The sequence below is a fragment of the Mustela erminea genome, chromosome 9, assembly GCF_009829155.1.
Source record: "Mustela erminea isolate mMusErm1 chromosome 9, mMusErm1.Pri, whole genome shotgun sequence".
In the NCBI taxonomy this organism is placed as follows: domain Eukaryota; kingdom Metazoa; phylum Chordata; class Mammalia; order Carnivora; family Mustelidae; genus Mustela; species Mustela erminea.
This window is the reverse complement of record NC_045622.1, coordinates 101207427-101276127: the sequence shown is the minus strand read 5'-3', so window position 1 is coordinate 101276127 and position 68701 is coordinate 101207427. Positions and strand designations below refer to the sequence as shown.

The 68701-nt window shown below is 55.4% G+C and overlaps 2 protein-coding genes across 6 annotated transcripts; one reads left to right on the top strand and one right to left on the bottom strand.

Annotated features, from left to right (window-relative positions):
* The first annotated feature begins 1863 nt into the window (after positions 1-1863).
* Positions 1864-25006, top strand: SLC43A1 (solute carrier family 43 member 1). Of its 5 annotated transcripts, XM_032357913.1 has the most exons (16): positions 1864-1964; positions 2195-2448; positions 3750-3916; positions 10724-10901; positions 11024-11079; positions 11210-11286; positions 13621-13713; positions 15320-15453; positions 16325-16503; positions 17631-17777; positions 17869-17904; positions 18132-18270; positions 20913-21054; positions 21278-21351; positions 23045-23168; positions 24262-25006. In XM_032357913.1, exons 3-16 carry the CDS (start codon positions 3763-3765, stop codon positions 24406-24408), a joined length of 1680 nt encoding a protein of 559 aa, XP_032213804.1. In that variant the 5' UTR covers positions 1864-1964; positions 2195-2448; positions 3750-3762; the 3' UTR covers positions 24409-25006. The 5 variants fall into 5 exon arrangements, with proteins under 5 accessions (XP_032213804.1, XP_032213803.1, XP_032213807.1 ...); XM_032357912.1 differs by lacking the exon at positions 1864-1964 and having other exon boundaries at positions 2095-2448; XM_032357916.1 differs by lacking the exons at positions 1864-1964; positions 2195-2448 and adding an exon at positions 2922-3111.
* Positions 25007-31601: 6595 nt separating this feature from the next.
* RTN4RL2 (reticulon 4 receptor like 2) lies at positions 31602-45933 on the bottom strand. The gene is made up of 3 exons (XM_032359481.1): positions 45526-45933; positions 39468-39949; positions 31602-32936 (listed from the first exon to the last, which is right to left on the bottom strand). The coding sequence occupies exons 1-3, from the start codon at positions 45554-45556 to the stop codon at positions 32187-32189; spliced, it is 1263 nt and encodes a 420-aa protein (XP_032215372.1). The 5' UTR covers positions 45557-45933; the 3' UTR covers positions 31602-32186.
* Between the last annotated feature and the right edge of the window lie 22768 nt (positions 45934-68701).

Genomic DNA, 68701 nt, shown 5'->3' with positions numbered 1-68701 from the left:
GTGCCTGGTGCCGGGATAGCGGCAGACCTATCTCTACCACATGGTTGTGGCCCCCAAGAGATTTGCAGCTCGTGGGGAGGAGGCAGGCAACGAAACCAATGAGTCAAGTTTACTGTGAGGGCTTCAGTGGAGATTAGACTAGTGTTTTGGGGAGTATGTGGGCAGGGCCCCAAACCCAGCCTAGGAGACCAGACAGCTTCCAGAGAAAGGTAAAACTTGAGGTGAGTCATGAGGGAGGAGTGCAGTAGATATGAAGATCGGGGGCGCCTGGGTGGCTCAGTCATTAAGGGTCTGCCTTCTGCTCAGGGCATGATCCCAGGGCCTGGGGATCAAGCTCCACATTGAGCTCCCTGCTCAGCAGGAAGCCTGCCTCTCCCTCTCTCACTCCGCCCGCTTATGTTCCCTCTCTCCTCTCTCGCTGTGTCTCTGTCAGATAAATAAATCTTTAAAAAAAAAAAAAATGAAGAGGGGAATCTGTCATGCCCACAAGAAGGAGGAGCAGGCGCAAAAGCAAGGAGATACGATGAACCCGGCTGGTTTACACTTCGTTCCACAGGTGCTTGCTGAGGGCCTCTTAGCTGCCAGGGGCTCTTATAGGTGCTGGGGATACAGCAGGGAACACAGCAGACAGACCAGGCCCTCGCCCCCATGGAGCCGACGGTCCACGAGGGGACAATGTGGAAATGTGTTGGGGAGGAAGAAGGGCAAGCATTAAAGCCATAAAGGCCCATGGACCCCTAAAGCCCATCTCAGGGAGGGGACCCACGAAACCCTGAAATTTGAATGTGAAGATGTGTGTATGTGAGCTCATGGTCACAAACGCATTTTCACAGGGAGTGGACTCATAACACTGCCTATGGTGTTCTCAAGGGGATCCATGACTGTTTTGGGTTAAAACCCTTATTCGAGGGCACCTTGTGTTAAGCTAAGGAGTTTGACCTTGATCTGGAACTTCTGGGAGCGGGTAATGAATTTTAAGAGGTGAAACCATCAGAGCCTGACTCCGTGCTCCTGCCAGAGAAAACTCCTTGTGCCTTTGTCCCCGCTGAGCCTTTGCGCGTGTTCTTTCTCCTGGCCCGGAGGACTGGAGCGGGCCACACTTAAAAGCCAGATCTGACTTCGCATCCTGCCTCCACCCACCACGTTCCCGCAGCTGGCTAGCCTTCCCTCCTTGTGAAAAGCTGTGGAGATGAGCCCATGATGTTTTGAGCATTTAATAGTTTTTGCTTGGCAAGTGCCCAGCGTTCAGTAGCCACTCAGCCAATGTGAATTCCTCTCTTGGCTTGGTGACTTAACTGTTCAGGGATCCTCTCTTGTCTGAGGTCGTGCTGGTGGTTGCTCACACTGCCACAGAGCTTTGTGGGTATCACCACTCAACTCTTAACACGCTCTGTTAAGCTCACATCTGTATTGACTGGCTTTTGCCTCATCTCATTAACCCACACTTCCCCTCTATCTTATCGGCGAGGAACCTGAGGCTCAGGGAGGGGTCCGGAAGTGTCTGGAAGCGTCCCATCGCCACGGCTTTGGAAATAATAATAAAACTAGCCATAGCAGTAACAACAATGAACCCGCAATGTGTTACTGAGCACCTCCCGCTCAGCATTTGCCCTGCACCACAAGCCCCAATTCCATCCTCACCTCCTGCCTCCTTAATTAGGTACTGTTACCTGAATTCACAGAGGAGGAAACCCAGGCTCAGAGAGGTTAAGCAGCTTGCCTAAGGTATCCCAGGTCAGTCACTTTTGAAGTCCAGATGCAGACCTCCAGCTGACTATCCCCTAGGAAACCCGTGTCATTCTGCTTCTTGGAAAACACTACTCCCAACTGCACAGTTCAAAACCCCACCCAAGCCCGCCCATGCATCGCGGCCAGTCTGCTCCAGCTAAGTCGTTCTCTGTTTTGATCAAGGATACGGAGGGCGCTGCCCAATTCTTCTGGGGGACCCGGGGGAGAGGATAGGGGTGAGGGAGTGCGGGTGAGGGTGGAAATATTAGGTGCTGGGGCGTGTGCCCGGGGGGGGGGGGGGGGGGGGGCTTGTGGGGACCGGAGGCGAGTCACGTGCGCGTGAAACTCGACCTAGGGGGAGGGGAAGAAAAGGGAGCCCCCGCCCCTACCTCGGGGCGCAGCCCGGGACCAGTGTAAATACCACGCTTAACTCAGTGGATCCACTTGGTCTATGCCCCACCTTAAGGATCCCGGGTGCCCGGCGAGTTCCCAGCCCCCCGATTTCATCCGAGGGAACAGAGGAGACAAGAACACCAGACTGCGGCGCTGAGTCTCCGAGGCGGCCCTGCCCCGGAGCGCAGACAAGTCCGAGCACCCGGGCGGTTCGGAGCTGGGCCCGCGGGACAGCGGACACCGAGTGTGGACGCGCCCCGAAGGCGCTGCTCTCCCCAAGGCGTCGCGTCCGCGGCGGCCAGAGGCGCGTTTGCCCCCAGACCAGAGGTGAGCAGCGGGCGTGGGTAGGGGGTCCCTAGCTGCGGGTCCGCTGAAAGCCCCCCGGGCCGGCTCTCACCGACACTCGCAGGCTCCACAAAGAAAACTTGCTCCCGGAACCCGTGGGTCCCGCGGCGCACTGTCGACGTCTCTCCAAGCGTGCCCCTCCTTCCCCTTCCCTCCCGCCCCTCCGACTCCCCTCTTCCTCTCTGCCCGCTCGGCGGCACTTCCTCAGTTTGGAGCAACAGTCTCGTAGTTTGAACGGGCGCGCGGGAACCCAGAGCCCCATTGCACAGATGAGGGTACTGAGGCCCCGGCGGCCGCAGCTGGTGTCCTCCGCCCCTCCCTCGTGCTCTCCCCCCGCCCTTGCCCTTCCCCGTCCCTCTGCTCTCAGCAGTATCCGTCTCCCCCCTGCCGCTCCCCGCCCCCGCGCCGCCCGTGTCCCGTCTCCTCCCACGGTGGTGGCGGCGGCCGCGGCGGGGGGAGCTCGGGCGCCTTCCCTCCCTCTGGTAAACACACCCGCCCGCCGCCGGCCCGCTGGCCCATCCGCCACCACTGCCCTTATAAAGTCAGCGGCCTCGGGACTTCCTGCCGGAGCTCGAGCCCCCTTCCCCGGCCCGAGAGCGCTGGCTGGCGCCGATGCGCGCCTCGTGGTGGCCCGCGCCCCGCCGAGTGAGTGAGGGGCGCCCCGACTCGCCCTAGGTCCCCATCCACGTGGCAGCTGTTGGCCAGGATCGAGAGACTGCAGGGACGCGGGTCGCCCGGTGCGGAAAAGGGGAGGGAGGAGGGCTGGCGGGGGTCCGGCCCCGGAGCAGAGGAGTGGTCTTAAGCCGAGCAGCAGGAAGCGGGGGGTGTCTTAGGCGAGCCCCAGACTTCCCCTTCCTCCTCCTGCTTGCTTCTGGGGGGTCCTTCCTGGCGCAGGCCGCCGGATTCTGGCCAGCGGTGGCTCTTCAGAGCGCGCTCTGCCCCTTGCTGACCTTTGGGGACTTGCGGGAGTGCGGGTTTGGGCCCGGGGAGCCGGGCTCCGCGCTTCTGGCCGGGGTGAAAGAGCCCGGCAGCGCGCCAGGAATCGGCTGCGCTCGCACAGGACCTGCCTTGTTTCCGATAGTGGCCAGGCGGGAGCCCGGCGCCGCGTGAACCCCTGGCACTGCCAGTGCGCACAGAGCCAGGTTGGCGGCACCCGCCGGGAAGCCCGGGGCCCTGGGGCCTTCCCGGGCTGGCTCGAGGGGGTCTCGGGAGGCTCCATGATGCGAGACCCTTCCCGGGGGCCTCTGGGGGTTCCCCCGGCTCAGCGCTGTGTTCCTGTGCAGGCTCGCGGCCGGCATGGCCCCCACGCTACAGCAGGCGTACAGGAGGCGCTGGTGGATGGCCTGCACCGCGGTGCTGGAGAACCTCTTCTTCTCCGCTGTGCTCCTGGGCTGGGGCTCCCTGCTGATCATGCTCAAGGAGGAGGGCTTCTATTCCATCATGTGCACAGGTATGCCCGCTGGGGGAGGGACAGCAGCCGGGCAAGGTGGAAGCTGAAAAAGGACAGGTGGCCAAGGGGACAGAAAGCGGGGCTGCCAAAGAGGGAGCACTGGGCTGACGCACTTCTTGACCTCTTCACACTTCCCCTAGAGAGTGGGTGGCGATCTGCTCACTCTACCTCCTTTATCTAATGGAGTCTTTTCTCGAATGCCAGGCGTCCTGGGGGATATTCAGACCCTAGGACTGACCACTGGAGTCCAAAGTCTTTGGCACGTCAAGTCTGGCTAGAGTAAGATGGAAACCCCTAGAAGGAGAGCTGCCGCACCCAGCTAGGGGGGGAGATTTTTGTTTTTGTTTTTGTTTTTTTAAACCAGAGCTCCTGGAAGGCTATACAAGACAAAGGAGCCCCTACAAAGTGCACTTGAACGTGACTGGTCTGTGTCCTTCCTCTTCTAGGACTTTGAGCCCCCAGATATTCAAATCAGTCATCTGTACAAGGTTAATAAGCCAGGCATTGTGGAGGGACCCTGTTTTCCATTTCAGTTCCTTTGGCTTCCTGTGAGCGGCCCCTAATGAGGAAGTAGGAATTCTAAGGCTTCTGAGTGGAGGGGAGGAGACCAGGTCCCCTCTGAGTTGTTTACCCTGGAGACTGGCGGCGACCTGCTCTTTGTCACCTCATGCTCTTGATGCTTGCCACTGCCCATCCTGTAGCTCCTTCCTGCCTCACTCCGCCTGCTTGGTTTGGGCGTTTTGGTTTAGGTTTTTTTGGAATCAACTTTATCAAAGATTAGTCTACAGCACACACTTTGATGAGACCTGACAAATGTGTGCCTCTGGGACCGTCACCCACCACAATCAGTATTTAGAATATTTTCATCACCCCCAAACTCCTGCTTCCCTTTTGCTGCCCATCCCTCAGCCTGTGCTTTTTTTTTTTTAAATCCACCTGTGCTTTTTAAAAACACATGTGAAAGCTTTATTAAGATCTAAGTCATATACCTTCCAATTCACTCATTGAAAGTATACAGTTTTTTAAAAAAATATTCTATCTATTTGAGAGAGAAAGCACAACAGCAGGAGCAGAGGGAGAAGGAGAAGCAGACTCCCTGCTGAGCAGGAGCCCCAACATGGGACTCCATCCCAGGACCCTGGGATTATGACCTAGAACAAACGCAGCTGCTTAATCCACTGAGCTAGGCAGGTGCCCCTAAAGTATACAATTTAGTAAGTTATGCAACCATCACCATAATCAATTGTAGGACATTTTCTTTACCCCAGAAAGCAATCATGTACCCATTAGGAGTGCCTTAGTTTACCTTGGACAAAAATAGATTTTTTTTTTAAAAGCACTTGTTACCATTTAGTAAACCTCCCCCTTACTCCACCCAAGGGCTTCAAGCTACCAGAACACAGCCACCCCCCCGCCCCCAAATCTTCTCTTCAACTTTTCTGTTGAAGCATTTGGCTTTCCCAGCGATGCGTGGCTTTGGGCAGCCCTGTCTTGTCTAGCATTCTGTAGTAGCCTGATTTTACCCCTCAATGAAAGGAACTGTTTGCCTATTTCATGTAAATGGCATCTTATAATATGTAGTCTTTTGTGACTCACTTTTTTTCACCTAGCATGATGCTTTCAGGGTTGACCTGTGTTGTCATGTGTCAGGACTCGGTTTCTTCTCCACCGTATGGATCGACCACATTTTATTTACGTACTCATGAGCTGATATTCATTTGTTTCCACTTTTTGGCCATTATGAATGCTCCTGTAAACACTAAGGTACAAATTTCCATGTGGGCATAGGCGTTGCTTCCTCTTAGGAAAGGAGTAGAATTGCTAGGTCAGGTAGTAACTGTATGTTGAACATTTTGAGAAAATGCCAGACAGTTTTCTGCAGTGGCTGCACCATTTTCCGTTCCCAGTGACGGTGTGAAGGGTTCCAGTTTCTCTACATCCTCGCCCTCACTGATGATTGCTTGTTTTTTTTTATTATAACCAGTCTAGTAGATACAAATATTATCTTCTTATGGTTTTGATGTCCAATTCCCTAATGGCTAATGATGGTGAACAACTTTTCATGTGTTTCCTTTTTTTCTTTAGATTTTCTTTCTTTCTTTATTTATTAGACAGAGAGAGATCACAAGCAGGCAGAGAGAGGAAGGGAAGCAGGCTCCCCACCGAGCAAAGAGCCCCATGCGGGGCTCGATCCCAGGATCCTGGGATCCTGACCTGAGCCGAAGGCAGAGGCTTTAACCCACTGAGCCACCCAGGTGCCCTTTTTCATGTGTTTCTTGGCCCTTGGTATATCTTCTTTGGAGAAATGTCTGTTCAGATCCTTTGGACATTTTTAAGTTGGGTTATTTGCTTTTTTTAAATTAAATTAAATTATTTGACAGAGAGAGAGATCACAAGTAGGCAGAGAGGCAGGCAGAGAGAGAAGGGGAAGTAGGCTCCCCACTGAGCAGAGACCCCCCTAGGCAGGGCTCGATGGACCCTAAGATCATGACCTGAGCCTACGGCAGGGGCTTAACCCACTAAGCCACCCAGGCACCCCCCCCTTTTTTTTTTAAATCATTGAATTGTAAGAGTTCTTTATATTCTAGATACAAGTCCCTTATGAGATCTGCGATTTGTAAAATTTTACTCCCTGTGGATGGTTTTCTCACATTCTTTTGGGAGCACAAAAGTTTTTAAATATTGATGAAGTCCAATCCAGCCTTTTCTTTGCCATTTGTGTTCTGGTGTCATGTTTAAGCAATCCTCGCCTAACGTACGGTCATAAAGATTTATGTCTGTGTTTTCTTCTAAGAGTTTTTATAGTTACAGCTCTTACATTTAGATCTTGGGTACATGTGGGGGTAATTTCATCTGGTGTTTTGAGCTGTCCAGAAGTGATGTGTGCCTGAGCCTGGTTGTCTGGGATCACTAGAGGTGACCAGACCAAACCCTCCTTCTTTCTCAGAACTTATTTGTCCACTCTTGGAAAGCAAGGCACAGCACGTCTCTCTTCCCCTGGCTCTCCTTCTCTCAAGTGACTTAGCCTAAATCCTTGAGCTGTCAGGCTGATTGGGGGTACTGTACCTTCAGTTATGCTGCCCTATCAAAAGTGTTTATTTTCTGCTTCTTTTAAACATTAAAAAAATATTTTATTCATTTATTTGAGAGTAGAGTGAGCACAAGAACAAGAGAGCATGAGTTGGGGGAGGGGCAGAGGGAAAGGGAGAAGCAGACTCCCCAACTGAGCAGGGAGCCCGGATCCCAGGACCCCGGGATCAGGACCTGAGCCAAAGGCAGACGTCCGACTGGCACCCCTGTTTCTGCTTCCTGAAGCCACATACACAAGAACACAGTATCAGACCAGGAATGTGGGTCCCCACCGTGTGTGGAAAGAGCCAGGCTTCCAACGCTATGTGTCTCTTGGCTTATATTAGGTGTTTACTTAGCTTTCTGAGTATCTCAGTTACACCATATGTAAAATGGGACCGATCATCCCTACCCCATGGGACTGCTGTGAAAATGAAACCAGAGCAAGCGTGTGGACTCCATGTGGGGGGTCGTTGTTACGTGCTGGACCCAGCTTTGCCGTCATTCGCCATGTACCTGTCATTCTCTCTGCATCTCTGCTTCTAAGTCTGCAAAACAGGGTGGATGTGCCTCATCCTTCTTGCCACAGAGCAATGACATGAGGACCATATGATGTCAGTTAACAGATGTGGGGTTCATGATCCAGGTGTTCACCAGTGTTGGCCTTGGGGGTCCCTGGCTACACCCTCTGTCTTCTCAGTGTTTCCTGCTCCCCCTTGAGGTTTGCCCTGGGGTGAGTGGTTGAACCACCTCTAAGGGTGTCACAGTTGAAGAAGGCTCTGTTACTCAGAATTCAGGCAAGGACAATTCAATTTAACACATACTACTCTATAGCCAGCAAAACATGCCAAAACAATAAAGTGATACCTAAAGTTCATCAGGCCTTTAGTATTTGCTAGTTAGGTCTTTAGTCCTATTATGTGGTCCATTAGTCTTATTATGTAGAAGAGAAAGCTGAAGCTCAGAGAGGCTAAGTAACTTGCTTGAGGTCACACAGCTCTTAAGTAGCAGAGTGAGGATTCAGCCCGCGCTCTGACTCCACGACCTGTCTCCTGGTCCTCATGGGAATAGTGTAGATATCTCCAACCTCCTGGAGCAGTCCCACCATAGACGAGACAGCAAGCTGGAGCCCAGTCCTGCAGGTGTTTGAGTGAACGTGACTGTCAGTGGACGGATGGATCCGGGCGTGCTATGCATACCACAGTTTGGGAAACACATTTTTTTCTAAGACCTCAGCTCTACCACTAACTCTATACATTTTCCCTGTCCCATCCTATGCCTCACTTTACTTGCCTATACAGCTGGGGCCGTTAGATTTTGATGACCTCTTCTGTTATAATCGACATGAATAGAGTTCCAAGGAGTCTTGGCAGCTTGGGCTGGCTTTATCCAAGAAGTCCGGCTGTAGCCAGCTACCAGAGTGATCAGGCCTCAGGAGCTGGCTCACGTTAGTTATCAATCAGGCTCACGAGAGGCTGATTGAGAGACCAGATAGAGCAATGCACTAACTGACCTCGATTAGTAGCTGTCCACGGGGCTGGCACGCTCCACGGCTGGGGAACACCTCCTCTTGCCTGCACCAGGACGGGCTTGGGAAGCACCTGGAGCTGCTGCCTACAGGACTGGGGGTCCTGTTGGGGATGGAAGAGTGCTGACCTTGGAGAATGTCTTGAGTCCGAATGGAAGCCTGCCTGTAGGAAGCAGCGTGGCTGGGAGTTGCAGGGAGGTTGTGAGGATCGGATGAGATACTGTATGAAAGAGCTTAGCACAAAGGGAAGGTGCCGTCTGATGGTGGAAGACCGGGGAGTGGGGCCGGAGTCTGATTCAGCAGCCGCACACTCAGACACCAGCAGGGGTCAGGCAGGTTGTAATAACTAATCAATAATCAGAATTTAATAATAATAAAATACGGCAGGTGCAAGATGGCGAATGTCTGCGAGCTACTGGAGAGGTGAGGACTTGGGTGGCCTGGAGAGGGAAGCGGTGGCGAGAAGGGGTGACCGCCGCTCAGCAAGTGCCGGGTCTTCTGGCTCGATCCATCCTTCCTTCCTCCGTTCATTCGGTCGGTCCTTCCTTTCCTTCTTTCTTTCTTGATTTTATTTATTTGAGAGAGAGAGAGCGCGCGAGAGAGCCTGAGCAGAGAAAGAGGCAGGGAGGTAGAGCAATGGTGGGCTCGATCCCAGGATCCTGGGGTCATGACCTGAGCAGAAGGCAGACGCTTAACCCACTGAGCCACGCAGGTGCCCCGATCTTCTCGCTTCTTAAAGAGAAGCCAGATTTTCCAGGGATAGCTCCCGATTTTAAACTGCATCCTGTTACAGTTTGCAAGCCAAGCCAAACAGGCATGGGGGCCACTGCTGGTTGCCTGTTTGCAGCCTCTCGCCTGAATGATCTTTGCATTTTTTGCTGCTTTACCCATTGCCCCAACACGGTACCTGGCATACAGAAGTTCCTGAAGTGCACGGAGACTGAATAAAGCAGAGCAGACGAACCTGGTGGAGACATGAACAGTGATCGTGACCATCACGAAATTATGGGGCTTACCTGAACCCCAAAGGCCGTGGTCTGAACACCCCCACTGCTTCTGTCATGGGCCTGAGCAGTCTCCCCTAGCGTCCGGGCACTGGTACTGTGGCCAGCTCCCCGCGGCCCGAGGTGCCTCCTCTCCTGGTTGACCGGCACTCAGGATCCGAAACGTCTTCGTCCTGTTCTTCCTCATGTCAACACACAGGTCGCCTCACCCCTCTGCCGCCCGCACGCCCTTCGGATATCTGAAGTTGGGAGTCACCGTCCGTCCCCACCCGGGGCAGGTGCTTCCCCTCTCAGCATTCAGGCATCATCATGGCCTCCTGTTTTGTTCTCTTCATGGCACCCACCACTCTTTACTTTTCTTTCTTCCTTCTTTCTTTCTTCCTTCCTTCCTTTCTTTCTTTCTTTCTCTTTTTCTTTTTTAATGTAAGCCCTACGCCCAGCGTGGGGTTTGAACTCACAGCCCTGAGATCAAGCCGCATGCTCTGCTGACTCAGTCAGCCGGGCACCCAACAGCACCTGCCACTCCTTAAATCAGGGTCCATTTGTGGACTTGTTTTGTATCTAATATAAGCCCCATGAGAGCGGGGAGCTTCCGTTTGTATTCACGGTGGGATCCCCAGCACCTAGAGAAGAGGCTGACCCCATCATGACCCCCCAGGAGGGCCGGCCCCCACTTACTCCTTCATCAGCTGTTTCAGGAGAACCTTCTCTGGGCCAGGCCCTGTGCCAAGCTCACCTTCCCCAGCTGAACCTCCTAAGGAACCTGTGTGTTAGGCTCCCTCTGCTTCCTCCGTGGCCCAGGGAGAGGAAGTGCCTTGTTCAAGGTTGCCCAGCTCATAGGGATGGCGGTGGGAATTCAGACCCTGGTTGGTCTGCCCTCCAGGTGCCCCCTGAGTGTGCCTTTGGCAGTGACACCGAGGCAACAAACGGGGCATGGGAACAGCCACCTTGTGACTCCGTGAGCCCCGAGTGAAGCAAATCGCCCTCCTTCCCCCATTGTTAACCGTTTTCTTAACTCCTCACGACTCCAAGTTGGCAGGTTACCTTGAGGGCGAGTCCTTACCCGAGTAGATAGGACTCTGGGCCACCCTCAAAGTCACCAGGTTGGCAGGAAGTCATCAGCTCCGGAGCCCCGACCCCAGGCCCTTCTCTCCTGCACCTGGGTGTTCCCGCTGCCGAGTGCTGAGCCCTCCCTTGCCTCCTCAGCTGAGAACACCACCAACATCACTCAGGGCGAGCTGCGCAAGTGGCTGAGCTGTGACGGCCAGGAAAAGATGCTCAACCTGGGCTTCACCATTGGCTCCTTCGTGCTGAGCGCCACCACCCTGCCGCTGGGGATCCTCATGGACCGCTTCGGCCCCCGGCCCACGCGGCTGGTGGGCAGGTGAGGCTGGTCGGCAGGTGGGGGACTGAAGGCAGGGGCTGCCACTCCGGGGCAGTGTTGGGGGGCGGGGGAGGCTCAGAGTGTTCATGGGCAACTCCTCCCCCTTCCCTGGGTCTCCACAGTGCCAGCTTCGCTGCGTCCTGCGCCCTCATGGCCGTGGCCTCTCAGGACACCAGAGGTGAGCTGTTCGGCCTCTCGGGTGACCACAAGATAATGGGTGGTATGCGGGTGGATCATCTGCTCCCAGCTCCTCCCTTGGCCTCCGACATCTCCCCAAATGCCCTCACCCAGCCCTCTCCCCTTCCCAGTTCTGTCTCCGCTGATATTCCTGGCGCTGTCCCTGAATGGCTTTGGTGGCATCTGCCTAACGTTCTCTTCACTCACGGTGAGTGTGACGGGCCCCACTTGGCAGCAGGGTACCCAGGAGTTGGGGGGGGATACTGGGGCTAGAGGTGGGGGGGGTGAGAGAGGGGCCGGTGGCCACAGAGCAAATGCTTGTGTGTGTGTGGAACCGCGTAGGCAGCGGCCGCTAAGGGTGGGCGTGAGGCTGTGCACATGGGGACTCGACAGTGTGTGAGTGTGGGTGTTGGGCCGTGCGTGTGTCCCAAGCAGGCGATGTCTGCCGCCTCCGTTCTAGGCACTGGGGCCACAGCGCAAACAGGACTGCCAACTTCCTCGCCTTACTGGAACTTCTGTTTGGGGGGTGCTGAGTGAACAGGCAATGCCCCCCCAACAAGTAAACTTACAAATGATGTCAGTAGTCATAAGTGCTGGAAAGAAAAGAAAACTGGGTGTTGTGATAGCTAGTGACAGGGAAGGAGCAGCTGGGGTGTGTGTTTGCCGCGTTGTGTCTTGTGTGATGCCCTAGATGGGGAAGGGCATGTGTCGGGGAAGGTATTCGTGAGTGTACGGGGTTAAACCGGGTGAAATTACCGCCGCTTGACCGTGCCGGACCTACAGAAACAGCTTCTTTGCATGATTCGCTCTCTTACATATGTGTTTGCTGTGCTTGTTGCTCTGAGGGCGTCTGTTTATGGATGTGAGCGAGTGTAAGGGTTAAAGGCTTGTGAGTGTGAGGTGGGGGAGGGGTTCCTGGCTGGGCCAGCTACAGGCTGTTTATCCCTGACCCATCCTGACCGCCAAACTGGGTGTTTTTGGCTGAATTTCACCTCACCCAGCAGCCGCCTTTAATTCCAGCCTGGGACATTTCACAACTCTCTGAGGAAGCGATCCTTCCTCCCGCCCCGCTGCGCAGCCCCTTCTCCACGCTGTGCAGCTTGGCTCGGGCCCTGAATCCTTTCCCTCCCTTGCCCTGCCCTGCGCTGCGCGGTGCCCAACCTCAGACCCTGCCCTCGCCGGCCTAGGGAGCTCTGCCCGCCGCCCCGGACCCCCACCCCCCGCCGCCCTCCGCCCGCCGCTCCTCCCCTGCCCCGCCGCTGTAATCTCCAGCCAATGGCAGGGCCCGGCGCCCGCCCCGCCCCGAGCCTCTGCCCTAGGCTGCCAGGACAGACTCGAGCCGAGCCGGGACGTCCAGTGCTGCCCAGCCCCTCGGCCCGGGTTAGCCCGGTCAGCCTCGCGCCCTGCCCCCGGCGCGCCTTGCTGGGCGGAGGCAGCGCCCGGGGACCCTGGAGCGGGGGCGCCAAGGGTCTAGCCGCGCTCTGGCCCTGGCCCTGGCACTTTATCCCGCGTCCTTGGCGGCGTGCCTCGCAGATACCGGGTGTCAGGGAAACCTCTGCCCCAGTGAGGGTCAGCCTGGTCCCATCCCGTTTTCATAGCCACTTGGAAGGTGGTGGAGGACTCCGTTCTCCGTGTTTGCCATCTTCCTTCCCCAAGGTATTGCAGGTCCCCTTCCTGGCCTGGGTTATCCTCTCTGTGGAGAGGGTTGCATGTCCATACGGCATCTCACTCGGGTCCCAGCTGTGGGAATCTGTTGGCCTGGGGAGGATGGGGGGGCCAGGGGAGGGGTGTACACAAAGGGCCGAGTGACTTTGCTTTCTCCTCCCCAGAGGGCCTGCTCAGGCCAGTGAGCAGAACATATGATCAGTTCTCTCCTGGTGGGAATTCTGAGCCTGCTCTGCACGTCAGAGCCACCTCTCCTGGAGACCTGGCCTGCCCCTACCCTACCTTGAGTTCCACCCTTACCTCCCTGGCACCTCCCATGACTTGTCCTGGCTCAGCAGATTGGGGCCTTTGGCGTCCCCAGGAGGGTTAATTCCAGAGCCAGCCATGGTCCCAGCCTTGGGGCCTGGGAGACAGCACGGATCACCAGCACAGGGAGAAAGTCATTAAAGAGCTCTGTGAACTTGAGTACGTTTCTCACCCTCTCTGGGCCTCAGTTTTCTCATCTTTCAAATGGGTTGCACTAGATCAGTTTTTCTTAAACAGCCACTGCATGGGTTGTTAAGAGGCATCACCCAATAGAAGGGCTCCATAAACTTGGGGAACCTGGGGGTTAAGCAAAATTGACAATTTTTTTTTCTTTGAGTGCATGTCTGGGAATATTTCACATGCTAAAGTGCATTGGGAGGGTGCTAGCTAGTTTCCAACCAAATTTTGCCTTCAGACTTTTCTGTTGCATCTCCCAGAGCTCGTTTTCCTGGAGCTCACGCTGAGGGCTGCAGGGCTGGTTGCATTCAGGTTTTACCCCATGGGGCTGGGCAGGGCCCCCTGGGTGGCTGTCAGGGTCCCCTAGCTCACCAGTGCTGCTTCCCTCCCTCAGCTGCCCAACATGTTTGGGAACCTGCGGTCCACGTTCATGGCCCTCATGATTGGCTCCTACGCCTCTTCTGCCATCACTTTCCCGGGAATCAAGGTATTGGAACTGTTTGGGGTGGGGGTAGTGAGGTCACTTGGGTTTTCTTTCTGCCTCGACACAAAAACTGGGTGGGACTGGGTGAGTAGTGGCTGGCGTGTCTGAGGATCCTGTTCTTGCTGGCTGGAGGTCAGTCCCCACCACCTGGGGACAAGGCGCTGCCGCTGACCCACAGGTCTGGCCTCCCTGCTTTGCCTCGTTTCCTTTACCACCACCCCGGGCCTAGCCTCCATCCTCTCTCCTAGGCTAGCTCAAGCCTTTCTAGCTGGTCTCCCTGCCTTTGACTATCCCCTCTCTGGTCTGTCATTCACATGACTTCTAGAATGATCTTAGTTGGAGGCTTGGCTCGCACACTTGCCCTGCTTCGCCGACAGACTCAAGTCCAACCCCTTCACAAAGGCATTCAATGCCCTTCACCTCCCTGGCCTCAACCAGCCTTTCCAACCATGTCTCCCTCTCCTGCCCTGGAGGGACTGGTTGCCTTGGGTCCGGGGTCATGAACGTAGTCCACATGGAGCTGGAGCCTGGACAGGTCTGCCTGGTGGAACTAGAACCAGAAGGCCTGCGTTCTAGCTTGGGGGAAAGCTTGGGGCCTCATTTCTTCCTCTGATATCAAGGAGTGGTTTCACCTGGGCCAGCGCGTACCCTCCAGATTCTGCCTGGGGCAGTCACGTGTGTTATTTTAGAAGGCACTTGCTTGGCATCCCGGAAGGAGTTTGAGAGTGGAGTGGTGGGGGCAGCCGTCAGTCATTCAGGTAGCACCAGACCTGGAGGGTGGCAGGTTCTCCCTTCTCTTTGAAGCTCTGTCCTGTCCCCAGGGAAGAAAGAGCCTCCAGGCCCCAGGCTGAGGAGAAGCAGAAACATTTCCAGACAGCACTGGAGCTCTGAGCAGGAGCCTGAGGGGGTGGCAGATGTCCATCATCCCAGGCATGCAGGACAGGGGAGGGACACCATCTCTGTGTACCTGGCTTCCCCGTTGGCACAGAATCCCAGTCAATTCAGAACCTGCTTGTCCTGATGTGAGGAGGCCTTGCACAGACCCTTTGCCCGTGCGCGCGCGCGCGCGCACACACACACACACACACACACACCCCACACATAGTTGTCGTACCTGGGAGCACCTGTGAAAGGAGAGATAAGGCTTCTCAGATTCGGTTTGTCTTTCCCTCAGGGAACATGCCAGGAAGGGGCAAGATAAACACAGTTAGGCCTGGGGTAACCTAGAACATTAATTTTTCTCTTTTGTACATAAAATGAAGTGGCATTTTTGTGTGAAAGCCAATACGTGCATCGACTGATAGGTACACTTGGGTGCCTTTTTAAGATAGTAATTGAGATTTCAAAGCCCTTCCATGCTTGTGGCCAGCAATTTCAGCTCCGTGTGGGAATTGTTTCACACCTGTTTAGGGGACTTGGGCAAAAAAGGATGGTGGGTCTTCTGCGTCTGACTCTTAACTTCTGGCCTCAGCTTCCTTCTCTGCAAATCAGGCACAAGGAATGGGGTAGAAGAAACCTTGTCTCAGGCCACTGGGTCCTGGGCTCTGCCTTGGGCTGGGAGAGGTGGGGCCAGGCGGCCACCCCCGTGAGTCTGCCCCTCCTTCCACAGCTGATCTACGACGCTGGTGTGTCCTTTGTGGTCATCATGTTCACGTGGTCAGGCCTGGCCTGTCTGATTTTTCTGAACTGTGCCCTCAACTGGCCTGGTGAAGCCTTTCCGGCTCCTGAGGAAGTCAACTACACGTGAGTGGCTGTGGAGGGCTGTGTGGGGAGGGGGACTCCCCTCCCTGTGGAGGAAGAGGTCGGGGGGACTGGCGAGCATAGTGGTGATGCAGTGCACAGAATCAGCTTTGGTGTCAGAGAGACCTGCCTTTGCTGATGGCCTCTGCTTTCTCATCTGTACAATGGGCTTGATCCTCCCCACCCACAAGTGTTTGAATAGACATGGCACGTAAAAGGTGGTCAAAACAGGGCGACTGTTAGTATCCTTTCTGAGTTTGGACGGTGGGATCAGAGTAGAGGGACCCCACATGCTGTGTGCCATGTGGTCCCAGCAGGGGGATACAAAGACTCAAATACTCCACCCTTTATGGGGCAAGCTAAATGCCAACTTTCCCCCACCCGCTATCAGCTTCTCCACAAGGAAGCACATGGGGTGCCAGTCAAAAGCTGATGTTTATCCTGTGTGTGCTTCTGGCCAGGCACTGTGCATAGCTCTCATACCATTGTCAACAGTCCTATGATGGGGCTTCTGTTATTAACTCCTTTAATAACGAAGACTCAGGGAACAAAGTGATTTTCCTAAGGTCATACCACTGAAGGGAGCTGGGGTAAGGCTTGGAACCAGGCTCTCTGACTCTGGAGTCTGAATTCTTAATTCTGCCTCCATGGCATCAGCCCAAGTGGAAAGTGACTTACCCACCCACCACGAGGGTGCCAAGCTGGCCCCTGGCCCCGGGCTCTGAGAGATAGACACAGTGGGCCTGTCAGTCAGTGCTAGGTCAGGGGGTGCTCAGCACCCCTGGGGACGACTGGGACAGACCCTGAGAGGCCGGCTGTTGAGGACAGGCTCTGTGCAGCTGGTTCCCACACGCCCTGGCCTGGCTGCTGGCAGGAAGAAGATCAAGCTCAGCGGGTTGGCCTTAGATCACAAGGTGACAGGTGACCGCTTCTACACCCATGTGACCATCGTGGGCCAGCGGCTGAGCCAGAAGGCCCCCAGCCTGGAGGAGGGGGCCGACGTCTTCATCTCATCCCAGGATGTTCGTGGTGCCTCGGAGAGCCCTCCTGAGAGTGAGTGTCTGGTCAAGGGGCCAGTCTTGGGGGACAACGAGGGTGGGTCCTCATGCGTAGTGAACACTCATCCTAAGCGCTCATTCTTTCTCCTTGGGGTCTTTCCACACCCGTGGTGTAGGTGGAACATGCTCCCCATTTACAGATGGGGGCAATCAGAGCTCAGAGAATTCTGGAAGTTCAGACTCAGGGGTACTGGATTCCTGGGTGAAGGAGGGAGGGAGAAGCTTCCAGAATGGGGCAGGCTCTCCCGGCCTGTGGGGCAGTTGGTGTCCTCAGGGCTCCCTTCAACCCTTTGAGCCCCTGGCTTCAGGTACTGTCCCCTCACAACCCCCAGGCCACTGTCTGGCTAGGCCCTCCAACGCCCGGCTGGCTGGCTCCCCCTGCTGGCCGGAAGAGGAGCTGCAGCCACCTGCCTGGGGCACTTCCTGAGGTGTCCTCCCAGATTAGAGGAAGGTGCACTGACCTTGGAGTCAAGAGATGGGGGTTTGAGTCTGGCTCCCCAGTTGCAGGCCATATGACTTTTGGGTCGATCCTGTAACCCTGCTTTGGCTTTCCTTATCTCTTAAACCAGCAGTAATAACACCCACTGAACAGGGAAGTTAATCGTGAGGATTAAATGGTCCACGGACGTGGAAGCTCTGTTATGGGCACAGGAGTGTGCAGGTGTGAGTGTGTCACCCCCGCTGCTGGCCTCCCGTGACAGAGGGAGGCCGGCGACCTGCCGCTTCCAGCCCTGTGAACCTGAGCCAGTCACTGAGCTCTGGGCCTCCGTTTCCTCAGCAGCAGAAGGTACTAAAGACAAGGTGTTGTACGCTTTGAGTAAATGGGCTGGTATGTGTCGAGGGAGTGGCACATAGTAGGTGCTTAATAAATAGTAGCTAGAGTTATTATTATACACCAGCGAGGACATCAGAGGTCACGTGAAAATCTTCTGTTGCGATCATTATCAAACTGGGCAAGTACCTGGAGGGCAGTGAGTCTCAACAGTCGTTTTTGAAGAAAGCAGTCTCCCTCCTGAGTCACTAGTGCAATGTCCGAGCCCCCTCCGGAGCTGCATCTGCGGGGACAGTCAGAGGGAAATGGAAGCTCCGGGGGCTCACGGGCGCCCTCTGCTGTCTCCCCAGAGACCGTCCCGTTCCGCCAGAGCCTCTGCTCCCCCATTTTCCTGTGGAGCCTCCTCACCATGGGCATGACCCAGTTGCGGGTCATCTTCTACATGGCCGCCATGAACAAGATGCTGGAGTACCTGGTGACGGGGGGCCAGGAGCATGGTGAGGGGCTGCCGAGCCTGCTGGGGGCTGGGGCACAGGAGGGTCACCCTGCTGAGCTCCTCTCATTCTGGCTTCTCCCCCCACCCATCAGAGACAGACATCCTGAGAAAAAGGGCAGCAGAGACAGGTAAGGGGATGAAAATTGGGGCCTGCCCTTCCCCCCACTGCCCTCTCCACAGGGAGCCTGGGCCCATCCTCAGAGCTCTGGGCATTTGGGGTATCGAAAACCTGGGCTCAGGGGGAGGCAGGGCTGGCACCCCCTCTCCTACACCCAAAGTGGGTAACAGCGTCCACTGGGCTGCCGGCGTCTGTCGTGCGAGCTCCTGACTCTACTTTTCTTGCCGTCCCGCCCAGTGGGGTTCTACTCCTCCATCTTTGGGGCTATGCAGCTGTTGTGCCTTCTCACCTGCCCTCTGATCGGCTACATCATGGACTGGCGTATCAAGGACTGCGTGGACGCCCCCGGTGAGGGCGCTGCCCTTGGAGACCCCAGGTGACCGGCACAGGGATGGCCATAGCCTGTCGCTTTCTCTGCCCTTTCACATCCAGCATCTTATTTCATTCTCCCCAGAGCCTTGGGAGAGCAGGAGCCTCTCCCCGTTTTACAGATGAGGAAACTGTGGGGGAGGGAGCTGATGGCTTGGTGATGAGTGTAGCTCATCTCAAGTGCTGACTGTGAATGAGGCATCTTGCACTGTCCTGTCGAGCCCTGCGACAGACAGCTCTCTGAGGTTGGTATGTTGTCCTCATTTCACGGGTGAGGACGTGGAGACACAGAAAGGTTAAGTAACTTACCCAAGATCACACAGCTTTTATTTTATTATTTTATTTTACTTATTTTATTATTTTAAAGATTTTATTTATCGGGGCACCTGGGTGGCCCAGTTGGTTAAGTATCTGACTCTTGGTTTCAGCTCAGATTGTGATCTCAGGGTCCTGGGATCAAGCCCCGTGGCTCCCTGCTCAGTGGGGAGTCTGCTTCTCCTTCCCCCTCTGCCCTTCCCCCCTACTTGTGTGCCCATGTGTGGACACTCTCTCAAATAAATAAATAAAACATTTTTTAAAGGATTTTATTTATTTATTTGAGGGGGGGGGCGCCAAGCAGAGGGAAAGACAGAGAGAGAATCTCAAGCAGACTCAAGCATGGAGCCCAACTCGGGGCTCAATCCCAGGACCCAAATATGGTGACCTGAGCTAAAACCAAGAGTCAGCCATTTAACTGACTGAGCCACCCAACTTCCCTACCACACAGCTTCTAGTAGCAGGTTCTAGAACCTGTTATAAAGGGTATACCCTAAAGCCTTCTGTGGCTAGGAAGAGAGAGAGTCGGTATATCAGATGTCGATTGCTATATCACAAATTACCCCAGAACTCGGACATCTTTAAACAGCTAACATTTATTGTCTCATAGCGTTTCTGAGTCAGGAATCTGGGGATGACTTAGTTGGGTGGTTGTGTCTCAGTGTCTGTCTGAGTCAGTTTGGGCCGGTCTAACAAAACACCACACCTTGGGTAGCCTAAAAACAATAGAAATTTAGTTCTCACAGTTCTAGAAGCTGAAAGTCTCAGATCAGAGAACCAGTGGTTGACTGAGAGCCCTCTTCTGAGTGGCGGACTTGCCCCAATGTCCTCTCATGGCCTGAGGAATAGGGAGCTCCGTGGGGCCTCCTAATCCCATGACGAGGGCTCTGCCCTCATGACCTAATCACCCCGCAGAGGCCCACCCCCTAATACCATCGCGTTGGGCATTAGGCTTTTGGCATATGAATTCCAAGGGGACACAGCCATTCAGACCATAGCAGGGTCCCAGGAGGCTGCAGTTCGGCTGTTGGCCGAGGCTACAGAGATCTGGGGTGTTGACGGGAACGGGGGAATCCATTACTGAGCTCACTCACGTGGCTGTTGGCAGAAGGTGTGGCTCCTCCCTACCTGGGTCTCTCCATAGGGCTACTTACCACAGGGCAGCTGGCTTTCCCCAGAGCCAGGGGTCTAAGGGAGGGAGATCAAGATGGCAGCCTCTGTGTCCGTCACAGTGAAATCTCACAGGAGACGCACCATCGCTTCCATGGTCAGTCACACTTCCATCTGTCAGTCACACAGAGTCACTGGTGTGGTGTGGGAGGGGACGACACAGGGTACGGCTAGTAGGAGGTGGGGCTCACTGAGACCCATCTTGTTGGCGGGAGACCACTGCTGGGTCTTGAACTTAGGTTTTCTGACTGCATGTTCTTTTTGTGTTTGTCCTGAGAGGTTAGGAATGGAAGACGACTTCTTCGTCGTCTTCTTTTTTTTTTTTTAAGATTTTATTTATTTATTTGACAGAGAGATCACAAGTAGGCAGAGAGGCAGGCAGGGGCGGCGGGGGGTGGGGGGAACAGGCTCCCCGCTGAGCAGAGAGCCTGATGCGGGGCTCCATCCCAGGACCCTGAGATCATGACCCGAGCCAAAGGCAGAGGCCCAACCCACTGAGCCACCCAGGAGCCCCGGAATGGAAGACGTCTAAGGAACAATCCAGTGGCTTCCCTCCCCAACATTGGTGCCCCCACCTTGTCACTCAGCCTCCTGAAGGCAGAGCCATCTATGTAGGGTAGAAGGGCAGCCTGCCCTCATCCCAGCCTGCTGGGACGTTCTCATCCTCTGGGTCTGGGGCAGTCCTTTGAGCCCTTGCTTGTGCCAGAGCAGGGCTTGCTGGGCAGTCAGGGGCCAAGCTGCTGTCCCCAGAGGAGCATCTACTTTTGTTCAGGCTGATGGGCAGAGACGCTTTTTCTCCAGCGGGAGGCGGTGTGAGCGCTCCCGGTTCTCCACCTTCGTTCCCAGCCTTGTGTCTCCGACTTCAGTGTGCGTGAAACATACCTGGGCTATTTGTCAAAATGCAGATGCCTAGGCCATGCTCCTGCACTTCTGGCGGTGGGCGCCTGGAATCTGCATTTTAAAGAAAGATCCCAGGTGATCCTGGAGTCGTAGGCGGGGGAGCCACACTTGGAGAGAAACACGGGGCTGGAGACACGGCCTGCTCCCTTAGCCGCCCCCACGGCCAAGGGGCAGCGTTGGGAAGGGAGGCCAGCCCGAGAGCCAGGGAGGGAGGGAGCTGCTGTGGAGTGGGGGCAGCCACCAGCGACCTCCTGTGCTCCTCAGGGATGGGGTTGCCGCCAAGCCCGCCAGGCCCCGCTACCGCAAGATCCAGAAGCTCACCAATGCCATCAACGCCTTCACCCTGACCAACTTCCTGCTGGTGGGGTTCGGCGTCACCTGCCTCATCAACAGCTTACACGTCCAGGTACACGTCCAGGTACCCGCTTCTGTCCTCCCTGCTCCCTGCCTCCCAGGACCCCTCCAAAGGGACGTTTCACCTGCCTTCCAGGAAGCATGGTTCTCGTCCTCTGGGTCTGTTTTCTGGGGACAGAGTGGTCAGGGGCTCGGGGTCCCTTTTCACCTGACCCATCCTACGTCCTGCCTCCACACCTGCCCTTCACCTCTCCCCTCCCTCTTTTTGGTTTCAGTTTGCCACCTTCGTCCTGCACACCATGGTCCGGGGTTTCTACCACTCAGCCTGTGGCAGCCTCTATGCTGCAGTGTGAGTCAGCCCGCGCTTTGCTGCCTTCCCGAGCTTTCCCCCATAGCCAGAGAATCCCAGAGCAGAGTCCAAAGGGCCCCAGAGGCCCCCCCCCCCCCCCCCCCCCCCCCCGCCTTCCCGCCCCGCTCCACCGCTTCCCTGGAGTGCTGACTGACATCTCACAGCCGGCGGGGAGCTAGGAGGCTGTCTGGGGGGCCACTCTCTCAAAGCTTCTCTGGTGGGGGGCCCCCACCCCCTCACCGCTATCAAAGGCAGTTTGCCCCACCGCCGGCTGGCTCCAGTGCCACGAGGTCCTGCCTTAGAGGAAGCCGAAATTCTTGGTTTGATGACTCTTTGGTTAGGTCCGCTCGCTCTCCTCCCATCAGCCCTGTAGAAATTTCCAGACTGCAGTCTTGCCTGCCTTCTAACTCTCCTGCTCCATTTGGGGCAGCCCCCCCCCCCCCCCCCGTTCCCTTTCCGCTTGCCCTTCTGGTTTCCACTGCCAGCCCTGCCGAGTGACTCTGGTGTGTGCGGTGACACAGTCCTCGCCACTATCCGGTGCTTCCTCAGTGGCAGGCGCGGTGCAGGACCCCTGACCCGGGTCAGCAGAGGGCAGCCCCATCTCCTTCACCCGCTCCAGCCAGAGCCTTGACGTCGCGCTTGCACCTTCCCTCCCTCCGCACCCAGTCCCCAGCAGTCCTGCCGGCTCCCCATCCACAAACCCCAAAGGCAGCCCCCTCCTCATCCCTCTCACCACCCCCCCTGCCCTGGCTGAGGGCAGCAGCTCCCGGCGGGCTCCCCGCACCTGCCCTCTCCCCCCTTGGTCTATTTTTAACACCCGGCTGGAGCCACCTGTTGGGACATAAATCTTTTCCTGTCACTCTGGGGTTTCCTGCCATGATCTGAGGAAAAGCCAGAGAATTTGTTATGGCTGAACAGGCCCTCCAGGGTCCAGCCCCGGGAGCCCTTCTGCTCTCTTCCTTCTTCCCCACGCGCTTGCTCTGCTGCAGCCACTGTGGCTCCCCCCGCCGCAGTAACCCCCGGTGTGTTCCCTACTTGGGGCGTTTGCACTTGCTCTTCCCTCTTTCTGGAACATTCTCCCTCCAGATATCAGCAAGGCTCACAGTAGTCTCGTCTTGCCCAGGTCCTTACTCGGCTGTCCTCTTGTCAGGGAGGCCTCTGCTGGCCATCCAGTGAACCCCCCGACAGCTCTACAGGCTTTCTCCGCCCCGTTTCTCTCCTTAGCTCTTATCACCAGCCCACACTCTAGGCATTTATCCCGCTCCTTGTCCAACTGCCGCCCGCCCCACCAGAAAGCCGCCTCTGCAAGGGCGGGAATCTTGGTTGGGTCTGATGGTGAATGTGCCTGCACCTTAGGTCAGTGCCTGGCCCATAGGAGCGCAGTGGATACTTGTCAAAAGAATAAATGAACAGCCCAGTGAGGTCAGTGCTAGCTCGGTTACTAGTGGAGGAAGAAGTGGGTCCCAGAGAGGAGGGATTCCTTGCTCTTATCACCTAGATAGCAGGTGGAGAAGCCAGCTTAGTGGCCCCAGAGTCACCGCACACCTCTCTGAGGCCAGAGTCCAAAGAGCATGGGCAGAGAGGCCCTTCCGTTCTGCCCTGCCTGCCTTGCAGATGCCGGCGTCCGGGGGTGGGGGTGCTGGACGGGAGAGGGCCGCACCGCCCTCCTGACTGGCCCCCCTCTTGTGGACAGGTTCCCCTCCAACCACTTCGGGACGCTGACGGGTCTGCAGTCCCTCATCAGTGCTGTGTTTGCCCTGCTCCTGCAGCCGCTTTTCATGGCCATGGTGGGACCCTTGAAAGGAGAGCCCTTCTGGGTGAGAACTGGGGGTGGCACGGCGGGGAGCAGGAGCCCCTTCCCAGGGTGCTTTGGAGGACTTGGGGGCTGGGAGGAGGGCTTGTGTGTGGCCGAATCCTTGACTCCTATCTCTGACTAAAGGTCTCTAATTGGGGGGTCCCCAAGCTGGCTGCCCATCACAGCCCCTTACAGAGTGAAAAATACAGATTCCCCAGCCTGCCTCTTGCCCTGGGCCCAGGAGTGTCTCTCCTTCAGGTGCCAGGTGAAGTGGCCCAGTTCTGAGGCAGTCTGGTGTCACCCCGGACATGGATGGTCTCTCTCTCAGCACCTCTGGAAAGGGGTTCCTCCAAACCCTCTCAGCTCAAACACCCTCAGGATGGGGCAGCAGCCTTTGGTGTGGTTAGGAGGGCTTTTCACTTCCACCGAACATATGTCTGCCTCTGCAAAGCTCGTCCTCTCTCTGCCCTGTGGGGACCCCTGTCCCATAACGCTTCTCCCAGCAGAGCAATGAAGAAAGGACAGTCACGGTCTACGGAGTGTTCACGAGGTGCTGAGCTCCCCACGTACTCTGCTTCCACCATCTTTGCCCTAACGAGGCACTGAGAGTCAAGGCAATTTGCCCAAAGTCGCACAACATGTCGCGGGGTGTGGAGGCCCGTGCAAGGGCCACTGTCCTGAGCCCTCTGTCCCCCAGCCGCATGCCTCAGCTCCTTTAACCGATAGCAAACCTCTTCCCACCAACCTCAGTGTGATCCTATCGTCAATATCCGCAGCCCAGAAGGTCCCATTTCTGAAGGCGCCCTGGATCGGGCACCAGCCCAGGGTCCCCCAGTGTTTCCCCAGAGGACGCCAGCTTGTGAGGGTCCTGGTGTTAGGCGAAGTTCAGACCATGCTCTGATTCTTTACGAAGCGGTTGAACAGTAGACGAGGAATTGGGGAAAGGGTGACTGAAGACAGAGTAAGCAGTAGCTATGTTTATCATTCTGGCCTAGGACCTGCAGTGAAAATGGCTGTCTCCTCCTCTCTGTTGGAAGCTGAGGAGGGTCCTTGAGGCTGATGAGAGAAAACGGGTACCCACTTGACTCTCTTGTCTCTCTCTCCTTGCCCTCAAGGTGAATCTGGGCCTCCTGCTCTTCTCGTTCCTGGGCTTCCTGCTACCTTCCTACCTCTTCTACTACCGTGCCCGGCTCCAGAGGGAGTATGCCACCTACTGGGAGGGCCCAAAGAAGGTGCTTGGCAGCTCTGAGGTGACCGCGTAGACCTCTTGAGGCCAAGGGACCTGGATGACAGGAAGCCAAGGCCTGAGTAACCAAAGGGAATGCCTCATGTGGCTTTTCTACCTGTAACATACGCACAGAGCTGGGCCGTGGATTTATAAATACCAAGAGAAGTTCTATTTTTATAGGGACTTGCTAAAAGGAAAAAAAAAAAACTAAAAAAAATTTCCCCAAAGCAATGCTCCATTGACTGAAGACAGCCCCTGTGCTAGAAGGATTGGGCCTTTTTCCTTCTCAGAATGGCAGAGACCAGGATGTGGGGCTGCCCTTTCTCTGGGCCTGCCTCCTGGTGCCTCCTGGTGCCTCCTGGGGGCTTGTGGGATCAACAAACAGGCAAATAGGCTACCCCTGGGGTTCTAGCTATGCAATGCCCAGAGCATGTGTGTGTGTGTGTGTGTGTGTGTGTGTGTGTGTGTGTGAAACAACCTTCCCCTTAGAGGAAAGGGATCTGAGGTGCTCGCTGTATCTTGGATGGGGCGTTAGGGGGTAAGCCCCTTCCAGGGACCGGAGGGCGGGTTCCCTCCCTGGTACTGCTTTTTGCAGGTCTTAGAGGAGAAATAAAAAGGGAAGTGAGAGACTGGCTGGTGTGTGCCTGTATCTTTGTTGGGGGTGGGGGGGTTGTTTTCCCACACCCCCATCTCTTCCTCACCCAGGCTCAGCTGGGCATTAAGTAGGACACCTAAAGTGCTAGCCTGTCCACCTCTGGCTGTCAGCTCATCTTCCGGTTCTTAACCATGCCCTGCCTTTGGTGTCTGGAGGGAGTCCACGTCCTGCCCTCTGCTCCTGCCCCCCAACTCCCCATGGTCTGAGGTATGTCCAGGAAGTTGCCTTTCTCTGAACAGGGGGTCAGGGCAGGATGCTTTAGAAAAATGCCGAGGGTATAATGGAGGTTTGTTGAAATTTACACTTTTTTATAGTCTCCTGTTTTATCTTAAAACTTCATGCAAATTTGGAGCTTCACTTTATACTATATTCATACTTATTTTTAACATTGAAGTGAGGCTTTAAAATTACATAGGTAAAGACACCATGTTTGAGAACAAGGGGCCCGCCAAGAAAATATACCTTATTTATCACAGGTCTACACTTCTTCATGTCTCTGGGACAGAAGCCTTTGAGGCCAGAGAGTAAGTCACAGAATGAAGGGATGGGCCAGGAGGGCCTGTGCCCCACAGGTATCTCATCTCATCGTAAAGATGGCCCAAGAGGTTGGTATCTTCACAATGGTTTGTAGGTTGAGGAAAGCCCAGACAGGTTAAGGCACAAGGCCAGCCGGTAGATGGTAGAGCTGAGCTTGGCATCAGGGCGTCCGAATGTTGAGGCCTGACCACAGGCCTACCAGGGGCAGTCATGGCCAGAAAGATGCCAAGCTTCTCAGGTGAGCTCAGCTGTCCTCTCAGGGCTGAGAGCGACCTCAAAGACCCTCTTCACAACCCCTTTCCCTGGAGAAAAAAAAAAACAAAAACAAAAAACAAAGACAACTTTGGAGAACCCTCAAATGTCAGTGCTGAAGACAAAATTACAGATAAAACTGTCCCTTTGTCTTAAACTCTCTTTAGAAATTAATGAAACAGATTGATCCACCCATTTCACAAATGAAACATGTCCAGAGAGGTCTGGAGACTGGACAAGGTCCCACAGCAGACCCAGGCCTGCTCTGAGCCCAGAGTGCTGGCTTTCAACACCGTTCCCGTTTTGCCAAATACTAAACCAGAATTGGACAGCGCCCGCTAAGGAGTTGGGTGGGTTCCCGGAGGGCCAGCCTGGGTCTCACTGTGCTCGCCGTCCCGGATCTTGACCCTCCGAGGAATCTGGCGGGGAGTTTGGTCACGAGGGAAGGATCCCACCAGAACAGGTTGCTGGTGGGCAGAGCAAGCAAAGCCCTGCACCGGGTGCTGGGTGTATCCAGCAGGCGGCGCTGCGGGGCTGCGTCTGGGACGAGATGGGATGGGGTGGGGGTGGGGGGGTAGGTGGGGGGAGGGGGGCGGAGAACCAAAAGGGAATCCTCCCCCCAACACACCCCTCCACACACAGCCTCCCCGCTAGCGGGTCCTACCTGGGCCTCGACCCCCAGACTCCCACCCTGGCTTGTGCTGCCCTCCTTGGACGGCTCACGCCTTCCCGACCCCCACACTTAAAAGCGTCATCTGCACCCCCACCGGCCCTCAGACCGAGGGAGGGGGGCCTGGACGGTGGCCCCTTGCTCAGCTGGGGCTTCGGACCGGGTGGGAGTTGCCTCCAGAAATCTCGGCCTCCCGGGGGAGGGGTGGAGAGCTTGGGGAGGGGGCTGGGCAGGGGCGGAAGCGAGCTAGAGCCGTGTTTGTCGCGGCGCTGCCGAGCGGAACAGATGGCTGGGGAGGGGAGAGGGTACGTGGCGGGGGGGAGGAGGGGTGCGGGGGCCGGAGGATGAGGAACGAGGAATTTCGACGCCCCGAGTCTCCCAGGAGAAGCCCCCCTCCCCATCTCTTTCCTGCAAGAGTGGGGGCCAGCCTCGGCCTTTCTCCCGGAGAGCCCGGCCTCTGGCCTGCCGCGGCCCCCGCTGCGCAGCCGGCCGCCCCAGGGCGCGCCCCTCGCCCCTAGGTCGCCCCCCTGCGCCGGCGGGGCGGGCTGGGTCAAGGCCGCCGCGAGCCGCCCGGGGCGCTAGGGTTAATGGGGCTGCACCCCGAGGGGCGAGGGGGCGGCGGGAAGCCGGCTCCCGAGCTGGGAGCGAGTTCAGGGATCGTAAATAGCTGAGGGAAAACGTGTTAATTGGAACTTTATGCAAATGAGCTGGGACTGGGGGGTGGGGGTGAAGGGAGGGAGAAGGTCACGCGGGTGCGGGACCCGAGCCCAGTTCCGAGGGCAGGGGAGGCGGGCTCCGGCCTGGGAGGGATAGGTGAGTGGTCCTGACGTCTGGGTGTTGGCCTCCGGGGAGGGCCGCGGGTCCCTGCAGGGGCGGCTTCCTCCCTGACCCCCTGCCCCAGAAACCGAGAGGACGCCTCCAGCGTGTCCGCATCCCGCGTCCAGAAGTTCAGGGTCTCAGATCGCCGCGAGGGTGGGGGACACATTGTAAGCGTCTGTTTCCGCTAGTGGCTGCTTACCTGGGGTCTCACTTCTGCTGTGTCCCCATCCCCATGGTCTCCGCGTCCTCCCTCTGCCTCCTCCCTCCTTTATCCCCCCGCATCACCCTCTTGGCGCTGGAGTGTCGCCTGTTACTTTCACCAAGAGTCCCTGCCTTGCGGGTGGGGGTGAATCTAACTTTTCTTCCTTTGCTTTTTCTACTCTGCCCCCCTTCCCTGACCACCCCATCTTTGAGATGTTTCTCAGCTTGTAAAGTGTTCAGTAACCAACCCCCACTTGTTAAAATGAAGCTCCAGGGTCCTTCCGTGATCTGATTCAGCAGGGCTAAGGGGCTCAGGAATCTGCATTTTAGCAACTTCCCACCTAAATCAGATGTAAAAGACCCTCCTTAAAATATATATACACACACACACATACATACAGGCAGGGAATTGGTGGGCAGGAAAGAGTGGGCAAACTTTCTTCCAAGGCTCACCCTTCCCCCTGCCAACCCTGCCTCCGGGCTTCTGACCTCACCTCTGCTCAGAATGGCCATCCAGGCTTCTGGCACGATTGCACCAGGCGTGGAGAAGGTGCCAGGAAGGAGAAAAGGAAGGAAGGAGAAAGGGAGAAAAAGAAAGAAATGAGTCTGCACCCAGCTCTATTCTCTCTGAGCAGGGTCTTCCCCCTCCCTTCTGCTGCCTGCTTCCCTCCCCGTCGCCTCAGCTGGACCATCTTCCTCTCTTGCTCCACCTGCCTGACCTCCGCTTCTCGATTCCTTGCCCCCTCTTCAGCTGAAGTTTTTAGAAAGGCTTTTCCCCTTTAGAAAGGCAGAAACCCCTTTCCACGGGGTTATTGTATTTACTCCCCACAGCAAGTTGATTTAAGCAGGTGCTATTGTCCTCAGGTCACAAATGAAAAAAAAAAAAAAAAACCCACAACAGACAATCAGAGAGGTTAAGTAACTTGCTGAAGGTCACACAGTAAGTAGAAGAATAACTAGGTCATTCACCTTCCACTTCCCCAAAATCATTTCTCCAGAGGCCACTGGTCGCTGTCCCAGGCCTGTCCTCCCTGCCCTACCCCCAGGGGCAATGGAGATGGGGAAGGGCACGGTGTACAGAAATGAAAGGAGATGCTCAGGTTTCGGAACATCTGACAGGTCTGGCTGGAAGCATTAAAAATTCATGTAGAAACCTGACCCCAGCCGGACCTTGGGTCTGCCACCTGGACTGTCCCTGACCTTGTGGCCTCTCAGAGCCTGGTGGGCGAATTTCCCTTCAGCAGTGTCCCGGAAGCCCCGTGTCTTTGTATCTCAAAGGAGGGGGGTTCTCTTAGGGATTAGGGGTCTGAAGTCGGGTGCTAGCAGTTCTGAAAGCAGGGCTGAGAGGCCTCCCCGCCACTCTGAGGGTAAGAACCTTAGAGGCTTAAGGGCTTATAAACCCGGTCATCTGGCGTCCTTCTCCTGTTCCTCTCCCCAGGCGGTTGGACGGATGCTCACGCTCAGTTTACTTTGACTGAAGCCTGGCTGTGATTCCCAAGGTGGCCAGTGGGGGGCAGCCATCTGCCTGTAGGTAGCCTGAGCCGGAGCCTTTACCGCTGCTTTGAAGGACAGTCAAAGAACCCCCACTGATAAGGTCAGAGAGGGGCAGACTGGGCCCTGGCGGAAGGGGTCTGGAGTCTGTCATCTGAGGAGGGGGGAGAGGCTTCCTCGTTTGGGGGAGATCGAGGAACTTTAAGGAGATTTCAAAGTAGGTTTGTGGATTGCGAGTGCTGGATAACTGACTGCCAGCATGATACAATCATTCTAGCCCCAGTGAAGATTTGGGGCGAGGCCATGAGAGAAAAGGCGAGAAAGGCATTTGGTAACCAACTCTGAGGAATCTTTGATGGTCGGCTAAGGCATTTATTTCATCTTTAACCTGTAGGCAGTAAGGAGGTATTGTAGGTTTCCAAGTGACAGAAAAACACAAAGCAAATTTTCCTCGGTTGAATCTGGCCACCATGGGCAGCGGGTGGGAGGGAGAGAGACTGAAGGTAGGAAAACCAGGGAGCGGGGTACTGCTATTTTCTTCTCTATTCTAGGCATGAGGTAATGAGGAGATGGAGCAGGGAGATGGTGGAGGGAATGAAAAGGGAGGGATGGGTCTGGCCAGGAGGGGACTGGGTAACCGGGCAGACAGATTAGAGAGAGGAGTTGAGCACGGGGAGCCTGGGGGTCTGGCAGACAATGCAGGATGTGGGTCCTCTCTCAGAATGTGGCAGGTGAATGAGCTTTGTTTTGTTCAAGGGCGGGGGCTCTTGGACAAATCCACTCCCCTCTCTGGGCCTCAGTTTCCCCATCAGAATACTGGTGATTGCGCAGGATGGCCTTGAAAGCCCCTCCTGTGTCAGGGTGTGCAGCTCAGGGCTGTAAACCTGAGTTGTCCCCAAGACGCTGGGGGATGTGTGTGCTCGAGATATCTGGAGGTGGTCTCTGGGCAGGGTCCTGCTTCGGGGGTTGTGTGGCTATGCGTGCGTGCATTTGGGGGTACATCTGCCTGTTTGTGGGACCCGTGGGTGTCAGCTGGCCTGCACGTGCTCCATAGCTCTGCACTATGCAAGTGTGTGTGAGAGCGCGTGTGAGCGTGGGTGTGCACGTGATGGGCGTCCGTGGGTCTGTCTGGGCTGGTGGTGGTGGAAGTGGGGGTGGTGGAAAGAGGCACTGCTGTAGGCTTCTTCCTGAGGCTCACACACTCCTCTTGCTTTCACTGTTCTGAAATAGCATCTGGACCAAAGGCCCATGAATATTTCACAACGATAATTCTGTGACCTGGACAGCCTGCTTCTGATTTCCCAGCATCCTCCCTCCCCCTGCCCAGTCCCCAGCAGCTCCTCCTCCAGCAGAGCTCTTGCCCCCCTAAGGCGCTGGCTAGCTTCCTCAAAGCCAGCCTGACACGGGCTCCTGTGAGGCCCCAGCTCCCCCCGTTCCTGGTTAGCTAGCTGTTTTCATTGTTCTGCCACTCACCCCTTAGTCTTGTGCAAGGTCCCCCTGCCTCAGGCCTTCCTGTTTCTGCCTCCTCTCCTTGCCATCCTTCTGACTTGCCTGGCCAGAGTCACAGGATCTCAGCATTCCTGCTCTCTGAGCCCTGGCATCCCGGCTCCCTCTCTTTCCATCTCCCCCTCCCCCCCCCCCCAGTCTTAATCCTAAATGTAAACCATCAAACTTCTCCCCAGTTGCTCTGATGAGGCTCACCCCTAACCTCTCTCTCAAGTTCTACTTTAGTCCGGCTCTTTCCTTCCCCAGGCCTCCCTAGCCCGACCTCTATCCCTCCCTTTCACATACTGGAAAGATGAAGCTTCAGATCCTACTTCAAGCCAGCAGGGTACCCCAACTTGGGATTCTTGTCCCTCTGGTCACCTGAGGACCTTGGTCTCTCCTCTAACCTGCTTGCAGAGCTGCTTCTCTAACCTGGTCCATTCCACCTCACAGGAGCCAAGGGAAAGAGATCACTATCTATAGGGTTGTTGTGTACTGTGTTGTGTACTGTGCAGCTTGTACACTGCATAAAGGCACACAGCCAAGAGGGCAAGTGTTTGTTGTGGTGTGGGGCTGGGTTGCCCTGAGGATGAGGTGCCTTTTTCAGATTTGTCCAAAGCCATGTTTGGGTTGGCTGTGCCCCTGGATGTCGGTTATTTCTCCTTGAAGGTTAAGATGGAAAATGCTCTTCCTTCCGGAAGGAACAGGGCCTGGGAGGGAGCCATTAACCAGGCTGGAGGCCTTCCCCAGCCTCAGCTCCTCAGGTGCCAGGAAACTCAGGGTGGTCTGTAGCTGCTTCTCCCGGACCAATGGGAAGCGAGGTGGTATCAGCACCCACTCTTGGCTGTCAGAATTCACCTGGCCTACTTGGGACTCCAGGGTCACTCCTCTTCCTCAGTCTTCAGCTTCTCATCATGGGGAAGCAGCACTCCAGGCAACAAGAAGCACTTTGGTTGCCTGGGAGGTATCCTCTTTCTCTAACCCTCTTGGCCCTGAGCCTGCTAGTTCTCATGGCTCTGATGGTTCTAAGCCCTCCTCCCACCTTTGGGGTCCTGAGCCAACAAATCTTACAGAAGAAGATAAAATAATAGAATTTTTTAATAAATTTTTTTTTTCCCAAACAACTTCTGTTGATCTTCACCACACAGGGGCCACCGTGGAGAGGAAAGTTCCCTCCAGGCACCCTAAAAAGTGTCCCGGGTAGACTTAGGAGAAAAGTATTCCTCCAGTGTCGGGAGGTTGAGGGAGGCTAGGAGAAGCGGGGGCCTAGGGTAAGCCTGGCCCCAACTGAGGCATCCCTCCAAAGGGCTCCTAGGCGGGGCTCCCTTCCCGGGAGCTTCCAAAGGCTCTGCTGGTGGGCGATGCTCTGCAGACAAAGCCCCTCGGTGGGCGCTGGGAGAAGGGGTCGGCGGCTGCCTGGGGTGCCCCACCCCAGCCTTGGGGTGGGAAAGAGTTAATGGCCGGAGTTGGGGAGAACAGGGCTGAACCACCGGGCGCAACCCAGTCCTGAGCCTGCAGCCCCGGAGGCAGGGAGAAGCGGCCGGTCCGTCCCTCGGGAGGGGAGAGGAAGGCTGCAGAGGCCCGGGGTGGGTGGGTGGGTGGGGGGTTGGAGAGCGGGGGCGGGCCGGGGGCGGGCCGAGCCGCCGCTGGGGGTGGGTGGGGGGAGGGGGACACACAGGCCTCTTCAGTCTCAGCACCGCAGTCAGAGGTGGTGGGGCGCCAGGAGCAGGAGGCAAAGCAGAGGGGTGGGCAGCCCGGCCGAGAGCGCGGGGCCGCGGGAGTCCGGGGGCGCCTGGCAGGCCGCGCCCGGGCACGTCTGCTCCCCCCGCTGGTCCTCGCCTCCGTAGCCCCCCCAGTAGTCGTCCTCCGTGGGCGCGTCCCCGCCCTGGCGCCCCCGCGGGTCTTCGGCGGGCAGGTCTCGGTAGAGGGTGGAGGGGTCGGCGGGCGGCGCCCCTGCCTCGGCCACGCCGTACAGGTGGTTGGACGAGCTGTTGCCGCGCGCGCGGCTGCCGGGCCGCGTGGGCGCCGCGGGCGGGCACGCCTGGAAGTCGGCTTCGCGGAGGGTGCGCAGGTCGCGGCCCTGGCGCTCCGGGGGGGTGGCGCAGGTCACGTCGGAGCTGGACACGCGCGCGCGCTGGAACCAGGCCCAGAGCGGCCGCGCGCGGCAGTCGCACGCCCAGGGGTTGGCGTTGAGCCGCAGGAACTCGAGCGACGGCAGGTCGGCCAGCGCCTCGCCGGGCAGCGAAGCCAGGCTGTTGTTGAACAGGTAGAGGATGGTGAGGCGGCTGAGGCCGCGGAAGGCCGCGCGGTGCACGCCCTGCAGCCGGTTCCCGTGCAGCAGCAGCCGGTCCAGGCTGCCCAGGCCGCGGAACACGTGCTCCGTGAGCAGCCGCAGGCGGTTCCCGTGGAGGAAGAGATGGCTCAGGTTGGCCAGGTCCGCGAACAGGTCATCCTGGGGTGGGGGTTGGGGAGAGAAGAAGAGAGTGGTCCTTAGAGGCACGTGGGGAGGAAGGGAAAGAGGGAGAGCATCGTGGTGGAACGCAAAGGGTTTGACTTTTTGATTCGGACGGTTCTGGGTTCGAATCCTGCCTCCCCTAACCTGTTGAGAAGTTAATGTGGGGGAAACAATGTAGTTGAGGCCAGTAGTTCTTAAACGTTAGTGCTTTGAATGCCCTGCAGAGCCCGGCGTGCTGTGCACAGCCCCTCAACTCCGAGTTTCTGATCGAGCAGGTCTGCGGTGTAGCCACACGATCTGTTCCCAGGCGGTGCTGATGCTGTTCCTTAGGGCGCCACACCTGGAGAATGAGAACCCCCGGCTTGCTTATGCCCAGACTTCCTGACTTCGAATCCTGGATCTCTCCGTCCAGACTGTGCCACTCTGGGCAAGTCTCCGTATCTCTGACTCAGTCTCTTCACCTGTAAGGTGGGCAGATTAAATGAAGCAACATGTATTAGGTGACTGAGAACAAGATTTCCATGAGATAGACATTAGTGGGTTGGCGGCTGTTGTTAACTTGGCCAAGCCAGTAATCTCTCTAAGCCGGTTTCCTCATCTATAAAATGGGAATGAGTGTACGTCCTCCTGCGTTGGTGCTCAGGATTAAGGGAGACAATCCACACAAAAAGCAGATGGGTGAGGCGCTGGGCACAGTGCCTGGCACATTGGGATTCGGTCCAGTGAAGCCCACAGGCTCAGTAGTGAGAGCCCGGGGCTTCCGATCCAGCGTGCCCTCCTCCTGGCTGCAGAGGGCTGAGGGAGGAGGGATCCGTGGATCATGCTGGAAGGATACGGCCTGGGTGGGCACGGAGACCACCATCAATAAAAAGCGGATATGGTGACGGTAGGGTCTTGGTTACAGTTAGGTCCAATCCTGTTCTTCTAACAGAGGAGTTTCCTGGGGCTCAAAAGTTCTGTTCTACTTCCACAGGCTATTAAAGGGACCAGGTGTCAGCGACACCCACCAGAGGGAGAGTGGAGGGGAAAGAAGCCTGCTGTTTGATGCCCTCCATCACTGGCCCCCTTCAGGGGCTGTCCCACCTGCCTGCCTGGGGTTGGGGCGTCCCAGAATCAGGCCTTGTTAGTGCTGGACGGATCCTGGACGGTGATCCAGAATGAATGGGGGTGCGGGAACAGGTGTAGGTATGCTTCCTGGGGGCAGGGAGCTGGATTCTGTCCCTTAACCAGCTCACCAGCTTGGTGGTGGTCAGCCTGACTCGAATAGTGCTTCCGGGTCCACTGGTCCAGCCGCTTTTTATAGAGGAGAGCACTGAGACCCAGAGAGAACAAGGGCTTGCCAGAAAGGGGCCCAGAGCCCCAGTACCGAGGTCCTTCCCTCTGTGGAGGATATCCCTGTGGTGAGCAGGCCCAGAAGGCCTGGTTCTTAGGGATGAGAGCATCGCGGCACTGAAGGCTGCACACCCCTGGGTGCTGTTTCCCACCCTTTCCTGGCTGGGGGATGATCCCGCCCTTCCCACCTAGGAGCCGGAGGCAGGCTCGCAGGTGGGGGGAGGGCGTTGACTCCCAGCCCACACCCACAGCCTCCACCTTCCTGTGCTCCTGCTTGTCTCGCCCCCTCCCATCTGCCTTCCGCCCTCTCCGCCGCAGGAACTGAGCCTGCCAAGAACCCTCCTCTTGGCCACATTGAGATCCGTCCCCTCAACCTTCTCGGCTGTCTCTGACACCAGCGTTCTCTGCCCCCTGCTGCCCCCACCCTGGTCCGGCGCAGTGGTTCTCTCCACGCCTGTGGCCTCAGCCTGTCCCAGCTTGGCCAGGCACCCGTGTCCTTCTCTTCCTGGCCCCCAGGGAGTACGCTCTGAAACCCTTCCACTCAGACACCTTGTTAGGGTTTTCCTTTTTTATGGAGTGTCAGCCAAGGTAGGACACCCAGAGATACCCGGTCAGGATCAACAAGGGGTGGTGGTGGGGGGGTAGAAGCAGAGGTCACCAGCACTCTTGGGACTTCCTGAGGTCAGGAAGGGAAGACCGAAGACCAGACACCCCAGAAATTCAGACGCCTTTGATCCACAGCCCCAATTTGATGGCCACAGAATCCCTTGATCTCAACTCTTCTACTTCCCCCTCTTCCCTCTTGCGAATGTCGTGGCCCTCCCCCTCTCTGAGCCTCCATCGGGGTCCATACCCCTCCCTTCATCCCAGCTGTTGCCAGATGCCGGGTCACTTCCTGGGCGGCAGCTCTCAAATGCGGGCCTTCCTCTCTCCCCATTAAAACATTCTCTGTGCATTAATAAGCTCTTGACTTTCACAGCCCTCCCCTCCCCACCCTGTGCCGCCGCCCCCCCCCCCCGCCCCCGCCCTGGGCTGAGAGCGGCTGCTAAAGTCATCCACTTCCATTTCGAAAACCACATTTCCCTCACCTCCCTGCAGGTCGGTTCACAGCTCTCTGCATCCATTTGGAATCTCAGCGCCGCATCCCTGCCCTCCCCGACGCCCCCCTCCAGGCCCCAGAGCATCCAGCATCCTGCTCTTCACCTTGCCTCCTTCCACCCGCCCGGCTCCAGTCTCTGGCACCAGCTGCTGGGCTGTGTGACCTTGGGCAGCTCCACAACCTCTCTGAGCCTCAGGTTTCTTCATCTATGAAGCAAGGGACTTGAGAGAGTTGATCATTAAGATCTAGCCTCATCTGATATTTATGAGTAAGTGAGTCCTGGAGTGTATCTCATTCATTCAGCAAAGCTGTACTGAGTGTCTGCTCCGTGCCAGGCACCCCCACTCACAGGGCTCACCAATCTCTGCCAGGTGTCACCGTCATCGTCGGCGTCAGAGCCGGCGCTGGGTGCCAAGCTCTGTGCTGCCCAGACCCCACATAGTAATTGAATCATCCCAGCCCCACGAGGCTGATAATATTATTGCGTCCCTTCCGGAGAATAGGAGAGGAAGGCCCCCAGAAGGCAAATGACTTGCCCAGGGTCCAACAGCTCCATGTGCTGGAATGCGGGCGTGAACTCTGGAGTCAGCCAGACCCAGGCCGGTTCTAGGCTGCGCTCCTAAATGTCCGGGTGACCTCACACCGGTTGCCTGGACCTCACGGAGGCTCAGTGTCCTCGGCGGTGGAGGAAATGATGCTTGCTCTGAACCACACACATCGCTGAGCCCTTTCCAGGCAGCATCGACTTTAACCCTCACAACGCGCCTCTGAAGTGCAGGTCGTTTTCTCCGCTTTATGGATGGGTCCGTGGAGGCTCAGAGAGGCGAAGGAATGCCCGGAGCCACAGGGCAAGCCAGAGGTGGGCCTGGGATTCACACCCAGCTCTGCCTGCCTGCGAAGACTGCCCTTATGCACCATGCGGGCTGTCATGAGTGAAGGAGAGAACCGTGTCTCTGTCACCTGGTTCTAGTCATAGGAAATAAACTCTAGGAGGCCAGAGACGCTGCTCCTGCTCACTCTTGAAGCCCTGGCACCCAGAACACCACCTGGCATGGAGACTGCGCTCTGGCGCTCCATACGCTGATGAAGGAACGCCCCCTGGTACGGTGCCTGGTCTACAACAGACAGTTCATGAGAAACTCCGCCCTACCCCACCTCCACCTTCCTGTTTCTGAAAAGCTGTGGCGCCTCGCCCCCTCCAAAGCTCCCCTCTCTGGGCTCCCCTCACCTGCCAGTACCATCTCCCGGGCTGGTTCTTTCCCTAGGCAGTGTCCTGGCAGAGGCAGCTCTTTCTCCTCCCTGCAGGGGCTGGTGCAGAGATGCTCCCTTCCCCTGAGGCCCTGAGGGCCCCTCCCACCCCCACCCACCATTCACACCACGGGGTGCAAGACAGCACTTCCGTTTTCAGAAGGACCCCGCCCTCCCGCGCCCACCCAAGGTCTCCTTGGCCCAGACCCGGCTTGAGCCCAGGCCTGAGAGACGGAAGGTCCGGTCGTCCTGACCGATTTATTCTGCACTGACCTACGTGCTTTATAGACACAAACTCATTGGCTTTTCGTAGCCATTCTTTGTGGAAGATCTTGTTTTTATCTTTCCCATTTTAAAGATAAGGAAACTGGGGTTCAGAATGGGGAGGCAACTTGCCTCAAGTTAAGTAAGTCGAAAAACAGCGGAGCAGGGATTCAAACTCAGGCGCTCTGGCCCCAGATCCATCCTCCTGAACAACTAATGTGTGTTGGTAAAGAGGTCAGGGTGTCAGTAGGAGTTACTGTCCAGCTACGAGCAGGAATAGGACAATGATAGCACCCGTGTGCAGGGGTCTCTGGGCTAAATTTTCAGCCTCACAGAGCGTCTTAGGTAAATGTCAGGTACTACCTTGGTCACCATTTTACAGACGAGGACATGAAGATGGAGAGGTCGAGTGATTTGTCTGAACACATACAGCAGCCAGGGTTTGAACCTCGGTTGGGCAGGCTCCAAAGTGTGTCCTTTCAAAGCCCAGCCCACACCGCTGTCCTTCCTGCCCTGCTGGACGGAGCCTGGGGGAGGGGTCTGAGGGACGGACATTCCTAAAATGTCACCAGACGCCAGAGGCTGCAGCACCGTGGGCACTAATGGGTTGTGTGGCCCCAGGAACTTCCTTCCATTCTGTGTCCCTACTGCCCCTAACGGTCCCCTACAACCAGGCTGTTGGGACGATGAGACGCGAAACCCCCAGTCACACGGACAGTGGTTTAAGAGAACTGATGCGTCGAGGCCTGCTGTCTACAAAATCTTTGGGGCCCCGGGCCGCCGCATCGTTGCTTCCTCGTCTGTAAGGAGACAGCCTCCAACAGGGAGGAAGACGTGAGATGAGGGGGCTGAATATACTTTGTAAACGCTGAGGTACGAGGCAAATTTAGGAAGCAAAGGAAAGGGAGGGAGTATTCTGGGGCCCGCTCGTGGCCTCAGTATCCTCCATGAAGATGACCCAAATCTCCAGGATCGGGTCCAAGACGGGCTGTTTCACCAAGGCCAATGTTAAATGAGGCTTGTTTCTCTTTTTAAAATAGTATTTTAACAAGCATTTACATAGTGCTTACCGCATGCCAAGCACTATTCTAAGTGCTTTACAAATTATTCATGCACTGAATGCTTATAAAACCCCTAGGAGATGGGGGGCTGTCGCTGCCCCTGTTTTACAGATGGGAAGACTGTGGCTCAGGAAGGTTGAAATTTGCCACGTGCTTGTAAATGATACCAGAGTCGATGCCTGTATAGTCCTTAGCACAGGGCCAGACACACAGTGTGCCTCCTAAGTAGTAGTGGTTGCTACGATAACCATTGTTTAGGCAGTAATCGTGGCCACGGCAGACTCCTCCAGCGGGGTCTGCATTTTTCTTCTTGTCTTTCTCCCCGCCTAGAATGTTATCTCAGAAGGCAGGGAGCTTTGTCTGTTTAGCTCCCTGCTGTCTCCCTAGTGCCTCGCGCGTAGTGGGTACTTCAAACACTGGTCAGGCTACTACTGCCCGCGTCATCGGCACTGACCTGATGTGCACATCAGCATATTGGTGAAACCAGGCAGGCTCCAGACCCAGGGTGGGGAGGAGCAAGGGCCTTCCAGGCTTATGGGGCAGGGGGACGGGAAGAATTTAGAGGTCCTTGCCCCCTTCCAGCCAGAGGCTGGGTAGCCCAGGGAGGAATTTCTTCCAGAGTGGTTTGGAGGGTGTGTGATTGCTTCCTGGGGAAATAGAATGGGAGGATCTGGCTGTCAAACAGTCAGCATAACAACAACAATAAACAATATTTAGATCAATGACAATAACAATAAATAGCAATTACTGTTATTCCTTCCGTTTCCAGAGCATCCATTTTCCAGCTACTTAACCGCTCTTTACCCTTTTCTTTTCCTTCTTCCCTTGCGCGGGGACGCCAGGTTTGGGGGAATCTGGAAGATTAGGACTCCCCCTTGTCCCAATACCCAGTGAGCTGGAGAGAGGTGGAACCTTCCATGGGGCATAATTACAAGGGCTCTGCCCTCTTGCTCCTCCTCCCCGTGACGTGATGTGGGAGGGCGTAGGGGTGGGTGAGAAAGGCAGCCTCCAAGGCCTCCAGGCTGGGTGCCTGGGGAAAGGCAGAGTCCCCCGAAGGCAAACAAGGGGGAAAGGAGGGATCACAGAAAGAGACACGTACATACACCCAGACAGACATGGGGGAGTGTGCAGAGTGGGCGTGTGAAGGGAGACAGACAGAAGAGGCAGAAGACAGATGGGGGAGGCAAGTTAGTGAGAGAGGCAGAGAGGGACAGAAAGGGATAGACAGACAGACGGACGGGCAGAGGGAGACAGATGGGGGGTTGGAGAGTTAGGGAGAGAGGCAGCGAGGGACCCAAACAGGCATAGACTGGAAGATATAAGGAGATAAGATATAAGATATAAGATATAAGGAGAGAAAATAAAAGCCCCTAGTGAGAGTGAGAGGAACAGAAACTCAGGAAAGGGGCGGGGAACTGGAGAAGCTTTGGCAGAAAGGGGGTCCCCCTGCGCCCTGGGGCAGAGGAGCCCAGGGTCCGGGGGAGGGCAGGGCAGCCCCAGCAGACGTGCCCGGAGCCGGCTCACCTGGAGGTGGAGCAGGCTGTTCTCCTGGAGGTAGAGGTACTGCAGGCTGACCAGGCCGCGGAAGATGTTGCCGGGCAGGCTGCTGAGCTGGCAGCGGTACAGGTGCAGGGACTGCAGCCGCTCCAGGCCCTGGAAGGTGTCGGGCTCCAGAGAGCGCAGGTGCCGGTTGTCGCCGAGGTCCAGCTCCTCCAGGGCCTGCAGGTGGCGGAAGGTGCCCGGGTAGATGGTGGAGAGGTTGTTGGAGAAGAGCCACAGGGTGAGCAGGTTGGGCCCGAAGGTGCCGGGCCGCAGCGTACGGATGAGGTTGTTCTGCAGGAAGAGTCGCTGCGTGCTCGGCGGCAGGGACAGCGGCACAGAGGAGAAGTTGTTGGCCTGGCAGCTCACGGTGGGCGGGGACGAGTAGCAGGTGCAGAGCATGGGGCAGCTGGGGGCCGCTGGGGGCAGGGCCAGGAGCATCAGCAGGAGGCAGGCCGAGGCGGGACCTGTGGGAGAGGGAGGCCGGGTGGTTCTGGGCAACCCCTCCCTCAACGCCCCCCCCAGGCCCCCGCGGCCAGGCCTGCCAGCCAGGGGCCTGCCCACACACCCCTAAGGGCAGCAGCGCTCCTGGGGGAGAGGGGTTCTGGGTGCAACCCTCAGGGACGCAAGAGGCCCTGACCCGTGGCTGAGTTTTGAGGCTCCTGGTCTATTAAAAAATAAAGAAATGCCAAGAGGACACTGTGGAAAGCAAGGTTTGCCCATGTAACTGCCAGGGCTCTCCAGCTCCGGACGGTTGGCCCCTGATGGTTCTTGCTTATACCGGGCAGCCCTGTAAGATGTCTTATTTAGGATGCTTAGCAGCATCCCGATCCTCTGCCCACTAGGTGCGAGCAACACCTGCCCCCAGGTTATGATAACCTAAATGTCTCCAGACATTGCCAGATGTCCCCTGGGGGGCGAATCGCCCCCATTTGAGAACGGCTGGAACTAAATTGAGAATCTTCGTGAATCTAAGGCTTGTGAAAAATGGCCCTCAGGTTGCCCCGGTGTCCGGCCTTGCCGAAACCCCCCATGCCTGCAGCCCCCCCCACCATCTTCCAGCAGCTTTCATCTTGGAAGAACCAAGGCCTGTCCAGGCTGGAAGGGCCCTGGGGGACCAGGGGTCAGTTCTAACTGGGCCAGCAGACACCTGCAACAGAATCAGGCAGGTGGTCCTGGAAAGCAGGCAGAATCAGAATTTCTGGGGTGACAGCCTGGGAATCTGCATTTCACACCACCGGCTCTCCTCATTCAAAGTCATCAAAGTCACTTAAAAATAATATGTTTTTCAAAGTAACTTTTGGATAATGGAAATAGTTCAGCATCCTTATGATACAGATGGAGAAGCAGGCCCAGGGAGCCCCAAGAGCCTGGGGCTAAAGGGTTGTGGCTAGGCCCCTGTATCCCTGCGCTATGGTACGGGTGCAGGACCCCCCAACCATCCCTGTCCCCGGCCTTCTGCAGCTGATGAGCTTCCGAGCTGGATCTAGCTTGCCCTCTGCCCTTTATCATGATTTCCAGATGAGTCCTGGGATTTTCTCCTGGCAAATTTGCCTGGGGAAAGGGAAGCCGACACCCCATAAACCGGGCAGTGATTCCCTGGGCACACACTGATGAGAACCTTCTGCTTCAAGGAATGTGTTAGCCCCATGAGGGCAGGGGGAGGGGCGGGAGACAGGTCCTTGGACCCCGGACCCGAGATCCTGGGGCTCTGTGGGTTTCAGAGACTCCAGAGGAAGGACGGAGGGTCTGTGGCTCTGAGTGGTCCTTGCACTCCAGAGGTGGCTGTGTGTGAATGTGTGTGTGTGCTTATACACGAATGTATGATTGTAGGGACGGGTGTGAGTGCTGCTGAGCTGCTGTGTGCTCATGGCACCGCCGGTCTGAGTGTGGCATGGACAGCACAGATACCCTGCTGTGCCTTCTCCCTGGGTTGTTGGGGGGGACACCCCTTGCCTGGTGTGTGTGGTGTTCCCACTCCTTGCTCTGGGCGCCGCCCCAGCTCTGACCGGGCCCCTCCTCGTGCCCTGCGGCGCGAGCGTGTGCCGGCTGTCCTCCGCGTGTGTGTGAGTGCGGCCCCGTGCGTGTGTAGGCTGGGTGTGATGTAATAACTCAGTGACACAGCGGCTGCTGTTCCTTCACACCACCTCCGCGTTTCTCGGCCCTTCTCACCCCTCCCCCGTGCGGCGTTTCACGATTACTTTCTCCTCCCGAGTTTTTCTCAGAGCCACGTGGGGTGGAGGGGCACGTCTCTCACCCCTTCCTCTGAACCAGGCAGAGGTGGGGAGCGGGAGTGCAGCAGGGAACCCTGGGTGGGTTTCGTGAGGCCTGAGGTTTGGGCCTTAGAACGGGAAATTTCAGAGCTGGAAAGGTCCTCCATGTGTTTCCAGTTCTTGTTCTATGCAAGGGACATGGGGCTCAGAGAGGGCAAGGAGCTTGCCCAAGGTCACACAGCAAAGTGACTGATTGATTGGGCAAGGACCAGAAAGGATTCTCCTGATGCCTGGCCAGGACACTTCTCTGTAGCAGTCACCCTCTGAGCTTGCTTCCCTGAGGACTTGATACCAGAGGAAGTCAAATCCTTTTCTGATCCTTAATCCCACCCCTGATCCACAAAGCTCACCAGAGTGTGAGCTCTGAAGGCCAGCAGCCCTCCAGAGGATTACGGAGCTCTTTGCCCCAGCCTCTAGGGCTGACTGGTACCCCAGAAGGGACAGCGGGAAGGATGTGTGGTTCCGGAGCTCTCCAGATTCCGGGGCCACTCCCTGGCCCCCGGGTCCCTTCCAGCCTGGGGACCAAGCCTACAGGGGTTGACTTGCAACTCTTTGGCTCTCTGCTTGCCCACAGCAGGGGGCTCCTCTCCTCTTTCCCCACGCCCCCTCTGGCTGGTCCCCACATCTACGCCCACCGGGGCCCACTGCCCCACGTCCGAGATGGTGTTCCCTACAGGCTCTTTGAGGAGGGGCCCTGAGCAGGGGGCCCCTCCGTGACAGCTGCTGCGTAACAGTGACTCTGTTGCCATTTCTGGCCCTCTCCGCCGTGCAAAGCAGCTGTAACCCAAGGAGCCTCATCCATAATTCAGGCTGCGGCTCTCACTGGAGGCGAGGAGGAGGGGAAGATGGGGGGCTCTGGGTTTCTCTGCCCCCAGGCCTGGCTGGAGCGCTGCTGGGCAGAGGCAGTGGGGGCTGGTGAGCCAGGCCACTCTCTCCCTCCTCCGCCCTTAGTCCCTGCCCGGCGTGTGCCCTTTTCCTTCTCCACCCCCTGCTTCCCACGGCTCCTCACCATCACTCCTTCCCTCCAGGCCTTGTCTTTTCTGTCTCCCTGAGGACCACATGTCCACTCCCAGCCCCCATCTTGTGACTCCCTGGCAAAGACCAGGGCAAGATGCAAAGTGTTGGAGCCGGAAGGGGGGGGTACATCCATGGCCTTCAAGGGCAAACCCCCGTCTTATTTCACAGGCAGAACCGCTAAGGGCTGGAGAGGGGAAGGGTCAGTTTCAGAAGCAGCTCAGGCCTCCTGATCCGGATCTCTGACAGTCTGCCTTCAGTATCTTTCTCGAAGCCTTCATTTTGCTGCTTCCTCCTTCTACAGGCTGAGGAGAGCCCCTGTGACAGCCTCCCCTCACCCCTTGGCTCACCCCATCCTCTCTCTTTCCTCCTCTTCCTTTTTTCTAAAGTCAGCAGGTGATGGCTAGAGCCGCAGGGGGGCGCAGAGCAAGCATGGGCCGAAGCCATCTGTCGTGAAGCACCTACTGTGTGCCAGACTTTGTCTTACTCCACGGCCTTCCGCAGAGAGTATAACAGAGTGTAAGCCCATGGAGTAATATTATTGCCTCCAATCTGCAGCCCAGGTGAGGGACGCTCAAGCACAGAGTTGCCTCAGGTCGTGCAGCTAGTATCCGGTGGAACCAGACCAGTCCATGTCAGAAGAGACTCTCTGACCTTTCTCTGGGAGACCTCACATCATCCACAGCAACCACACTGAGTGTGACAATCACTGCCCTTGAGGTAAAGGGAGACAGAAAGTGCACCCGGGTGCACGGGGCTGGGCCATCCATGAGGCTGTTGTGGGGATGGAGGAGCAAAGAAGGGAACCAGACTTTGGGCAACTTTTTTCTTCTGGGCTTCAGCTTGTGGCTGCTCTAAGGGACAGCCCGTTTGGGAGTCAAAAAGGAATGACCAGTGTCCAGGAGATGTGGCTAGGACTGACCTACGGACGGAGTGGAGAGAGGCCAGAATAAGGTATCGATCCCGGAAGGCTGAGGTGCCCAGAGCCAAAAAGTATCCATTCACCGAGGGACCATTGTCAAGGACTCTGGACAATCAGCCTGCAGTCCCAAGGCTCAGAAGCAAGGTTCTCACTCCAGTAGCCACCTTTTAGTCCACAGGCTCTGGTGAAAGAAGGAGCTTGGGGAGGAGGCAGGTGGACTCCGGGCGGAGGGCAGGTGCCAGGGTGCTGATCTGCTGGGCGGAGGGGCCCCCGGGAAAGGTGCTCCCTGGAAGGGGAGTCAAGGGCCCTGGCTCTGAAGGAAGGACACGGGGTCCCAGATGAGCAGCAACAGCTCCACACCCAAAAGGCTGGGGAAGGGCTAGGGCCTGGCAGGCAGCTGCTGAGGGGGCAGGGGCTGAGGAGGTGGGAGCCTGGAGCAGAATGGAGGTGGTGGCGACACTGGTGACGCAGGGGCCTGGGGAAGCACTGGTGCGGTGACGGAGGTTTAGAGCTGCTGCAAACAGCTTCTCACTCTGCCAGAATGTAACACCCCAAAATAAGCAGCCACCGTGGTAGCGGTGGCAAGATCCGACGACGGGGCCCAGAGATATAAATGGCAGCATGCAGCCAGCCGGGGTGCCCAGCCTTGGAGGCCGCCAGCCCACTCGAATGTCCTCACCCTCCCCCCCCCCCCACAGCCGCCCCCAAGGCCCAGAGCTCAGAGCCCCCCAGGCTGGCCCAGCGACCGCTCCCTGAGAGAAGGGAGGTGACAGGCAGGCGCTTCGGGAATGGAGGGCTTCCCACGTGGAAGTGGCTACCAGAAGCCTCTTTGTCTCATCCCCGGGCAGCACCCCCCCTGGTGCCTCTCTCTCTCCCATCTTGTCCTCGTCCTCCTCCTCTTCCTTCCTTCCCAGCTCCCATCCTCATCAGCCCCCAGCCTGTCTCCCCTCTGTGGTTCCCTGTCGCCAACCCTAGCGCTCATCCTGGACCCCCTTCCTGGCTCCTGACACCCCAGTCCTCTCCGCCGGCCGCGTCCCTCTCTGGTTTTTCGGCGGCGTTCTTCGCACTCGCCTTTCCTCCCCAGCCCGCCGAGCCCCAGCCCTCCTCTATCCCCTTACCCACCCTGCCCTCCGGATTCTGGGCTCCTCTCCCTCACCTCTCCACCCCTCTGGGCATCTGGTCTGTCCTCACGGGGGGCCCGTTTCCCTCCATGCTTTTCCCGTCTAGCCGCTACTTTCCTCCTCCTTCCTCTAGCCACTTTCTCCATCATCCACTGCTTCTCGCTCCCCACCCCTCTCTATGACCCCTTCCTCACCGCACCCCCAGTCTCGGGTCCACACCCTAGTCTGTCACTCAGTCCATGGAACTATCCCCCTTTCGAGCGCCCTCCATCTGTCTTACTAGGCAGGGCCGTTTGGATTTCCCTCCGAGCCTCCTACCCTCCCAGCCAGCCCCCTACCAACACCCTCTGCTTTCCCAGGTGACTGGAAAGTGCTGAGGCACGGGGCACGAGGAGTTGCTGAGTCGGCGCTTCCCCAGCCGGCCAGAGTCCTCAGCGTCCCCCGGAGCAGGTGGAGCCCGGGCCGGGTCCGCCTGCTCCAGCGTCCCCCCCTCGGTCACGAGCTACCCGCACCTCCCAGCAGGCTCCGAGCCGGGTGCGCTCCTCCAGCCCGCATCCCTGGGCGCGGGGGCGGGGCCCCAGGCTAACCCTCTCCCCCCTCCCCAGGCAACCCCCCCACCCCCACAGCGGCCCCACCCTCGCGCCCTGGGGGAGGGGGCACCCGGCTCCCCTCCCCTGGTTGCCCTCCGCCCACCAGCGGGCTGGGGTCCCTACCTTGCAGCAGGCGCCCGAGCCCGGGCAGCATCTTGTCTCGACGCTCGGGGGAGGGGGCGGCGGGGGGAGGGCGCTCCCACTCGCTCCCTGAGCCCGCCGGACAGACGGCGGGGACTCCGCGGGTCTCCGGGAGGGCCCGGGAGTCCCCAGGCTGTGTGGCCCGGCCGCGGCGCTCTATCCTGCGCCCCCCGGGCTGCGGGCCTCGGGAGGAGCCATCGGCCCCGACGGGACGGGGCGGGGCGCGACGGGGCTGGGAGGGCTGGAGCTAGCCGTCGACGCCCGGTGCCGGCGCCCCCCAGCAGTGCAGGCAGCGCGCGAGTCCGTCAGTCCGTCGGTCCGTGCGCCCCGGCTGCTCGCCGAGGGAGAGTGGGGACAGCGAGGATGCTCTTCCCAACCACCCCCACTCCTTCCCGCACTCGCTGGCTCCTCCCTCGCTTCCTAGCTAGCCGGCTTAACCCTCTCCTGGCCACTAGGAGGCGGGAGAGGCTCTCTAGCCCCCTCCATCCCGGCCCCCTCCCCTCCTTGGGGAACCCGGAGGACGTTGTTCGATCGCCTTCGCGGAGCCACGCTTCGAGAGAAATCCTCTCCTGGGGGCGGTGGGGGAGGCGGTGCAGTAGTGTGAGGGAGCTCCGCGGACTTGGCCAGTTCCCCCTCCCAACTTTCCTGGAGGAGATGGGCTCCCGGGTCACCTCCCCCTCCTGCCGCGTCCCCGGCGCCAATGTCCGGGCCTCCACCGTTTCTCTCCCCTAGATTCCACCTTTCCTTCCGTTCCCAGACCCCAAGCCCAGAGTGTGCGCGACTCTAAGAATAGAAGATGCAAGAGTTTGCGTGTGCAAGGCTGAGTGCCTATGAGCGTGCACGCGCGCACAAGGACTCTTGTGCAGGTGTGACTCTAGAGTGCTTGCGCGCGACCTTTTAAACGGGCCCGCGGAAGGGGGGAGGGCACGCGAGTGTGGGAATGGGTAAGCCGCTGAGTGCCCACCAGCGTGCGCGTCTGCACGGGTGGGAACCGTGAGGTGTTCGAGAGTTTGGCGCGAGTGAGCTTGGGATGGTGGCACGGGGATATGTGCCCGGGTGTGTGCGTGTGCCCCTTAACGCCCAGGTGAGCGGGTGCAAGTTTGGGTGTGAGCGCGAGTGTGTGCATTTTTATCTGTATGTGTGATGTGTCCTAAAGGGACTATCTCATCTCCCGCGTGGGGAGGAGACCGTTGATTTCACTCGAGCTTCTTCTTCCTCCAAAAGAGGGGTGCATTCTGATCTCGTCGGGGTCCCTCCTGCCTCTCGCGGCCGCGTTCGAGGCGATACCAAACGATTCGTGACCTAAGCGTCTCCTTACAAAGGCGGCGGTGACGGTGACCCCGGCCGAGACCCAGCCCGGGGCGCCCGGCATCCGGCCCTCAGAGCCGCCGCGGCTCCGGACAGGCGCAGAGCCCTGGGGGAGGGCGCTTCGGGGACGGCGGCCTTGCGGCACCCGCGGGGCTGGAGCTGCGGGAGCGGCGCGTGCAGCCCAGGCCGGGGCCATCTGCGCGCGGCCTCACCCGAGGAAGCGCGAGAGCCCCGGGCGGCCGCTCCCGGGAGCACTGAAAAGCAAACCTTAGCCCCGTTGCCTCGCTCTCTGGTTCCTCCTGCCCTGTCGGTGCCTGAGTCCAGCACGGCACCGCGCAGACAGTCGGCGCTGTATAAATGCCGGTTCCTGTTTCCCATTCATTCTCTGCTGCACTCGTGGTCGCTCATGCTTCTCTGGCTCTCGTTCGATTTCTCTCACTTTCTTCCCCCACCCTTATTCATATTTGTAGTCTCCGTCTATCCGTTCCACCTCCCGCCCCGTTCTCCCCCCCACCTTCCCCTCGCCTCTCCCTGTCATTTCCTATCTTGATGCACCTGTCTCTCTCTCTCACTGTCCCTCCGTGTCCCTGTCGCCTCCGTTCCGTCCTGTGGCTCTCTGCCTCTCGGACTCTACATCTCTGCGTCTCTTGTCTCTTTCCCGGTGTGTGTCTCCCTCCCCGCCTCACCCCCCACCCCACCCCACCCCATTTCTCCCGCAGGCTCCCGGCCTTCTTGCCCCTGGACGCTCAGGCGCCCCCTGCTGGTGCATCGTCTGCCCTTCCAGGGCTCCGTCCGCCCCTAATGTCCTCTCCCGCGCCTCTCCTGCTCGGAAGAGGTCGGAGCGGAGAGCCGCGTCCCTGGGGCTCCGGTCCCCCTCCCACCCCTCGAAGGCAGGAACGGGCCCCAGCGTTTACTGGGACCCCACCCTGCCGAGGCCCCGCGCCTGGGAGGAGGGCCTGGAGGGGGCGGCGGGGAGGGAGTGTTGGGGGTAGCAGGGTGGGATTTGGCGTCCTTCCCCGGAATGAGCCGCGGCACAATCTGTCGCTGGGTTTGTTTGCCGAGCTGCCTCCGGAGCGCAGTGGGGCTGGCTCCCGGGGAGCGAAATATCACAAGATGCGGAGACAGACGCTGAGGGGCGGGTGGGCGGCGGGCTGACTCAGGTGTGCTGTCATCGGTTCCCTGGGCCCGCGATCTTCTGAGAGGGGTGGGGGGGGGACCCCGGGCCCCGGACACAGGCCAGCTCCCAAAGCTGAGACGGGATCCCCCATCCGGGGGTGAGATGCAGAGAAGGGATGCCCCTGCCAATAATCCGAGGCCTTGGGAGCCCCAGGGGACAGCTCCAAATTGAGTGTACCCCAGAGGGTCACAGACCCCTCTGCTACTATCCCATTGTACAGGCTTGCACGGGGTTTCCTATAATTATCTGCTGACTCACCACTTTCCCCTACTAGACTGCCAGCTTTTTGAGGGCAGGAAACTCCTCTCATCCATCTTTGTGTCCCCAGCAATTGCTCAATGAACCCTTTTGGGTGGATGGATGCATGGATGGATGGGGGGTGGGGGGTGGGTGGGTGGGTGGATGCTTTACGGGAAATACCACAATGCCTTGGTCTTCCCTGTAGAGCATTCTGACCCCTTGTTCCTCTCCCTATCCATACCTGTATCAACCCCTGCCCCCATCCCGCAGGGGTAGCAGGGAATTGGAAGCAGCTCTCCCCCGGGTCTGAAGACTAGCGTTCTCCAGGTGACCCTAAGTAAATCATTCCCTGTTCCGTCTGTTGCTTCAGTCTTTTCATCTGTACAGTGGGGACATATTCCTCAGGCTTCAGTAACTCTCCAGTCACTCCAGATTTGAGAAAATGCTTAGGGAAATGAAGTTCTGACCCCTCTCTGTGGTGGTTAACTATTGTTCTTACTGTCCTTAGGGAGGTTCTTTAAGATCTTTGCCCCAGGAGAATCAGACATCACGTGTGAACATGAGTTTTTCTTCCGCAGTTAGATGTTTTGACATCTCAGCGAGTAAGCTGATGGCAAGATGTAATGGATGGCTGTGTCATAGGGCATCTGGGTCCATCCCTGCCAGGCTGGACACTTGGCCAGTCTTTGGGGCTGCTGGGTCCTCAAGAGTACTGGCCACAGAGCTGTCCTGCCCTCTGGTGGCGATAGGCGGATCGGCAGCCCCAAGGGAAGCCAGGGCTCTTTGGAACTGGGCTGGTGGGCTGGATGGATTTTCCCTGAGAAGGGAAGGATCCGTTGTGTGGAAAACAGTGGGCTTTGGAAAGGAGGTCATGGAGAAGAGACAGGATATTGGCACAGATTAGTCAAGGCGTGGCTTCCTCTCTGATTTCCTGCTTATTAACATCACTCTTACTCTCACTGTGGCGCCAGGGCTCCTCTTTCCTCTGGGAGACCCCACCCAGGGAGTCCGTGGAATTTCCCTGACCCTTTTTGACATCTACTTGGCAAAGTCATCGTGTAGGACACTTGGCAGCAGGTGAGGTGGGGGTGGCTCAGTGGTCAAGAGTGCGGGTGTCGGCAGGTTCCTGCCCTGGCTCTGCAGCTCCCTCGGCTGGCTAGCTCGATGACCTTGGGAGAGGTGTTCAGCTGTTCTAAGCCCCGGGTTTCTCATCCAGAAGATGGGAGGAGAGCAATACTGGTTCCCAACTCACGGGGGGATCTGAGGATTCAATGAGATAAAAGGAGAAAGAACCTAACAGAGTACTGACCCTGTGCTCAACAAACCCTAATAATATTACTATTGATTTTCTCTTTCAGCCTCACAGCGGCCTGCAGAAACAGATGTCGCATCTAGCGGAGACAGCAAAGTGGGGACCCGAGGGTGCATGCGTACTGAGAAGCAAAGCTGGGTCTGGGAGTCGATTTTTAGTTGTAACCTCCTGTAATCCCATGTGTGTGTCTCCGACCACATCTCTGCCTTCCCCTGGCACAGACCAGGGCTGCCCTGTGTGGTCAGTGCTGTCTGGGCCTGAACTAGAAGTCCAGTTCTCCCCTGAGCCTGCCTCCACACGGCCACTGTGTAACCTGGGACAGACCTGTCTCCTCCCTGGGCGCCAGGACCCCCATCACGGAAAGGAGCAGCTGGGACTCCGTCCTCTTTCTTGAAGGTCCCGCAGAGCCATGTTTTTGTGCCATCCTTGTTTCTCCGTGGTGACTCTAGAATCAGAGGCTACTGAAATGCAGCCCTCAACCAGATTCCTTTCCATGCTGCTCGCCCCCATTCGCAGCTCTGGGGGCGTGATGAGAGGCCCCAGGGGCCAGTCAGAACTTCTAGGGACTTCCAGAGCCCCCTGAGCCTTTCAGGGCCTGCTGGCAGTGGTGGGGGAGGGGTGGCAGAGAAGGAGAGGCTGCACTTTTCACCCAGAACCCTCCCACACTGAAGTCCAAGTCCAACTCTACCCCCCTAATGGGGACAGGGGACAGGGCTGCTTTCCAAAAGGGAAGAAGACAGAAACCAAAGTAGTTTAAAGGGCAGGGGTGTCAGAACTTGTTTTCTCCTTCTGTGCTTGGTTTCTAGGGTCTCTGTCCATTTATATTATTTATAATGGTTACTGGCATTTGTGAACTATTTCATGTCATGAACTTATGGGTATTGGCTCATTTAACATTCCGAGCAGCTTTATGGGGGAGGGCCTATTAATATCCCCTTTTTACAGATGGAGATTACTCAGAGAGGTAATATTACTCTTATATCCTTCTTGCCCTGGGTCCCCTGCATTAGAGGATTCTGGAAGAAAAAAAATAGAGTGTTTTTTGTTAGCAACCTCCTCCAACCAGCATCCCTCCTTGGGGCATGAAGTTCCTGCAACCAAGGGGTTATGCCCTCGGGGAGCCTGCATTCCCCTCCTAGACCATACTGTGGATATCCAGAGTTCTGGACTCCTTTCTCAAATGGCCCTAGTCCACTGCCAGGGCCTCTGGGGGCATCTTCTCCCATCTACCTTTTTGCCAGTGTGGGCACCCCTAACCAAGGGATGGCTGAAGGGCAGCTGTTTGTGAGGGGGGGTCGGAGCTTGGACATGTGGGTGGGATAGTGCCACGTAGGATATACATGAGGCCCCATGTTTGGGATGGAGCTATGTTTGGGACGACAAGAGAACGTGGCTGTGTTTCTGTATAGAACTCCGTGGAGTTAGATCATTCTAAATTTGAACCTAGTTTTTCCAATGTCAGTTTCCTTTGAAGGTTGCAAAGGAACAATGCTGGTGTGGAAAGACAGGAGTTGCCTGGCATGGACGGGTGGGGTGAGGAGAAGCCTCCCAGCTTATAGGGCCTGTGCTTCCATCTAACATTGCAAATGTCAGATTCAGGGGCAGCCATGGTGAGACGTCATGTGACTTCATCTTAGCCAACATGACTAGGAAGTTGTGGAACCAAGCTCTGTATCCAAGTCTGTGTGACTCTTTCCTTGTTTCACAAAGCTCCACGCCAGTCTTGACCAACAGTCCTAATTTTGGCTCCCTGAAGGCCTGTCGGTTAGAAACTTGGGTCCCCTTGTGTCTGCCAGAGTTTCCCTCCTGGTGACGAAAGCCTCCCTTCCACACTAGACTGCGACGTGCCGAGCGCAGGGTCCACATTTTCTTTGACTTTATTTCATGCACCTGGCATGCACTGCCTTGACTCAGTGCAGGCACTCGGCAGATTGTGCTGACCTACCAGACCGAGGTCTTGGAAATAAGCATGGCGCAAGGTGGTGTTGGTCCAGTTGGTGTCCAGCAGAGGGAGCAAGTCTGGGACAGAGAGTGGGCTTTGGGAAGCAGTGGGAAGCCCCACCTGGTAGTCGATGAGTTGCCTAAGACTCTATGAGTCTGGGGATTCAGATTTGGGGTTAAAAGGCTCCCACGATGACCCGCTTCCACCCTTGCACTGATTTCTCCAACCCCTCCCCTCACTCCAGGAGATACCAGAGGAGAAAGGATGTTTATGGCATGACTTCCCTCTGTGATTCTCTGCGGGCAGCACTTTTCTCATTTATATTGTGAATGGACAGGACAGAACAATTCCCTTCCCCTTAAATTCTGTGGGCTGAAACCACTGAATCGGCAAGGGAGAGTGCGTGTGGGTGAAGGGCACAGTGGGAGGCAGGGCAGAGAGCCCCAAGTCCTACTACAGGGGACATGGACCCCTACTACCTATTCCCACCACCACGGCCCAGTCTGGGCTTCTGCAATAGCCTGCTAACAGATTTCTCTGTCTCTCAGCCCACTCACCTCAGTTAATCTCAATGTTAATCCCCCAAGGTGTAGTTTTGATCCTATGACCTGCTGCTCAGAAGCCTCCCGTGGCCAAATCTGGCCAGCCGATGATTCATGTCTCTGAATCCCGAAGCACTCAAATGAATAAGAAAAGCCTTAAGACTTCAACAGATAAACAGGTGAAGGATGGGGACAGCTACCTCACCCAAGAGGATAAGCAGCGTAAACAAATACTCGGAAAAATAGTTCAACCTGTTCATGATCAAAGAGATGGAAATGAAGGCAGTCTCGGGATAGCGATTTATACTTATTCAATTAGCAGAATTCATAAACACCATCACCCAGTGCTGGCAAGGTTGGATGAAGTCTGTGTTCCAACATCCTTGGAAGCAGCATGCAAAACTCTGCAAAACAATCTCGTAAAATGTAACAAGAGCCTCAAAAATATTATTACCTTTTGACCCATTAATCTCACTTCTGGGAACTGATCTTAAGAGCGTAGTGCAATAGATGAAGAAAGCTCCTGGCATGCCACTGGCCTTATCCTCCCACATTTTTTCAGGCAAGGAGATGGTTAAGAAAACCATGGCTCATCCAGTCAATGCAATATTACGCAGCCATAAAAACGATAATTATAGAGAATATACAGGAGCATGGAAAATGTTTATAACATCATGTTTATTGAGAAAAAACAGGATATGAAATCTGCATGAACACTGTGATTGCGACCATGAACAGTAAGTATTCATGTTGACAAAGTCTGGAAGGGAATATGCAAAAATGAAAATTATTTAAGGTTGGGAAGATGAGTGGTTTTCCTTTTTGTTTAAGCATCTTCTTTGTTAATGTTGAAATATTATTTTCACAACAGGATGAATTCTATAAAAACAAAGCCTCTATTATTGCTTCTAAAATAAAGTTAAAATTCTCTAGCCTACATTCGCTGTAATAATCAGAATGATCACTTTTGTTAGGTGTTTAATAATGACCGTGACCTCGTTTGTTAGGTGTTTACTGCATTTCAGGCTGTTAGGTGAGTCATTTATGCAGGTTCACTGAATCTTCACTGAGGACCCTCTGTGTAAAAACTAACATATCTCCATTTTACGGATTAGGAATCCAACACCCCCCAGAGGGTAGGGTGCGGTTAGCCCAGGTGCCTATAGGGTAAATAGCAGGGCAGGGCTCGAACTGCCGGCTGTCTGCTTCCAGAACTTGTGCTAAATCCCATCACTGGCTTTGTGTGTCAGTGTTTCAAAAACGTCAGTCATTAATGTATCACTGTGATGATTTGGGGGCTAACGGAGGCCCACACATCATGTACTGTGATTTACTTAATCTTTAAATTTAAATTTAAATCAACTCACTTTTTAAACATTCAAACGCCTACTCTAGCATTATCCTAAGTAAGAGTCCCCGTGGAATCATCTGTTAAATGTGTTGGTTATATTTTTCAATGTACAATAAAATAAAAAAGAATTAATAGTATAAAAATTCCCTGAAGATCATCTTGTATACCCCTCCCCACTTTAGGAGAAACTGAATTATCTTATGCCACAGTCTAACTCGACCTCCCGGTCCGTTTTTCTTCCTCCACACCGCCTGCCCTATCAGCTACCACCTTCTCGAGACCTGAACCAGTGCCAGCCCCATGGCTTCTCGGGACTCCCCTGACCCCTCCTGGCCGGGTGCCTTGTGACGGACCCTATTCCCCTCCCTGCTCCTGTGTTCAGTGTTTCTCTGGGGCTTGCAGGAGCCGAATGCAGATCAAAACCCTTAGTGGACAAAGAGGACACTCAGATTCAGAAATCTGTCTACTACAAAAATTAATTATCAGGGCTCCTGGGTGGCTCCGTCGTTTAGCGTCTGCCTTTGGCTCGGGTTGTGATCCCAGGGTCATGGGATCAAGCCCTGCATTCAGGCTCCCTGCTCAGCGGGGAAACCTGCTCCTCCCTCTCCCACTCCCCCTGCTTCTGTTCCCTCTCTCGCTGTGTCTCTGTCGAATAAATAAATAAAACCTTTAAAAAAATTAAATCTCATTTATTAAGCTCCCACTGTGTGCCAGGCGCTATACAGGAAGCTTTATGTATATGGAATTTCTATCGGCTCTTTTACTTTTTTTCCATCTTGGGGTCAAAGGGTCTACATTAACCAATTCTGTTCATTCTATTGTGATAAGGGCATTTAACATGAGACTTACTTACCTTCTTAGATTTCTAAAGGTGTAGTGCAGTGATATTATCTATAGATACTGTTGTACAGCAGATCTCCACAACTGATTTATCTTGACTCTTTCTTTTTTTTTAAATTTTATATATTTATTTGACAGAGAGAGAGAGAGAGACCACACGCACAAGCAGGCGGAACCGCAGGCAGAGGGAGAGGGAGAGGGAGAGGGAGAGGGAGACTCCCACTGAACTTGGAGCCCAAAGTGGGACTTGATCCCGGGATTGTGGGATCATGACCTGAGCCAAAGGCAGATGCTTAACCAAGTAAGCCACCCAGGTGCCCCTATTATCGACTCTATAATGACTCTGCGAAATTCATATGATTTTTAATTTATTTTTTAAATTTTAACTTTTTTTTTTTTAAATAGAGAGAGCATGCAAGCAGGGGGCAGGGCAGAGGGAGAGGGAGAGAGAGTCTTAAGCACGCTCCATGCCCAGCACAGCAGACGTGGGGCTCAACCTCATGACCCTGAGATCATGACCTAAGCTAAAATCAAGAGTTGGACGCTTAACCAATTGAGTCATCCAGGTGCCCCTGATTTTTAATTTCTACTTCATATGTTGGCAAACTGTTGTCCATGGGTTAAGGCACTTACCTGAAACACACAGCAGGTAAGTAATAGAGCCTAGACTCAAGTCTTGTACTGTTTGACCCCAAAGTCCTTCCTCTTACCACTCTGATCCTCAATCTTATGAGTGATGAGGGTAATAAGACAGGCCAGTCCTCCCTCCTCCGTGCTCTCCGAAGCGGGCCTCTGCATTTCTTGCCTCTCCAGGGTGGGAGCAAGAGGCATTCATTCACTAAGGGAGGGACTGTTGATTGGTCTGACCATTTTGAAAGACAGTTTGACAGCAGCCGTTAAATTGAGGGGTGCCTGGGTGGCTCAGTCAGTTGGGTGTCTGCCCAGGTCATGATCCCAAGGTCCTGGGATTGAGCCCTGCATCAGGCTCCTTGCTCAGCGGGGAGTCTGCGTCTCCCTCTTCCTCTGCCACTCCCCCTGCTTCTTCTCATTCTGTCTCTCTCTCTGTCTCTCTCCGTCAAATAAATAAATAAAATATTTTAAAAAAATTGAAAATGAATATGATTGTTGGCCCCCAAATTTACTTTTTTTTTTTTTTTTTTTTTTTTTTTAAGAGAGAGAGAATGCAAGTAGTGGAAGGAGCAGTGGGAAGGAAAAGGGAAGGTGAATCTCAAGCAGACACTATACTGAGCACTGAGCCCAATGTGGGGCTTGATCTCACAACCCTGAGATGGTGACCTGAGCCCAAACCAAGAGTTGGACACCTAAGTGACTGAGCCACCCAGAAGCCCCTAGGTACATACCTTTCAGCACATCCATAAGAATGTATGTACATCCATAAGAATGTATGTACATCAAAAAGAATGAAGGGGCCCCTGGCTGGCTCAGTCAGTAGAACTTGGGACTCTTGATCTCAGGATTGTAAATTCAAGCCCCACCTTGGATATGGAGAATGAAGGAAGTATGTGTGTTCTTATGAGGAACAATAACCTAGCAGAGATACTAAGTTTCAGCAAGGCGAGGGGCAGAACAATGTGTCAAACCCTGTGGGATGAAATGTATCTAATTATACACACACACAGGCAGACAGAGGCTACCTCTGGAAGGACATAAACAAAACAGGTAACAGAAGCAGCCCAGAATTCTGTATGAGAGCGACTCTGCGGGAGGTGAGATGGAAGGGCTGGTTTTGCAGCAGCATCCAGCCAGAGGACCGGGCTGGCATCCCAGGGTCATCAGAGGAAATCTGTGCACGTGAGTAATGGAGATGTCCCCACCTGTATACCCACCGCAGACAGCCCGCCCCCAGATGATGGCAGACTTACTTTCTACTACGTAACCTTTTGTGCTGTTTGTTTCTTAAAACCCTGGGCCATATATTACCTCTTTAATAATTTAGAATTTAAAATTAAAAAAAGAGGTATTTCCTGCCTGAGGCAGGACCCACGTAAGAAATGAGAAGAGGCCAGGCTGCCGGCGGAGAGGGAGCGGGCCCTCGAGGGCCCGGGTGGGAGGGGCTGAGACGCTGGGACCTGTGGCCTCTTCCACAGCCCGGGGGGGACCTCAGGACCCTCTCTCCATCTCCCTTCAGGGGAAGGTTCCATCCTCTCCCTTCTGTGACCAGCAGCTGGTCACCGCTTCAGAGGTAAGTTTTTGGACGAGATGTATTTCAACAGCTACACTGAGCTCGAATTCCTTCACTTCTGCAGGACTTGATTCTTTGTTTCTAAAAAGGAGGTGACACATACATCCCAGGGCGGTCCTGAGGGTCAAGGAGCCTATGTTGGGTGCTACACAGAGGACACGAAACTGGGGAGACTCCTCCATGACCTTGGCCAAAAGGGAAAAGGTGTCAGGGGAGGGGTCCGGGCGGCACACAGTGGGGGTGGAAGAAAGGGCTTGTGTTGAGTTTTTGGAAAACTCCACCCAAGCTTGGTTGAGTGAAACTCCTTACACCACCAGTCTCTTGGACTCATCAGGGCAACCCTGCCGGCCAAGATCAGACCCTGAGTCACATGATGGCTGAGCAGTGGGAGGGGAAGAGATCTGGGGGGAGGGGTCAACCCTAAGGACTCCCACAGTCCCCTGGGGCCGGATAACAGTGTCTTGGCTGGACATTAAACATTGCTAAACAAAGACTGGCGTATGCATTCACCCATCTATTCTCCTGCTCAGTAATTTCTCGAATGACGACTGGGAGCCAAGTATGGGGCCAGGGGCTGAAGATGGGGCAGAGATCAGCAGCCCTCTGCTGCCAAGTCCTTCCTTTCTCTAAGGCTCTGGGTATGCTCCTTCTCTGTGAGCACCCTCCCCGGCCCACACCCCCCCCATGCTTAATTGCTTAATCCTGTGCCTCGTGCGCTCATCGGGCACCCCACTCTGCTCTACTTTTTCTTTCTTTCCACACTACTCCTAATTTGCCAACATGCTTTTTAAGTTATCTATTTATTAACTTTATTTTATTTTTTTAAAGATTTTATTTATTGGACAGAGAGAGCAAGAGAGCACAAGCAGTGGGAACAGCAGAGGGACAGGGAGAAGCAGGCTCCCTGCTGACCAGAGTCCAACACACAGAGTTCGATCCCAGGATCCTGGGATCACGACCTGGGCGGAAGGTAGACGCTTAATGACTGAGCCACTCCTGCGACCCTGGGTTTATTACTTATTGGCTGTCTCTTTTTACTAGAATGTAAACTCCGTGAGAACAGGGAGTTTTGTCGTGTGGCCTTGGACCCATAAATGGCTGTTGAGGGACTATAGCCCCACCTGTCCCCCACCCCGAGGTTGTGTGCTGGCGAATGTTTACACACTTGAGCGGTAGGGGGAGAACTCGGAAATCAAGTCATCCCAAACGCAAATGTGTAATTACAAGCAAGGAGCGGTTGGGTAAAAGAGTACCGGCCACAGTGCGTCGTCCTGGGGCTCGGGAACTTATACAGGAGGCTCGCTCTGAAGGATGAGTAGGAGTTGTGGAGGGATAAGGCAGGAAGGGGCAAAGCAACGGGCCTCCTGTGGGATCCAGGGGCGGGGTAGGGGAGGTGGTGACACAGAGGGCCTGGTGCCCTTGAGGAGGAGCCAGGCCCCGAAGCCTTGTGTCCTGTTCCAAGTTTCAGATCACTTGAATAGATGGAGAGTGACGGTTCTTCCCAGGGAGCCCCAGGCAGCCTGCCTGAGGGGTACTAGGTAACAGCCTGCCTGGTGCTCCCCCTGCCTGAGCCGACTTTCAGCCCTCCCTGCACCCCGCACCCCGGCATCTCAGCCCTAAAGCCATTCTCACCCGGAGGCCCTCACTCACTGCTCGCCCTGTGGATGGCAGAGGGCACAAGGGACAGTGCTATGCAGACTCTGAATAAGGGGCTCCGAAATCTCCTGCTTTTCTGGCAGGAGGCACAGTGCGATGTCATTCCCCTTTTCTGGTGGGGGAGGGGCCTAAGAGAGGAGGCACTCATTCACTGTCAAGGTCACGGTCATGGTCCCAGTCAGGGTCACCACCGTGGTGGGGGAGAGTGTGTCACCGTCGGAGGGAGGCTCCTGGCAGAGGGGCGGACATCCCAGGCTGGGGCAGAGATCACAGAGATCACACAGAGATCCCAAACGCACCCCTGCGAGGCCATCCTGTCTCACACCCATTGGTGCTTGCTCTCCTGCTGGCGCTGGCCACCTCTTCCCGCCAGGGCAGATGTCCTGTCAGGGCTGAAGGAGGAACAGCTCTCTTCTTGCTGATACCGAAGCTCTTTAGCAAAAGTCCCAAGACAGTGCTGTTCTTTCCTTTTCCTGGAGTCTCCTCTCTTGAAGAATCAGGACGGATGTCTCAGGGCATAGCCTCCTGACTAGGTCTTTCCAGAAAGTATTGTTAAGCCAGTGCTCCCAGGAGTGGTCCCAGGCACCCCCAGTCTTGCCTCAGGGTCAGGGTCCAGCCTCCCTAGACACTCTCTGGGTGAGTCAGTCTCAGTCCCGGCTCCGAGTTGATGGGTTGGGGTTAATTGCAGCCCTTCACCCTTCACCCTTCCGGTCCTGGGTCCCAGGGAACTGTAGGCGCATAGCGCACAGTTGTGCGTCCCTCTGAGCCCAGAGCCTGAGCTATCCAGACCTACCACGGACCCAGTCCATCAGCACGACCAGGTGTAAACTGAGCCATGTGCAGAGCTCAGCGGGTATCAGTTCCCTCCTGCTGTCCTTTCTGGCTCAGTCTGCCAGTCCTGCTTCTCAGAGCCCCATTTGTCAACATCCCTCCAATCCCGTTACTTGCTTTGGATCTCTTTGTTTCCCAGTTTGACTTCAGGCCTTTCTTTGGCTCATTAATAAGGCTTACAGGCGGGCTGAGGCAGGTCAGCCACAAGGAGCCCCAGTCACAGCGGGTGAAGGCTGCTCTCGGGCAGCCTGGCTTTGGTAGATGGAAGGCAGATTCTCCAGCTGACTTGTCATCTGGTGGCAGGGTGACACGGCACTGAAAGGACACTTAGCCTATGTCTGCTCTTCTAGAAGCCTCAGGCCTCTGACTGCAAAGTAGAGTCACTGCTGCCTCTCTTGCTGGCTCAGGGGCTGGGCTGGAGCATAACTGCTTAATTTGTCACTTCGGTATCACTTCCCCTGAGCCCAGTTACCTATCAGGTGTGTGCTGATGGGCAGCCGGTGACATCCCTGTGCTTACCTCTGGGAGGGATGGGCTTCTCCCCAGGGGACTCTGAAGCCAAACCCTCCTGGAGGGCTTCAGCAGCACCCCTTGCAGCTCAGGGAGGGCTTGGGGAAGTGCTTAGTTTGGCCAGCTGGAGAGAATGGTGAAAATCCACAGGATTATTCTGTTTCTTCCCTTCCTCCGTCAGGATGCAGCATCGCATGACCCACGTGTTCTGAGGCTCAAAGGGGACCCAGGCACCTGGGTGCACATGGGTGCCATCTGTTCTATTATACAGCTGGGTTTCAAATGGGAAGAAAGGGAATTATCCTCATTTTGAGGTGTGCAGAAGCTCGGGCTGTTTGTGTCCAGGACTCTTCTGACCTTCAAGAGCTTCTCTAGGGGGAATGCCTCCCTATCTCCGAAAGAGGACCTCCAGTCCTTAAAGGGCTCAGCCTCTCAAGATGGAGGCAGCTGTACTGGGCCCGTTCCTGCCAGGAGAGGGTGGTAGAGTGTGTTCCCATGTTCCTGATGTGGGAATGTGTGAAAAGGAGGAAGGGCCCTTTCCTGGCACTTCCCAAAGGAATGGTCCAGAGAAGTGGGAAACCATTAATCCACTTGGCATCTGGAAACCAAGAGCAATTCAACTCCCAGAGATTGTTAACATGCCTCCCGATGCCCTTTCTCAGAGGGACTTTGTTTGATTAAGCCCAGCACCAGGGGTGACTTCTTGAACAGGAATTGCTTTTTCAAATCCCAGAGAAGTAGGATCAAAGATGGATATTTTCTGTCCTTGGAAAAGCTGGTTTGGGGATGAATTCAGAAATGACTGGGTATAGAATGGGGAGCAAATGGAAGACATGAGGCTCCGAGCCATTTTCCCAGGAGTGGTCCTTGACAGGCATCAGAATTGGCAGGTAACTCTAGGGGCGGGGCCAGGAATCCGCATTGCCTTTGAAATGAAGGAATATCATAATTCAGCAAAGGGCACACAACCTAAGTGTGCAGCCCAGTGAATTTTCACGTAGGAAGAGAACTGTAGAATAACCTCCTAGATCCAGACACAGGATGCTCCCAGGGGCCCCGAGGGCTCTGTCAGGTGCTGACGGTGATTCACCCGCCTCCCCCCACCACCCCCGCACGAATTAGCCACCATGCTGGTTTTTGTCACTTCCAATTGGTTTTACCTGTCCTTAGACTTCACACAAATAGAATTGTACATCATATAACATCCTTTCATGTCCGGTGTCTTCTTCTCCACATCACGTCTGTGAAATTCATCTGTGTGGTGCGTACCAATAGTTTGTTCCATTTATTGCAAAGCGGTATCCATTGTGCAAATTGAGGGCAATGTATTTATGCATATTCCTATCAGTGGGCATGGAGTTGTTTCCAGTTTGGGGCTATTGTGAAGAAAGCTGCTGTGAACATATCTTTTGGGAAACATATGCACTCATTTCTCTTGGGTAAATATTGAGGGTGGGATTGCCTGATCCTGGGTAGGTGTGGTGGCTACACCGAATTCCCTTCCGTATGTGTTTCTGGCTAGGGGAGACACGAGGGGGATTCCTAAGGGGATTTGGCGGGTTGAAGGGAAGCCATTCTGTAGCTCACACATGTTGTGGCTGATCGGCTGACACACTTCGTGGGCAGGAAGGAGCAGCTGTTTCCTCCTCCTGAGTGGGGGAAGGAGCCTGCTGCGTCCGTGTTTAGCTGGCGGTGAAGGATTCTGGCTCCTGCAGAACAGCCCCGTCCTCAGTGACAGAGGCAACAAAACCTGGCATGAGCTTCTGGGATTCAGTCCATCCTTGTGGGGTTCCAGTTAGAGCTGATAGGGGCTCCAGCCTGTTCCTTGATCTCCCCCTCCTTCTGTTCTCTGCTGCCTGAGCAGGGCATTCAAGCTCCAACTTGAGAAGCAGAGACAACAGTTCTGCAAGAGTGCTGAACCAGCTGCCTCGCTGAGTAAGGCCACCTCCCCGTGACAAACCACACACGCTCTCTCTCCTGACTGACCCTGGCGGATTCCATCAGTGGGTTCTCCCTCCGTTAGAAACTGCCGAACCTATTTCCAAAGGGATGGTTCTTACTTACCTCCCAGGTGGCTCCAGGTCCTCGACAGACCTTGCTAGTTTCATCCTTCTCAATGTCGCCCGTGCTGGTGGGTGGGTATCTGCGTGTTTAACCAAGCTCCTCTTGAGATCCTTTTGCAGGACAAAGGACAAGAAACCGACTTGGGGCAAAACCTTGGCACTCAAAGGGAGTCTGTTTGCTTTGAATGATCGCTTCGCCACTTACTGGCTGTATGATCTTAGCTGACCTTTTCTCTCTCTGGGTTTCGGTGTTTTCATCTATAAAATGAATTATTAAGCATCGCTAACAAGTATCAAGTGCTTACCAGATGCCAGACACGGTTCTAAGCACTTTACGTGTACTAACTTGTAGTGCTCTCTTGACAAATGATGAGGCCGGGGCTATTATTATCTCCAGCCTTGAGAGGGAAAAACCGATGCACCGGGATTCAGACCCAGGCTGTCTGGCTTCCATGCTTTTTTCCCTTCGGTTGTCCCTCCGTTGCAAAGCAGAGTGAAGAAGAACTCACGACACGGAGCTCAGGGTTCTGCCAAGAGCCAGTGTGGTTCTGATTCTTCCTCTTCAGTGGGTCTCAACAGGAAGTTCTGGCTCAGTTCTCTCAAGTATGCAGAAATCTTCTAAACAAACAAGCTAGCAGAAAGGGTAGGCACAGTCATGATAAATGGAGCCAGAAAGGTAGGCTCTTCCTAGGATCCAGAAAAATCCAGCACTCTCCAGACAAGAGGACACTTGTAGGGCTCCCTGCCTTGGATAGTATGACCCCTTGGCAGGTAGGAAGCTTAGACGCATGTGTCAGGCTTTACCTAAGTGTCAATCCATCAACTCCCTTCACTCTGACTTTGTACCGAGCAAAGAACCTTCAGGTATTGATTTCCTTTCCCAAAAGTCTATCCTTCCTGAAAGACATTGTGCTGACCAGTCAGCCTCAGGATTCCCGTCTGCTGGGCGGTTTCGTTTCTCAGTGTCAATTAATACACTGCATTCCAGGTTTATCAATCCATCTCTTGTGAGTCTGTTTAGTGTAGGTCATCCCCCCCCCCCCCCCCCATCACAGCAACTGAACTCTCAGGGAGACACTGGGAAAGAAATACCTCCAAAGCAAAACAAGAGAGATATCCAAGGAATAGTACAAGAAGGTATGCTGAGAGACTGAAGAGAACGGAGAGAGGACTTTTGTGTGGAGAAGGGAGCAACGAGGAGGGCTTTCTGGAAGAGGGTGATGTTGGCAAAGGAAGAGGGCCGCTATAGCATCAAAGTGTGGTTAAAACACAGGCTCAGGGGCCTGCCAGCCCGGGTTCGGAGTCTGTCTCTTCCACTTACTGGCTGTGTGATGTGACCAAGCTACTTTATCTCCCTAGGCCTCAGAGTCCTTATTTCTCAAGTGGGCAAAATGATAGGGTTACTGCAAGGATGAGATGATTATATATTGCACATACCATTCTTTTTTTTTAAATTTATTTTTAATTTAAAAAATTTTTAAATTTATTTTCAGTGTAACAGAATTCATTGTTTATGCCCCATACCCAGTGCTCCATGCAATATGTGCCCTCCATAATACCCACCACCAGGCTCACCCAACCTCCTCCCACCCCCTCCCCACACATACCATTCTTTTTTTTTTTTAAAGGTTTTATTTATTTATTTGACAGAGATCACAACTAGGCAGAGAGGCAGGCAGAGAGACAGGAGGAAGCAGGCTCCCCACTGAGCAGAGAGCCCGATGCAGGACTAGATCCCAGACCCTGGGATCATGACCTGAGCCGAAGGCAGAGGCTTTAACCCACTGAGCCACCCAGGCGCCCCCATACATACCATTCTTAACACAACTCCTGGCCCATAAGCAACCCTCTGAAAATGGCTGTCATTACTGTTGCCAGGATTAATAACCAAAGTGATGTGTTCATTGAGGGGAATTCTAGGAGAAGGGTCACCGTGGAGGCCTCCTGTATCCCCAGAGGCAATTTTGTATCAAAGGGAGTCGAGTCTGTATTCGCGTTAAGACTCAGAGGGCAGAAGGCCGGTTGCAGTGTATGGCTCTTTCCTGGAGAGTGGTCACAGCCCATCCTGTGGTTTCGCAGCGCACGGAGAGAGCTGCTTGTCCAATCTATACGAACCCATCAGCCTCGAGAACATCCGTGGTTTCTGAGTCACTCTCAGGCCCTTGCAGCATCCAAGCAGAAACTCCCAGGGTCATGCGTACCTTCTAGGCCTGGTCTGCCCTCTGCTGTATGGGAAGACGGAGGGAAGCATCAGGAGGCCCCCTTCGACCGCCCCGCCCCGGCGATTCCTGGCTCACTTCCAGGCCCTGCCTGAGCCCCGGCTCCGTGCTCCGGCTGGCTCAGGTGCTCCGACCCCAGGTCTCCTGCTTCTCTGTCCAGTGTTCTGTCTGTAGATTCTGATGGGCCTTCCTAGTCTCCCCAGAGTTTCATTCTCGCTGATGTAGGGAGGAGGGGGAGGGGGGCACAGGGAGCACTGGAGCTTCCATCACATAGTGGAGATGCCACTTGTCTCCGGTTCTCCCCCGCTTCTCCCAGTGGAGGTCTATGTCCCTGTACCCTGCGGCATTAGCACCAAGGAAACTGTCACAGTTTTCTCTCTGACTCTCTTTGCCTTTCCCCGTAACTAGAGCATTCCACTGGCCCCAGCTGTTTCTCGTTCTTTAGACGCTGGGGGAGCTGGAGGTCTGAAAAATCCTGTTGCATTCACATAGGACCCCTGGGCTCCCCTCCTGGGTCCATTTCCTCCCCCCACCCTCACCCCTCCTGAATGTACCTGTGCATGTGTAAGGTGGTTGAGACACAGACCTGTTGCTGAGTGGAAAGCAATGCTTCTCTCTTGTTTTCATCAATGATGCCTTATGAATGAGGTACCCGCCCCCATTCCTATTACTAATAATTGATACTTACTCATAGCTACCCAAATCCAGAGCTCATACTCCATCTAGCGCTGGGTAGGGTGGGGGGGACTCCCCTCAGGGAGGCTGGTGGGGTACTGGTTAAGAGCATGGGTCACAGTCAGAGCATCTGGTTTCATATCCCAACCCTGCCACTTACTACTGGTGTGAGGTTGGGGGACTTGCTTAATCCCTCTGGGCCTCAGTTGCCTAGATCATGGATGCTAACAACACCGGTTTCCAAGGGATTGTGAGATTCAGAGAGAGATTAAGTACAAGGCACTTAGAACAGTGCCCCATAGGTGGTCAGTGCTCAGTGAACCCTAGGTCCTAGCCTTACTTACTCTTCTCAGGGGGCGAGGCAGCCCTCGGTGTGGACGGCATCCCCCAGCCAGGGCCCCAACTCTGGAGACTCAGAGGTGGTCTGTGTACCCCGGGCCCTCAGTTGTACCAAAGTCTGTGTGGGAAGCTGAGTTAGCAATCCACGGCTGCTTCATGAGCATCGAATTAGAGCTGAGCAGAGTGCAGATGGGCCATGGGAGGCTCTTGGGGCTGAGTGCGGTGGGGCTTGGGGCTCCCATTTCTATCATGGGGCTGGCCCTGACACTCCCTCTTCTGGGTCGAGCTGGCTGGCCCCTCTCCCCGGCGCCTCTTGGGCAGCCTTTAGGATTCACCCTTGGTTAAAGGAAGGTCTTCCCAGAACAAGGAGGCCTCTTCCTCAGTCAGGACTATGTCGGGGCCCCCACCCTTGGCAGAACTGTTTTGAAGGCACTAGGAGATACTCTGAAGAACTCCTTCCCATACCTGTTTACTCTGGTTCATGAATAGATTTCCTTCCTGCAACTCAGAGTATAATCAACCAGCCCTCCCTCCTTTGGACAAGCCCGGCCAAGTGGGGGAGGGCGCCCGGATGACACTGATCTGTATTTGGGTGCTACCTAGAGATCAGTTCTCAGTAGATATTCTGAACAAACGACCAAGCTCACCCATTATATGGTGTCTGGTTTTTTTTTTTTTCCTCATTTATTTCTATTCTAGGTTAGGAGCCCTTTGTAATGCCGACTTCATGATTTCCTCTTTGCTTTTCAGTCATTAAATCATTTTGGGGAACAACAATAGCTGCTATGTGTTAAACTGTATTTATTTTTCTCAGTCATTCCTACAACCAACATGAGGCTTGAACTCATGACCCCCAGATCAAGAGTTACAGGCTTTTCTGACTGAGCCAGCCAGGCAGGCACCCTTAGCTGCTATTTATTAATTAGCCAGTGTACTGACTGGGTGATTTCCTTGTCTGATCTTCAATCCCTACAGCAACCTGATTCCAATTTCATAGAGGAAGAATCTATGGATTCAGAAATCAGAGGAATCAGGAAGATCAGGAAGTGGCCCAGTATCAGTGTCTTGTTTTGGCATTGCCTCAAGATGTTTTAGTATTTTTCAGGGTGCCTGGGCGGCTCCGTGGATTGAACATCTGACTCTTGGTTTCAGCGCAGGTCATGATCTCCTGGGTCGTGGGATTAAGCAACAAGTTGGGCTCCACGCTCCGCGGGGAATCTGCTTAAGATTCTCTTTCCCCTTTTCTCTGCCCTCCCGTGTGCTCACGCTCTTTCTCTCTCTTTAAAATAAATACATAAATCTTTAAAAAAAATGAGCAGTATTTTTCTCCTCAGTTGAAATGAAAGAGAAAATGTTTGCTTACACTTGTCTTCCAAAACAAGCTCTTGAAACCTCATTCAAGACCCTAGCTGGGAAAAACAAACGTTTTGAAATGCATGAACCCAGATCCTGAAAGGACAAAAAGTTTTATGTTTTGTTTTGTTTGTTTGTTCATTTAACATATCGGCAATTAAAACCCTTTGTATGAATGGCTCAGAGTGTATCCAAATATAAAAATTTAGGAAGGGGCGAGGAACCGGAAAGAGTATATGGACCCTTTCCAGAAAGTGATGATTGGGGGTCCAGGGTGGGTCCTACCTAGCTGAGGTTATCTGGAGGAGGCTTGGGTTTTGGGGGCTGAGGGTGAGGGGCAGGGGGGTGGGCCTGCACTGGAAGGTGGCCCAGCTGAATAACAGCCACTGCTTGTGACACCAGGGATGGCTTGGGGCAGCTCCTTCACACTGCCTTGTGTGGCAGCCACTCTTCCCTGACCTAAATAAATGTACCCCCTATGGTGGAGCCTGGATACGCAGACATGGTCATGGGAAGGAGAAGCCGCTCAGCACCAGTCCTTGGGTGGGAGGCAAGAGATCCAGCTCAGTGCTCCCTCTTCCCTCCAACGATGTCCCACGACTAGGATCCCAGGACCCCGACTGGCCCTCACCAGCTGGCTTCCCGGAACTCTGGCCTCTGAGCATTTCTGGGCGGTCAAGTAGTGTCACAGCTGGGAACAATGGAAATCAACTGCTGCGGCAGATCGGGGAGGGTATGGAAGGAGGAAACGTCCGGGTGAGAGATGGCGAGCCTCTGGGCAAGGCAGCGGTCAAGGATGGAGAGGAGGCATATCATGGGGTAGGATCAATAGGACATCACTGATATGGGCTCACGCCCAAATGCCTGCACGCACTTAGCTTGGCCACTCCAGTCTCCAGTGCTGCTACTCCCGTGGCCAGTCTCTGCTCTAGCTGGTTCCGGAATGTTCTCCCTCCGTCACGGCTCCATGCTTCTGAATGTGCCGGGCTGGCTTCTGCTGGGGTGTCATTTTCTGTCTCCCCAACTGAAGAAAGAGATCCTTGAGGGAAGGCGCTGAATTTCTTCTCTCTGAACTCCAGCCCGGGCACAAAGCCTAGCTGTACCACATCTATTTGTTGAGTGAAATCAATCAATCAAAAAAGACGCAGGGTGAAGGGGAAGGAAAGAAGTTAAGAGTAAAGGAATGAAGACATGTGGCTCCCCGTCAGACCTTGTTATAATCACTCCTCTCTCTGATGTTACACATTAATCCTCATCGGAGAGAGTCAGGAGAGGGATGAGAGTAGCGTCTGCCTTCGCTGGCTGCTGGAACTCGAACCGAATCGAACGGGAATGGTTCAGAGAACAATCTAATATTCTGTCCCACGTTTCAGTAAGTCTGCCACATGGCTAGAGAGAGGCAGTGCTTCCTGCACACCTTGAGGCAGGTGCTGGGGTGGGGGATGCTGAGAACCATGACAGAGATGACAAGAAACGGTGGACAAAGGCCCTGGTGACCTGTGCCAAGTCCCGAGCTCCAGTCCTGGATGTACAGATAGCCCGTGAGCTGGGCCTTTCCGACCCCTCTTGCCGATTTACATTCTAAAATCTCTCTCTCTCTCTTTGCTTTGACTTTTTCCTGTTCCTCCCTTGCTACTTCCACACTCACTGATCCCCCCAGGTCCTCGGGAGACCAAAATGTAAGCCAGAGCAGGAGAGAGGGCTTGAATTAATTTCAGTGTCTTTGTGTCTTGTAGTAAGAGGGGAAAATCTTCCATCTTAAGGCCCGTTTTTGTCCTGGGCTGCTCTATTTTCTTATGATCGTTTCCATCAATTCGTTTTTTAAGACGAGATTCGTTTTCTCTAATATCCGAATACCGGAATGTTAAGCCTGGGAGGGAGGGTTAAGAGCATAGGTTTGGGAGTTGGGCACACACTGGGGACTTTGTGGAGTGACCTCAGTCAGATTCCTTTGAAGTCCTCGCTCAAAGCTGCTTCTCTGGCTGTTTTCATATCCGGAAATTGCGGAGATGGGGGGTGGGGACCCAGGACCATCTGCAGTCTGGCCACTATGAACCGTACCTCCAAGGAATGGACAAACTCACCTCATATTACTTGACAAATGTTGTAATAAAGCGCTGCAGTCCTCATTGTACAGGTGGGGCAGCCAGAGAGCTTGCCTGGGGTCGTGTAAGCCGTGAGTCCCTGGGGCCAGGCCCAGAGGGCTCCTACCTCATGCAGTCTGTCCCTTTGGTGGTCACACTTTCTTTATCCTCGGTGCTGTGGTAGCGATCTGGAAGATTCTCTCTGGTTCTGGCCATCCCTGGTTCTAACCTCTTCTTTCTCTCCAAAAAGAAGTGCGCGCTTGGAATAGCTTGAGTCCCTGGCTTCAGGGTGAATCTAGAAGGCGGTGCATGGAGATCTGCAGACTGCGTGGAATATGCGAGAAGCGCTCCCCCAAACTCAGCTTTTGATGCAGGAAATAGCAGTACAGGCCAAGGAAGCTGTCGACTCACTTGCTCTGGGCCGGAATGATAGGAACGCAGCTGGTTCAGCTGCCTTTCTCACGCTGATCACAAGCTCCAATGGGCAATTATATATGTCTTTGATTAATAAAA

Excerpts from the sequence above, each read along its gene's own strand:
- SLC43A1 (XM_032357913.1), top strand. The coding sequence starts at position 3,763 with ATGGCCCCCACGCTACAGCAGGCGTACAGGAGGCGCTGGTGGATGGCC. Across the intron at positions 18,271-20,912 it reads GCTGCCCTTGGAGACCCCAG|GGATGGGGTTGCCGCCAAGC; the intron begins GTGACCGGCACA and ends TGTGCTCCTCAG. Across the intron at positions 21,055-21,277 it reads TCAACAGCTTACACGTCCAG|TTTGCCACCTTCGTCCTGCA; the intron begins GTACACGTCCAG and ends TTTTGGTTTCAG.
- RTN4RL2 (XM_032359481.1), bottom strand. The coding sequence starts at position 45,556 with ATGCTGCCCGGGCTCGGGCGCCTGCTGCAAG. Across the intron at positions 39,950-45,525 it reads GCTCGGGCGCCTGCTGCAAG|GTCCCGCCTCGGCCTGCCTC; the intron begins GTAGGGACCCCA and ends CCTCTCCCACAG. Across the intron at positions 32,937-39,467 it reads ACAGCCTGCTCCACCTCCAG|GATGACCTGTTCGCGGACCT; the intron begins GTGAGCCGGCTC and ends CCCCCACCCCAG.